The 64,632-nt window shown below is 43.9% G+C and overlaps 2 protein-coding genes across 3 annotated transcripts; both read right to left on the bottom strand.

The window, feature by feature from the left end:
• Nucleotides 1-24,361: 24,361 nt before the first annotated feature.
• On the bottom strand, nt 24,362-32,264 carry igfbp7 (insulin-like growth factor binding protein 7). The gene is made up of 5 exons (XM_030396679.1): nt 31,681-32,264; nt 30,798-30,907; nt 29,620-29,727; nt 26,602-26,728; nt 24,362-25,027 (listed from the first exon to the last, which is right to left on the bottom strand). Exons 1-5 carry the CDS (start codon nt 32,126-32,128, stop codon nt 25,005-25,007), a joined length of 816 nt encoding a protein of 271 aa, XP_030252539.1. The 5' UTR covers nt 32,129-32,264; the 3' UTR covers nt 24,362-25,004.
• Nucleotides 32,265-32,618: 354 nt separating this feature from the next.
• Nucleotides 32,619-43,134, bottom strand: cox18 (cytochrome c oxidase assembly factor COX18). Of its 2 annotated transcripts, none has more exons than XM_030396677.1 (7): nt 42,927-43,134; nt 39,435-39,968; nt 37,581-37,681; nt 34,045-34,199; nt 33,853-33,968; nt 33,669-33,776; nt 32,619-32,960 (listed from the first exon to the last, which is right to left on the bottom strand). In XM_030396677.1, the coding sequence occupies exons 2-7, from the start codon at nt 39,957-39,959 to the stop codon at nt 32,799-32,801; spliced, it is 1,167 nt and encodes a 388-aa protein (XP_030252537.1). In that variant the 5' UTR covers nt 39,960-39,968; nt 42,927-43,134; the 3' UTR covers nt 32,619-32,798. The 2 variants fall into 2 exon arrangements, with proteins under 2 accessions (XP_030252537.1, XP_030252538.1); XM_030396678.1 differs by lacking the exon at nt 42,927-43,134 and adding an exon at nt 42,478-42,907.
• Nucleotides 43,135-64,632: the final 21,498 nt, after the last annotated feature.

The following is a 64,632-nucleotide window of genomic DNA, read 5'->3' as shown; positions in this document are numbered from 1 at the left end:
AGAAATAACTTTACTTAACATGAGACCCTTGCTGATCCTGTTGCTGTATGTCTGGACACATGAATAATCAATAGAGTTATGCTGCTGTTCATTGTGCCAAAATGCGTGAAGCATGTCTGTTGATATTCCACAATAATGATCTTTCATACGAACATAAATCCACAAAGAGGCATTAGTATGCCAAATCAGGGGGTCGCCCAGCGCTCCACCCACTGCAGAGCACTCATCCTGGGCTGTCCTCTCACATCCACCAACAGGTGACACCATGACTAGATGCGACAACCTTGAATGGGTCACCTGATGCAGGTGATCACATTGGGGCACAAAGTAAAAATTGGTCGATATTTGATTCATATTTGCATCAAAATATGAATCAAGTCATGCTGCTGTCCCTTGTGTAAATGCATACAGCTTGTTCTGTTGATAAACCACAATCATGATCTTTCATATTCACATATATCCACAAAGAGAATATTGAAAAAAGCATGCACTAGTATTCCAAACCAGAGATCTTTGATATTAAACCACTTCCAATAAGAGCACATTCCAATCACATTCCCCACTGGAGCATCTGTGAACCAATCAGACAAAGCCATTACCGAATTTAAATACGCCTTCCCGGAGAGGCATCTTCAAATGAGAATGAGAACAAAGAGGTAGTTCTTGGTGACAGGGTAAGTACCCACTAAACATTAGACGTGTTATGGACGTGCAGAACATGTCTATATTGCGTCCGTCAGTCCAAGACCAATTCCGGACCACTTCACGATGTGCAAACTAGGTCCACAATTTGGACGTCTAATCATGACCCCACTTGGACGTCAATATGCAGTTGAACATTTGAACGTCGGGCTAGGTCACTTTTTTGGACGTCTAAGACAGGTGCAGGGAATTGACATGATGTAAGTAATTTATTTATTTATTAGGGCCCGAGCAGGTCATCGACCTGTGAGGTCCCTATTGTTATTGGAAGGACAGAAATTATTATTCTTCTGCGCTTTGACTGCAGTTTTGGACGCCTGAACATATTCAAAAACTCACCAAATTTGGAATATACATCACATCTGGCGAAAAATTTGATAATTTAATGTCGTTGGGCGAGGTCGTGACCTGCGGGCTCTGTAGCGCCCCCTAATGTTCATCCCCGCCTCCCACAAGTGCGTAGAAGAACGAAATTCAATACGCAGATTCCTCATGAGCAGACGCACAAAAAAGTCTGGTGGGACCATACTGTCACTCCAACAGGAAGTCTGCTATTTAGATGTGTGGCGGCGTTTTTGTCCAATTCATGCCTACTTTGAAAACTATCTTGTCCTAGAGCTTAAACACCACAGTCTTCACATTAAGTCAGTAATTTCCTTCATGCCCTGGAGAACAAAAGTTATTAAAATCTTTCAGCTGCGACATACTTTAGTGGGCGGGGCGGTGGAAACCATTTTTTTCCCTCGCGGTCAAGCATCGAGGCTTTATAACTTCAACATACAATTTCCTATCCACACCAAACTGCTCGTAAGTGTAGAGGGTGTCTCCCCGAACACATCTCAGCATCAATACTTAGTCTGCCATTTTGATTTTGGCCGTCATGTTGAAATATTGGCAATCTTCGTACTTAAATTATCTCCTCCTACAGACGTAACGCCACCGACTTCAAAGTCACTCAGTAGCATCCTCTGACCTTGAAGATGAAAAGTTATTAAAATCTTTATCCTAAGTCATACCTGTTGGCCACAGTGGAGCGGGCAATTCGAATCCTTCGCCGTAATGCATCGTGTCCTCATAACTTCTTCATACAATTTCCTATCTCGGCCAAATCTCTCAGGAATGCAGAGGGAGTCGCCCTGATGAGATCTGTGTGGTCATGGGGCGTGGCGGTGACGCATGGGCTCTGTAGCGCCCCCTATTGTTATGCCCCGCCTCCTACTTGTACATAGAAGGACGAAAATTGGTACGCACCTTCATCATGACCAGACGCACAAAAAACCCATTTGGATGCTTACTCTCACTACAACAGGAAGTCAGTTATTTAGATGTGTGGCGGAATTTTTGACAAATTCATGCCTACTTAGAAAATTATCTTGTCCTAGAGCTTAAACACCACAGTCTTCACATTAACTCAGTAATTTTCTTCATGCCTTGGAGAACAAAAGTTATTAAAATCTTTCAGCTGCGACATGCTTTAGAGGGCGGGGCGGTGGAAACCATTTTTTCCCCTCGCGGTCAAACATCAAGGCTTTATAACTTCAACATACAATTACCTATCCACACCAAACTTCTATTTAGTGTAGAGGCTGTCTCCCCAAATAAATCTCAGCATCAATACTAAGTCGGCCATTTTGATTTTGGACGCCATTTTGAAATATTGCCAATCTTCGTACTTAAATTATCTCCTCCTACAGATGTAACACCACCGACTTCAAAGTCACTCAGTAGCATCCTCTGACCTTGAAGATGAAAAGTTATTGAAATCTTTATCCTACGTCATTCCTGCTGGCAGTTGCAGAGCCCGCCATAACAATCCTTCGCCATGAAGCATCAAGTCTCGATATCTCCTTCCTAGCTCGGCCAAATCTAGAGGGAATCTAGAGGGAGTCGCCCTGAATAGATCTGTGCATCAATACTGTGTCATATCCATAGCGCCACCCACTGGAAACACACTGGAAACATGAAGTAAGTTTTATCGCAGTCAATTTTGGCGCCCTACATGCATGTACATGAATGAAATTTGGCATGCATGTGTGTTATGACAAGACGCACAAATGACTCATTTACACCCACACTCTCAGTCCAACAGGAAGTGGTCTATTTAGCTTAGAAGCACATGAATGTATGGTGTACGTGATACAAGTCGCCACTAGATGGCACTGTTGTCTTTCAAGGCACATGTATCCTATCTAGATAACCTCTGAATGATTCCATTCAATTCCAGTAAGTCAGCCGCATATTCATCAGATTTTATTGAAACTTCAAAAGGTGGCAGCATGCACTTCTTGGAATAAAAACTGGTTAACAAAGCAGAACTTAGATCAAAAGCTTGACACTGATAGACAGCCATAAATAGATTTTTGAAAGAAGGCAAGTAAAGCATTATTCTACACATATTTATGTGCAGTGATGACAAACATAGTCAGATGTACATGGCATTTGCATCCTATCTAGATAACCTCTGAATGATTCCATTCAATTCCAGTAAGTCAGCCGCATATTCATCAGATTTTATTGAAACTTCAAAAGGTGGCAGCATGCAGTTCTTGGAATAAAAACTGGTAAACAAAGCAGAACTTAGATCAAAAGCTTGACACTGATAGACAGCCATAAATACATTTTTGAAAGAGGGCAAGTGAAGCATTATTCTGCACATATTTATGTGCAGTGATGACAAACATAGTCAGATGTACATGGCATTTGCAGGTAGTTTTGTCTGAATTGCACGTTACAACAGGGCATATTTGAATGGTGATGGGTTGAGCCACATAATGGATAAGTGAGTGGTAGTGAGCCACAGCACACAATTTTCAAATAAGCCAATTTGCTAAGAATGCCATTTGCGTGTTGTGTCTGCCCTGTCAATGTGGCACACAACAAGATGTGTGTAGTTGTGATTCTGCCCAACTCTTCCGCGATGAACGAAGTGAATTCCACTTCGATATGAAACAACTGAGTGAGTTCTTTGGTTAAACACCGCTACTGCAGGACGCTCGTCAAACCTGGTCACTTGACCGCTGTCCCTTTCCAAAAGGAAGAATCACATCTGGCTGCACTCCACTACCTATCTAAATCTGTGGCATTCCACTTCCATCCTCCCCTATGATGCGCTGCCTTCCTGCCTTCACGGTGACAACAGAAGGCAGTGTCTTATCTGCGCCGGTGGTCGAGTGGTTGGAGTGCATGCCACATACGCAGTTGACCCAGGTTTGAATTCAGGGCGGAGGAAGTTTACTGCAAGCCACAACCCCCCCTTCTCTGTCCAACTTCCAATCTAGAGAAGGCCGTAACACTTCACACAACGTAACGGTGCAGAATCGATTGTCAAAACGTACCCGATTATTAAATGTTTTAGAAATCATTCACCTGCAGCCCATTAGGATTTCTGTGGATTGCACGAAGTTGTTCTGACTTCACCTGAAAGCGCTTGATACTGGCAGGGGCAACCCACCGCGTTACAAGCACACGTTGGGAGAAGAGGTTGATATTCACCCCCGGCGTGCACCGTCCCAAACGCAGGCGGTTGCCGCCTCCATGAACAACGATCGAGGAACGGGGCTTAAGCCGCGGCGCGTTTGGACGGCGGCACGCCCCGACGCGCGCGCGGACTGCGAGGGCCCGTTCATCACTGCTTGCAGTTTTAATTATTATTATTATTATTATTATTATTATTATTATTATTATTATCATAGGAGTAGTACTAGTAGTATAGACATGATTATTTTGTGATTAAACATTATTTTTGAATAAAAGTAATGTTTTTGTTTTTTTACATTTTCCTGTTTTTCTTTTCTAAAACAGTGTAATTCTGTTTAATACAAAAATATATATATATACATACAGTCAACGCCATTTTGATCGGCTGAGGCATTGCGACATTACAACGTACATCCTAATAGCCATTCCCATTGGCCCGGGTGTTTGTCTTTGTTTGAAGCAATTGGCTGCTCGGCTCTGTGCACCGTTGACCTATACAACAGCTTACAGCAGTCCGAAAATCAGCGTCCACTAAATTGCAAGTTCGGTCAGCTCATAGACCCATAAGTAAATTTTATGTTCATTTATGCATTTATAGCCTTTGCTGTTTTAGCTTTGTTGTGTTAATCTACTTTAAATCTGTTGTCGCTATAATTAGCATTAAATCTGCTAACGTTAGCTTTTGAACACAACCAACTTTGTTTACAACGAAGCCGGCGAAAAATCAATACATAGAGTGACACGCTTGAGCCGTGGGCTGTTACCCAACCATCGTCGGCAACAGGAGCCTCCAGTGTTAACGAGCAGGAGGGCCATTGTGGTGAGCTGGGAAGCGGGTGTTAGCAGCAGATATTAACCGCTACCGCTCGTCGAAGTTAGCATAAAGCTACCTCATCACAACGGCCATCATACTTGTTAAGTTACTGGTCAAGGCTCTTCTGTCGGTGACGGCTGTGTATGGTCCGTGGCTCCAGTGCTTCACTCAGACTGTAGTTATTTTTCTTTGCGGTGCTGCTGCTGACAGAGACGTGCCTGCACTTGCTAACATTCAGGAAAGCTAATGGGGCTAGCAGCACAACAAAACAAAACAAAGCAAAATACTAATATACAGGCGGGAGGAGGGGGAGCTTCAGACACAGCCACGTGGGGGTTCGCAGCATAACAATTTAGTGCAATGGAGTTCTGAGTTCAGTATTGTAAAGCTTTAGTTGGGTGTTTCTAAATCAGTCTTATCCTTTTGTCAGGTGGTGTTTGGTCCTCTTTTGAAAGTGGAGTGGGGTTTCCAGCCCTTTGGAAGCCACCTAAACACGGTACAGATTGTGACCTCATGCTGCTTTGCACACACCCAGTCAAATAAATTGTAAGACTAAACTGACTTATACTGTTAGGCTTTTTTACCAGATTGTGACCTCATGCTCCTTTGCACACACCCAGTCAAATAAATTGTAAGACTAAACTGACTTATACTGTTTATGGCTGTTAGTTTGTAGCTGTTTGTTTCAAATAGTACATAGAAATGACTGCTTATTTCAACTTTAGCATCTGCATCAATTGCACATGTTGTAGTGTTGCTGCAGGTGAACTGTTAACTTGGGGTTAGCTTCTAGCTTTAGCATTGTAAATAGTGAATCCAATTTTCTAATTATTGAAAGTTTAGCATTCAAGCTAATGATAGCATTCCAAGTAGTAAATATGATCCTCTAATTATTCTAAGTTCAGCATCAAATGACTGTTTGTTTGAAATAGCCCATAGAAATTGCTAATAATTTTGAGTTTGTCATCCACCCTAACTGCCCACATTATAGAGTTGTGCAGCCAAGGAGGCTGTGCTTGGTCAAGACTGGCCTTGTTCCTTCCTGCCCTTGGGGTTACTAGGAAGGCAGCGCTTGCTGTGGCTGGCCATGTTCATTCCTGAGGGGGACACCCTTATTGGTGTAGTTTAGGGTCCCAAAGTAAGCACCTGCTGAGGATCCCAGAACTTTAGCCCTGACTGACTTGGCCAGAGCTACTTTGCGGCGACAACAACTGGTCTGTGTTGGTCAGGGGGTCAAGTGTGCGGCCCAAACTACATCCCGTCTTAAGGGCAGTACTGTGAGTGTAGTCGTCCAGGGTGTCAGGACCTTAAACGGCCCAGTCTTCTATGAAGGATAGCTTCAAATTGCCACAGCCCATCTTGCACAATACACGGCTAGTCTGCGTCCCCCCTACATGATTGAAATGACCTAACATATGTGTCTGTTTTGTTCTTTTGAGTAGCAGAAGACAATTGAAGAGGAGCAAGACTAACCAGTATGTACTCACACTCTCGGAGGGGCACTCTCACAGTTGCCATCTGCTTATTACGTGCAATAATCCTTTTCCAACCTTGTGCTTCTCCATGCAACAATGCCCAGAAAGACGGCCATCTGCCCCCTTTGCATGGTGCAATATGTGTCAGTGCATCAAGCACTGCATAAAGTTCCATGGAATGATGAACAGAAAGGAGCTACGGCTGGTCATGAGTTATGTCTCTGGCATGTAAGTCCTCTACATTGTACATGACAAGACATAGTCTATGTTCCCTGTTCAATAGTACACGTGTTTTAAATATTTGAGGTTTCTTTTGTTTTTCAGTCACTCTGGCCGTCTTGACTGTCCGATCTGCAAGTGTCCTGCCTTAGTTCACCTGGACAAACACTAGGAAATTACACATCAGGAAATCAGAGTTAGTGCCTTTTTAAATAAAAAAAAAGAGCAAGTACATAATGCAAATATGTGTTAAGCACTGTTGACATTGTTATCCTGATATGTTCATGCTATTTCAGAGGGAGCATCACCTGAGCACAGTTAAGGCTGCCAAGCAACAGGCAAATTTGTTGGCCCTTGAGGAGCTAAGAAGGTCCGAGCCGGACCCGCCCATGGTCAGCAGACTTGACCTGGACAACCTGAGCTGCAGCAGTGAGGACAAGGAACAGCAAGAGGGAGAGGGGACTTCCAGCAACATTGAAGAGTCCAGTGCTTCTGTCTCATTCCCTGCTAAGCAGTGTGGGCAGTGTGGTCACCTCAAGCAAAAGGTCAGCCACCTGGAATTACTTCTTCAGTCTCCTGCCATTCCGCAGACGCCTCATACAACTGGTCTGACACGTACTCAGGACACTCCAGCGTCCTCTCGTAAGAAGTATGAGAGGGTCAGTTATACATTCAAAGGACCAACCCCCCACCTAGGTATTTATAATGTGACTCGGTTTAGCATCCAGAATTATAAATCCCTTTTCCACTATTTTGTTTTGAAATCACTTGTCATTCCAATTTATTTTAAGTAACGGATATTGGAAATATTCACCAAGGCTTCCAGGTGTACCATCCAAAGTCATAATCCAAAATCAAATACTGAACATAAATCACTAATTCTTCCAAATCTCTACAAATACACCTTTTGATCAATTAATGTTCTTCCCTGGTATTAAATTCAGGAGTTACCTCTGGGCACTGCCAGTTTGTGTGCCTGTTAAAGTGTAGCAACATTGTCACCAGTATGTATGTAAATACAATGGCATCTAGTTGTGTTGTGCTTCTCTTCATGTTTCACCCATGTGATGAATTCTTCATGGCCGATGGTGGAATTCCCACCATGACCATGCCTTTCCTGCGAGACAAAGAAAGCTTGATTAAGTAAATATTTATTTCAACACTGTACAATATTATGACATTTATGAAATCCAAATTACTAATCCTTCCTAAAGTTGCATTATAGTAAGGAATTGTCTGAATCTAGAACTGCACATTGAGATGTGTATTGTGTTTATTTGATCTGTCAATTAGGTGGGTTGACAGCCTCAAGGAGAAGCATGTCATGATCACTCAGCTGGTAATTATTGGCAACATCCGCTGCTTCATTAAATTCCAAATTGCTGCCGAGCTGCCACAGGTCAAAGTTCCCAAGAAACACCTCCACGGAACTTTGTTCTCCCTTTAGACCTTGATCAAGACAACGTGGAAGGACCTTCAGACGCACAGCGCACAACTTCAGCCAAGCTGTACGCTAGAAAAAATCCAGTTGGTTCCACAACTTTGTGTCATGACCTTTCCCACCCTAGCGCTTCATCATGTGTTGCTGTTGAAATCCATAACTGAGGTATGTGAAACAATTCTGTATAATTGTTTTTCAGGTAACCTTGTCAACCCTGCTAATATCACTGCCTTCATCACCAAGGCCAACAAGGAGATACCGCTAGGTCTACGTAAGTATGTAGGGTAGAGTATGGCCTGGGCCTGCTTTATATGGAAAATGACCCAAGATGAATGAAGAACTTATGTTCTTGTTCGGCATTACAAACATCAAATAGACTTGACAATGTTCTTTGACTTCACAGGCACCCTTGAGAGAGAGAAGAGCAGGGCGGCGCTCGAGCGTCTGTATGGTTTACTGAGTGGGTATATTGTATGCATCACTGGCCACAGGAAGGGGGTCATCACCAACGTTACAGTGGAGGAGTTTGCCCAGGCAGAGGAGGATGAGTTGGGACGGAGGATTATTAGGGTGAGAGGATGCACCAAAGTACACAGCACATACTGTTGAGTACTTCCCTTTCCGCATATTGAATGTAAACTGTCAATGAATCCCAATATACATAGGTGTGATCGGCAAATGACTAAAAAGCAGGAAAATATACAGCTCCACTATGTCTCTCTCTTTACATTTATTTTGTCCCGTTGTCGTCTTCAGCTAAGAAAGAAATAGTTCGCCCTACACGCCCAAAACTCTAAGAATAGTCAGGGTTTCCCCTAGATTTTTTTTGTAGCAGCGTTGCTCTGGGTCGGTAACCAGCAACACTAGGGGGTCCGGTGGCATGCCCCCCCGGAAGAACATTTTGAAAACTAACCCTTTAAATGATGACTACTGGTGAGATAAAAAAAATAAATAAAAAAATCATTTTCAGAATCAGAAACTAAGACATGAGACAAAATAGTGTAGAAGCTGACATTGCTGCTTGAAAATATGTTAACTTCTTGAGCATTAGAGAACATTTTTACCATTATTTTCTTCATTATTATAGATTTTTTATGGAAGCAGAATCTGTTTCAGAAGTCAGTGGGTCACATGACATGAAAGTTATTGAGCAAAAAATATAATTTCGGCATATTAATATTAATTTAAATAGAGGAAGCACTAAAATACAATAACGAATAGCTGTGTCTCATTCGTCCACTTTACTTATACAATGTGCTGCTGGATTGGAGTCAGTGGGTCCCATAACATGGAAGATATCGAAAAAATGCAACTGATTTGTATTAATATATTCATGCAAAGTAATTTAATGATGGTCCCTAAATTAGTCTCCAGTCATTCAGCGCGAGGCTCTGGGACGTGAGCTGACCGTCCATCCTACTTAAATTCGCCATTTGCCCGTGATATTAAACCTACAGAAATCATGTCTTTTATTTTTTTTGCAGCAGTGGCGCTGAAAATCCAGCAGCAGAGTGCATATAGGAGAAACACTGACACATCAGATAACCTTCCGCAACGTTTGCAGGCTCTTTGGTGGAGCTCTGCTTTGAATGAAGTTCCGTTGTGACAAATGAATGGGCTTGCAGAGTGACATGAAGACATGAATCAGAGGCACAAAATACGTTGACAACGGTGGCCGGTCATTATGTTTACCAATGCCTGATCCGTGCCTTGTGCAACCCCCCCCCCCCCAAAAAAAAGAAAATGGATTTGCATGATTTTCACGAGCAAGGACCACACCTTCAACAAGATACTTTTAAACGATTCATTATGAAAGAAAGAGAAAACAAATGTTGAAGATCTTGGTTCTTCGTAGTGTAGTTGTAGTGTACGTGAGGGTTGGGTTTAGGCATTAGGAAAGGAGGAGGTTGGGATAGGGGGCAAGGGTTAGGTGAAGGGGAAGGGTTAGGTGAAATAATAAATTACTCAGAGCCTCTCCCTATGTTGACCAACGACAACATAGTTTGGGGTAGAGAGACAGAGGCATGGCGCTGGCCGGCGCAAGTTAGTCCCCATCCCACTTGCCAGCATGAACCATATGAGAGGAGAAAAGGACAAAGCGTAGGAGGAGAGGGGGGAAAGGGGGAGGGGGGGTATGGGAAAGGGAATTCTCCAACATGTCCAAGCAGAATGGCAGACCAAACTCCAAAACACACAAAAGGGCTTCGGGAATTAAGATTTTAGGGTTAGGGTTGGGTAATATAAATGTATATCTATATCTATATATCTATATATCTATATATATATGTATATATATATATCCCGGAAACTGTCACCTTTTTCTACTAAGAGGCGTTTGCATGCCTGATTGTTGCTGTTGGACAGAACAGATTGTGTATCTCAGGTTAAGTGTGTCTGAGTGGTTATGTGTCTAATTGGGGTCAAATATATAAACCTTGTGCGCACTAAAAGTTTACTGCATTACAATCCACAGGTTTCTGAATTGATTTAAACTTGGGCATAGAGGATGTATGCAGTCTTTGTAGTCCACTTGTGTAGTGTTGTGTTGCACATTAATTTACATAAAATATGCTAATCCTGTAATTCAAGGTTGCTGTCACAGTTACATTAACCTGGGTTTCCTTTTGGATTGGACCAGCCCCCATGGAGAACCAAACACCAGTTGCCACAACCTCCATGGAGGTTGTGGCAAATAGCGTTTGGCCCTCCATGGAGGACCAAATACCAATTGCGACAACCTCCATGGAAGACCATGCAGCAGCCGTGGTACTAGCAGAGATGCCACAAACCTTCTACATAATTCCACAATTTGTAAGCTCACTTTTTAAGATTGGTTTTTAATTTTTTCTTTTAATCAACACTTAAGTATAATAACAATATCCGACATGCTATCTCTTGCCATTTCCTCAGGATATCCCCCAGATTCTCAGTGGCTGTCTTGAAGGCAAGAAGATCCTGAAGAGCGCTAATGAGGAGAATGTACTCATCATTAAGGACAGATGTTGCCTTGTCCGTATTTTGGTATCTCACCTCATGGAAAGGTTTGGAGACAGGTACTTCAAAACAGTGTTTTTGTTGATGTTATCTTTGCTTACCTGAATATTATGTGCAGTTAAATCTTCTCTCAGTGGTAAGGTTAGACAGGACACAACACATGTACAGTAGTGTGTTGGAGCAGTGCTAACCGCCCCTAAATCTGACTTTGTGTCACTATTTTCGTAGTACAAGGTCGTAGAACGTACATAGAGACCGACATCCAAAGAGCTGATGTCTCAGACATGTGAAGGGAAACATGTTTTAGCAGTACTTAAAATCTATTTTGACTCTGCTGGTAATTTCATGTTTGTATGTACAGTCCTACTACTGAAACCAAAAAAGCCCTGGCGAAGGCTTTGATCGAGGCATTTCCATTCTTAAAAGATGACTCAAGTAGCGGCCATGTGAGTAATAACATTTTTCAGAGGAATTGATGCTACATAGTCAGTCGGACAGTGTACAAGGTATAATTCATCTCCCAGCACTAGACTGCTGTGCTGTTTGATGCCTGGTGTTGTCAGACAGATGCATGAACATCACCTGTTCAGCCACATCAGGTGGCCATGCTGTCAAAATCAAAATGTGACTAATCTCTTTTTAACAAAGATTTTTTCGTTTCTTGACAGTCAACTTGGTAAACCCCTGGACGGAGCAAATACCCAGCCACTGGATTTCTTGAAGAGAGACTTCGGAACATCAGAAAAAGGCTGAGATCAAAGAGCAGAGGGCCACGGAGCACAGAGCGGAGAGCAGCACAAAATGATGAAGGTGGTGTTCGAAGTACACGCATACCAGGTAATCGTTTCTACTGAACAATTTGTTGAAGCAATAAAGCCATATAATTTACCGATTGGTAATATACTTATGTGTACTTTTTATAGACTGCACCATAACAGAAGAAAGAGCCATACAGCTCAAAGAATGGCTAAGAAACAATGCGCAGCCTCTCAGCCAGGTGGAGCAACACATGCTCGACACAGCAGTGTACAGGTCAGTAGGAATACACTGAGGACACTAGCTGCATCAATTATCCAATGTAATTTGCCTATGCATGTGTCTCATTACTTTTATCAGCAAAGTCAGTAAAATCTGAACTACAGACCTCTCAAAACAACTGACTTAACCCTTGTTCATTATGCTATTGTTATTGCACCCCTTTTTTTCCAACTGTTGCATGGTGTGTGTGCATGTGTAATGATCTATGTAAAGTACCTTGGATAAAGGTGATATATATAAATGCCCCTTTATATTTTTTTAATCAAACAGAGCCAAGTTGATAAGAGAGAACAGGTGGGACATTGAGGAGATCTGGCTGAGTTCCCCCATCTCACCACTCCAGGCATGGTATGTTGGGAAGGAGTATACGTTAACAAATGAGAATGCAGAGTTAATAACAACAATCTTTATTAGTATGTCAGCTGCTGCCACATTGAATTTGTTTTTTCCTCAATTTTTTTAGATTGCACAAGACTTCATGGTCTTACATGGGGAGGCTGCACCAAAGCTTTTCGAGACCTGGCTGCCCATTTTTGCAGAAAAGATACTGTACCTGGCGGGACGGGAGGGGAAACTGATCTCTCCGGTGGATGGCTTATCACCCGGTAATACATTATAGTTGTTGTACAGCAGACTCTGTAAATGGTGTTTTATTTTGCTACTAACTGACCAAGTCACATGGGACTCTCTTTTTTGCAGGTGTTTTGCTCAGGTGGCCAGGGTTATATAACTAAACCTAACTCTTACCCTAACCTTAACCTTGGTAAAACTATGCCTATTTCTAGCTCTAACAGAAATTTCCAACTTCTGAGCTGAATGACGCAGTGAAGGTCGCCAGAGCTGCCTACTTTGCTAATCTTCTCTCTCACAGTAAGAACAATCCCAAGATGTTGTTCAAGATCATCAACACTATTGTCTCCCCTCCTTCTCCTCCTGTTTCTGTGTTTTCTAAAGAAGACTGTGGCGGCTTTCTAACGTTGCCAAGGAGGCAGTTTTCAGCAAGTGGTTCATCCCCTAACCAATCACAATAGTAGCATTCCACATATTAATATCCAATTGTCTTCCTACAGATTCTTTGGGGGAACTGGCCCTGAGCCAGCTACCATCACTGCTTCCGCCAACAGTGTATAAAGTTGGGCGAAAAGTCTGCCGCGACACGATCGAGGAGTCCAGCCAGGCCTTCATTGACCACAAGCCTGTAAGTCTGCCTTCATATCTAAAGTGAAATATTGATTGTAGCCACATGAACCCAGCATCCATAATCATGGGTTGGTGTAGGAAATTATTTTTCCTTTGCATGTTCAAATTACGCCAGGAGTCGTTCTACAAAGTTTGGAGTCTCATTTTCACCATTTATTGAGCAGAAACACATGACGCTGGGAACATCAGATCTTTGTCACTCTTTGCTTGATTAATTTATCTCGTCTTTTTTCCCGTTTCTCAGGTTGGAACAAACTTGGTGGAGTACCTCCAGGAAGTGAGGGCATCAAGGCCATTCCCGCATGTCCTGGCGCTGGCAAATGACCCCTGGAACTCATCTCAATCGTTCGTCATTCTGTGCGGGCAGGCGTTGGAACAGAACACTCTGCTTCAGGCAGTCGATGTCTGTTTTAAGACTTTCTATATCTTCGATATCGAATACCCAAAGCAGTGTGCTTCAGTGTCGCAGTTCTTACAGAATGCAGTGTACATGATGGGCGGAGATGAGTCGTAGCCTGTCAAGTTTCTGCGTGCAGCAATACTTGCATGCAAGTAAGTTGGCACTTGTAGACTTTATTACTTAAATTCTTGTGCTGCTCTTTCATTTTTTTCCCTTTTATATATACATATATTTAACATTTACAGTGTATATATGTTCCCATTTTTATAGTTATGTATAGTTGTTTATGTATAGTTGTTATGCTGCTATAATTCTTAAGATTGTTGGACCAGTTTTTGATAACATTTTCACTGTAAGTTATTGTTGAAGGTTTTGCACAATTTTAGAAATTCAAAATAAATACTTTAAACATTGTTTACAAGTGTATTATTGCATATTATATTATTTGCATGACCAAGTATAGGTTGAATTTTAGAAGGGTTTATAATTTTGCTGTTTACAAGATATGCCTATTGTATTAATTTAATTAATTTTTTGATTGATTTTTTTTTGAAGATTAAACAAATGTGTGTAGTTGAATTAACACAGAATTGTAGTTAATTTGACCCAGAATTTTGGCACATTTAACCAGTTCATATTGTAGAATTGACCCAGGGCTGAAATTAATCTGACCCAACATTTGGGTTAAATATGAGCACAATATTCAACCCAATCATATGGTAGAATCGAACCCAGGGCTGAAATTGATTGGACCCAACAATTGGATTAAATTTGTGAACCCATCCATTGGGTTAAAAGTGACCAACCCATTTTGTTGGGTAAAAATAACTAATGTTGGGCTGGTCCAATATTGATTAAGGTGTTGGGTTAAAAAATAAACCAAATTGGGTTATTTTTAACCCATCATTTTTTAGGGTGTATGAAAATATGGAATCTGCAGGTATAAATATGGGATTTTTATCGTTGAATTTATCCACAATGGTGCAGTAAAAATGCTTGACATTAAGTATGCTTGTAGTCTTAGATATGTTGAAGTCAAATATACCATCAGTAGCCAGGAAATATTGAGCAAAGTGTTTTTTTTATAGTAGCTCAAATGTATGAAAATATGCCACATGGAGAATCAAATATGGAACTTTTATTGTTTAATTTCTCCACATTGGTGCAGTAAAAATGCTTGATATCAAGCACAGTCAGAGTCTTAGATGTGTAGAAGTCAAATATACCATCAATAGCCAGGAAATATTGAGCAATGTGTTTTTACAGCACCTCAAATATGGTAAAATATGCAATCTTGAGGCATACATATGGGAATTTTATTTTGGCATTTCTCCACACTGGTGCAGTAAAGATACTTGATAGTAAGTGTTTTTTATTCTTCATGGGCGCATGAAACACTTTAATGTAACATTGTATTTTAAATGTAGGTTCGGATAATAGCTTACTGTTCATAATACCTTTATTTTGAAAACCGAAAGTAAATAGGCTGTTTCTCCGCATTTACCATACTGCTGAGAATACTTGTACACTCGAAATTTAACTGCGGCTGATTTGACCACGGAGCGTGACGGCCGGCTTGACCGCAGTTCCATGTCCACTGCGTCACGGTAGATTACCCCGCTGTAGCCTACTAGCCTACTAGTTCTTCTACACAGCACTGTCCTGTAAATGACAACATCTGGTCTCAGAATATGAAAACACAGGCCTTTTTTCCATTTCTGTTTTCTAGTGATTATATTTTTTGTTATATGAAATTGCAAATCAAATCATTTTTAAAATTTCGCTCATTCCCTTTTGACCATGAAAAAGAAAAACGCCTTGTATTTAAATTTTAATATTTGTATTTTAAAATGAAAATCTAATAACCACTAGTTTTTTTGTTTTTTAATACCCATTTCTGAAAGGAAAATCGAATGACCAAAAGATACACGGACCTGACTGAGAATGTGTTCATTCATGCATGTGTGACTAATCTGACCTTTCTGGCTTACTGGATAACTTGTTTTTACCAGATGGAGCTTAAAGCTAGGGTCTGTAACGTTGTTTAGAAACACATTTTGTTATACTGGGTGAAATGATCCTGCTATCCTGAGAGTAGTCAATACATTATGTATTCAGAAAAAGGAACGAAAATAATCGGACCTCTGTGGCAGCTGTAGGACTGAGAAAAATCTGACCAATCCGTGCTGTCCGGGCGCACGGACTGGTCAGATGCCTTCATGTCTCGTTCTGTCCCTCCCTCCTTCGCGCGTGCACGCCTTACGTTTCACTGATGCCAGAAATATTCAGCACACTCCTCTGCAGAAATATGGAGCTGAAGGAGAAGACGTTCATTTGGTTACAATGGCAGAGAAAACGCAGCCAGCGTTACTTGTAACAGCTCACCCCGCTAAACAGGCAAGGAAAAGAATAAATAAAGGTAATTATTTGTTTTGTTTCAGGGGGATTTGTTATTTTCATGAACTATGTGAGGTTTGCCAGCTTGGCTACGTTTGTAGCTCGTGTTAGCCCAATGCTAACGTTAGCTTCTTTGTGTGTTGTTTTTAGCCATTAGAATGGCTAATGAGTCGGCCCAGTTTCCACTGAATACAGGTCCGCTGCGTTGCGGCTCCGATCCGGTTTTGCTCCGCCTTCCGGCAATCCCCACCGGTTGCTGTTTGAGTCCACCACCACGTAGTACGGTGGACAGCTGGCCTCACGATGTGTGTTGGTGTCAACACGGAGTGTTTTATTTTGAAAAGTAACCGGATGTAGTTTGTTATTTTGGCGCTTGACTTCCTGTCTGCTCCGTGCTAAATTCAGCTGAATTGCTGCGTCTTGCTCCGGCATCTCCTTCTCCCTGCTGACCCCCGATTTCCACTGGATACGTCTCCGCTGTGTTGCGTCTCCGCCACGCCAGCGGAGCAAATACGTTTCACTTTAGTCAATGTGTCAATCCCCACCAGGTCCGCTGCGCTGCGTATCCGCTCCGTCCCAGCTCCGGCAGTCCAGAGCCCTCCGGAACAGATACGCAGGACTTCTATATCTGGCGGATGCCGGAGTACGACGCAGCAATTCAGCTGAATTTAGCACCGAGCAGACAGGAAGTCAAGCGCTAAAATAACAAACAGCATCCAGTTACCTTTCAAAATAAAAACACTCGGTGTTGACACCAGCACACAAATCTCAAAAAAGAGACAAACACAAGCTCTTCTGCTAATCCCTCGGTCGGGAACACTTCGTGTTATTGTTTTTAATAACACAGACCTATAACTGCGGTCGTGAGTGATCATGTGATTATCGCGGGAGCTCCTCTGCCTCGTGAGCCAGCTGTCTACCGTACTGCGCCGCAGCGGACTCAAACCGCAACCGGTGGGGATTGCCGGAGGGCGGAGCAAAACCGGATCGGAGCTGCAACGCAGCAGCCACGTATCCAGTGGAAATTAGGGGTGAGTCCCACTAACAGATGCGCGTTCAAGTTTGTGGGGGCGTGGCTTTGGACGGAGCACTGAAGGATGGGGATGGGGGGGGTGGACTTAGAGGAGGTGCTACTTTCAAATCTTGCTAGCTCTCCAGGATTGTAGACCCTAGCTTTAAGTCTGTTAGCTGGACTCTAGTAATCTTGTAGCAGACTATGATAATGCTGCTGAGACAGTTCTTCTCCTTTACAGATAGACCATAAAACCAACAGATAAAAGAAAATGTCAACAGACTTTCAATAAAAGACTGATAAAAGTTACATAAAATGCTCTTAGAAACATGAACAAGAATTCAGCTTCTGTATTAGATGGATACGTTGTTGGCCCCTTTTAACAATAGACTCTGTGTTTTTGTCAAACTTGAGTCTGGAGTCAAACATTGTCCCTAAATACTTGTATGTCTCCACGATTTCTACATTTCCTCCATGAATTTCAGTTTACAGTTTCAGTTTCAGTTTCTTTATTCATACATAGCCAAGAAGATAAACATATACAATTTAGACCAATTTGACATCTGTAATGGTCCTTTGGCATGTATGAATGGGTCCCCCAAAGTAAGCTATTGAAAGCTTTTAGGAGGGGGCCCAAAGTTGATGAAAGAAAAATTAAATCTGTGATGCACAATGTGGTACCGTGAGTGTGTAATATAGTGCATGCAGCAGGATCAGGATGGTTCCCCCTAAAATCAGTGATTAACTCCCAGGTTTTTGTCCCGTTTAAGTCCAGGTAGTTATCATTGCACCATTCCACAAGTGAAGGCACTGCACAACCATGACCTGCTTGAGCCCCCTGGAGGGGTGACAGTAGGGCCATGTCATCAGAAAATTTAACAAGATGGCTGACCACTTGGGAAGACCTGCAGCTGTCAGTATACATAATAAATAACAAAGGAGAAAGGACACAGCCCTGTGGAGAGCCTGTGATGGAGGTGGACATATGACCATTCACAAAAACTCGCTGTCTGTTAAAACATTTAAGAGCAACAACAAAATCTGATCAGGTAGATAAAAGAAGAAGAAGATGTTCAATTAAAATATAAGGCTGCATCTTATTAAAATCTTATTAAAAAATCAGCAAATAAAAGCCTTGCATGTGCATTCGGTTTTTAAGGTGCATAACCTGTCTAGGATAAAAATCTTAGCATCGTCCACACCTTTCCCAGGCTGATACGCGAAGTTTAGTGGATCAAGTTTGCCTTTTATAAGGGAGACACCTTCATCCTTTAATATTTTCTCAAGAACCTTCATCACAAGAGACGTGAGAGCGACTGGCCTGAATTCATTTAGTTCTCTTGGATTACTAGCTTTAGGAACAGGAATTAGGGTGGATGTCTTCCACATAGTCGGTATCTGGCCACTCTCAACACACATCTGGAACAATAGTGTGAACACTTCACTAAGCTGGTCAGCACAGTGTCACAGAGTGTGGCCACAGATGGAGTCAGGGCCAGCAGCCTTACATATATTTATCCTCTTAAGGAGATTTGTGGCATTTTCCTGCGATACCACAATATCATTCTGTGGGGACAGAGATCCCCGCAACATGGAAATATTATTCATAAAATCAGACCTTTCAAACCGAGAGAAATATGAATTAAAACAGTTTGTTGTTATCATCCTCACCATTTACTCGGATGAGCTGCCTGGTCTCACAAGATGAGTGATTTTTGATACCATAGATTATATTTTTCTCCAGGCAGCTCTAAGATCTCCACTACAACACTGACTTTCAGTTTTATTCCTGTACTTTATTTTGGACTTCTTAATTTCCTCCTTAACTTCTTTAGAGACTGCTTTTTTTCTCCAGGAGGTCACCTGAATAGAAAATTATTTTCTTCTTGTTCATCACAGCTTTAAGTTCTTTAGTCACCCAGGGCTTATTACTGGGGTAAGTGATCACTTTTTTAGTGGGAATTATCGAGTCTACACAGAAAGTGATGTATGATGAGATAGTGTCTGAGAGTTCATTTACATCATCACACACATCATAAAAGCAGTTCCAGACTGTACACTCAAAGCATGCCTGGAGGGAGGAGATGTTGTCCTCTGACCTTCTTTCACTGTTCTCTCCTCCTGCTCCAGACATCTGAAGGCTGGCTTGTATACAGGCATGAGATACTACCTGCTGTGGTAAGAAGCACCAAAGGGAGGTAAAGGCTTGGATTTGTAAGCCCCACTAACTGATCCATAGCAAAGATCCAGTATGGTGTTCCTCTGTGTGGTGGGACAAGTAACATACTGATCATATGTCCTCAAAGTTTTTTTTTAAATTACAATGAGTAAATTCTCCTAAGACAAACTTTGGTGCGTCAGGGCAAATAGAGTCCAGTTTGTGTGTGTCAGAAGCAGACTCCTCCACCTCGACTTCTGCCGGTGAACTCCGGTGACTGGTCCATGCGAACTGGGCTACCAAATCCAGTTAAAATCAGGTCTGAGTCTTGATCCGTATCACCTTCGGAGCTCCGGCGGTATGTTCGCTGTAAGGTCAGGAGAAGCTCTCGGCTGAGAGCAGCTCTCCTGCTGTCATGTCCTTCGGTGTGGCTGGCGCAATTCAGCAGCAGCTACAAGCAAAAAAAAGTACAAAAAGCTTCACCGAAGTCCCCATGATCCACAACACTGGAGTACTGACAAATCTTCCACACACACATATTAAAACAATAACTAAAAACACACGCTTAAAAACAGCAAAGACAATTAAACAACAAAGCGACTGAGAGGTTGCCGGGTAGCACACTGCGGAGCGCCCCAGACGCTGTCTCAAACTGCCTCAGATTGTCTCAAACTGTCAGAGTCTCCATCATATCTCCTGATGTCTCCATTGTGCTGTCACAGTTTGGAGTTATGTTGGCGACTGTACTGTGTAACAAGCTGGTTTTGGAATAACGTCCTTGTTTTATTATTATTCTTTTTATTCAATCCTCCTCACAGAGTCTGCTGCAAAAGCTAATTTGGATGCTCGTCCCTGGGTTGGAATTTCAAATCCATAAAACTCAACAAATACATAAAATGAGGGAGCAGCTCCTCTAACATAGTCCACCATGTTTCTACAGGAGTCCAGAATGGACAAACCAAACTGACTCCACTGGCAGACTGTAGTGTTTTTAGTGACCATGCTAGAGGAGGGTGAGGCGAAGGGTGTGTGATGGAAAAAAGGAAGTTTCAAACAGTCGGTTCAAGGCGTTAATGTTGTTATTCTGCTCCCACTCTCTGTGAATGGAGGTCAATGTTGTTCCCCCTGTAACCAAGCAGCAGAGAAAGTAAGAGAGTTCAGTCCACCTGTTAAAGTGTGAACCGGCAGGACGTCACACACTCAGTTACCATCACTGTTGTTTTAAACATCACACTTGGGGACATGCTCTAAAATCACACACCTGAGCACCATCCTCTCAACTCAACTCAACTCAACTTTATTTATAAAGCACTTTAAACAGCCACAGCTGGGACAAAGTGCTGTACATAAGTAAGAAATAGAACATAAAACATACACTACTCACAATAAGTTATAGGGTTAGGGGATATTGTGAGAGACTCAGTGGATTTCATACATACGGTCTTTGTTTCACTTCAGAATTCTGTATTACATACCACCTACAGTCACTTAGAAAAGCCGTGCGCATACACCAGGATCCTGTTTGTGGATTTCTCCTCAGCCTTTAACTGCATGCAGCCCCACATCCTCTGTGCCAAACTGCAAGAGCTCCAGGTGGATCCCTACATGATCCTCTGGATATTGGACTTCCTCCTCAAAAGGGAGCAGTTTGTCAGGGTGGATAACTCTACCTCTCCTGTCATGCTCACATCTACTGGCGCCCCCCAGGGGACAGTGATTTCCCCAATCCTGTTCTCCCTATACACCAACGACCTGTGGGGCTCGGACAGTGTGAGCATGGCCGTGAAGTTTGCAGACGACACTGCATTTGTCGACACTTCCAACAGCCACACCCATTTTGAGGAAGAAGTGATGAATCTGCAACAGTGGTGCGATGAGCACTTTCTCCAGATAAATGTGAGGAAGACAAAGGAGCTCCTCATAGATTTCCGGAGCAAGGTTGACCCTGTTCCACAGCTGACACTCAACGGAGAGGCTGTGGAGAGGGTTAGCAGCTACAAGTACCTTGGGACCATCATCGACAGCAGGCTGACCTTCAATGACAACACACAAACCATCTTCAAAAAGTGCCAGCAGCGGATCTACCTCCTGAGGAGGCTGAGGCATCTGGACGTAGCCCCTCCCATCCTCCGCAGCTTCCACATCTGCCACATAGAGAGCCTCATCACATTTTCCCTTTTGGCCTGGTATGAGGGGCTCTCAGAGACCAACAAGGCCAAACTACGGAGGGTGGTCACCCTGGGGTCCAAACTTTGTGGGGAGCAGTGCTCAAACCTCCAGTGGCTCTATGACCAGAGGACGGTGAAGAAAGCAAGTAATATCGCGAGGGACTCAACTCATAACCTCAGCACCTGCTTTCAGATCTTGCCCTCTGGTAGGAGATATGCTGCCCCTGTATTTAAAACAAACAGGGGCAGGACCAGCTTTATCCCCTCTGCTATCAGGCTTCTTAACAAACAGAACCCCCCATAATCCCCCGCCCCCCACTCCACTTGGAAGAACTGGCCCTGTTGTGTGTGTGTTGTGTTGACACCCCCTCACATGCACGTTCCCAGAGACTAGAGTTCTTTCTTTTTTTTTACTGTGATTGTATTTGTATATTGTTGTCTTGTACTGTCTTGTTTTTGCATATTACTGTCTTGACTGACCTGAGCAAAATGAATTTCCCTAGTGGACAATAAACTACATCTAATCTAATCTAATCAGAGAGTTTTGGGATAGGGAGGCAATTGTATTCGGGTGATAGACACACCTCATTTGGTGTTTTCCACGTAATGGTCTCACTGTGTACAGTGTGCCTTACATATTGGGGCCAATACCAAAAAACTAAAAGACAACCCTTTTCAATGTGGCATCAATTTCAACATTCTGTGGGTATAAAAAGCTGGTATTGTCAGTAAGTCATGAACACACAACGTCACTTAACGGACAAGCAGCGCCACCTGGCCATAGCGCGCCTTTGGGTCGGTGGCAGGCAGTCAGATGTTGCTCGTGAACTTGGTGTGTCTCAAAGTGTCATGAGCAGACTTGCATCAAGACACAGAACTACTGGCAGAGTTCGTGACAGACCCAGGAGTGGAGCCCCACGAGTGACAGACCGCAAGGATGACCAGTACCTAAGGACCTATGCACTCAGACATCGTTATGCAACTGCCACACAGCTGCAGGCCCAGTTACGAGATGTGAGGGGTACTGGGGTTTCCAGACAAACTATTCGAAACAGACTCCACCGCTTTGGCTTTGAATGCCAGACGACCGTTGCAGGTGACTCCACTGACACCAAGACACCGCCGTGAACGTTTGCAGTGGGCACAAGACCATGTGACCTGGACAACGCAGCAGTGGTCTACCGTCCTGTTCACTGATGAGTGTCGGGTCACCTTGCACAGAAATGATGGTCGTCAGCGTTGCTGGAGAAGGCGAGGTGAGCGATACGCCGAGGTCAACATGGTCCCCAGGGTTCCCTTTGGTGGAGGAGGTGCAACAGTCTGGGCAGGCATCACCAGTCAGCGCAAAACAGATTTGGTTATTGTAGATGGCTCAGTCACTGCACGTTCTTACCTCAGAGACATCATAGAACCCATCATCATCCCTCAATTCCGCCAGCACACCCCCAACTTTCTGTTCATGGATGATAATGTTCCACCACATCGTGCCAGAATTGTCACAGCTCGACTTCAGGAAGTCGGAGTGCCTCATATGGTATGGCCAGCAATGTCCCCTGACCTGAACCCCATAGAGCACGTCTGGGACCAGCTGAAGCAGAGACTGGATGATTGTACCCCACCCCCACGTGACCTGGCAGAACTGCGTGTAGCACTTGTGGAGGAGTGGAACGCATTGCCTCAGAACAACATCATGAGGCTAGTGAGGAGCATGAGACGTCGCTGTCAAGCTGTCATTGCAGCAAATGGTGGAAACACCTGCTACTGACATCGTCAATTATTGTTATTTGGGGCTATCCTTGTTATTGTCTAAATTTTTGGGGTAATAAATATTAAACTAATGAAAATGGTGTTTCTTCTCATTCATTATTAGTAATATCAAAGGGAACTTTTAGTTATTTCATTAAAATTCAGACCAAATAGGAAAAGCACTCATGTAAATAACAATATCCCTAACTTATTGTGAGTAGTGTATACAGTAAAAACAATAAAACAATAACAATGTTAAAACAATAAAAACAATAAAACACTAAAAAAAGAGCAGAGTCTCATGCTGGGCTGAATGCCAAAGAATAAAATTGGGTTGTAAGATGTGTTTTAAAAATGGACAGTAAGGGGGCTTGTCTGATGTGCAGTGGGAGTTCGTTCCATAGTTTGGGACCGGCAGTAGAAAAAGCTCTTTCCCCTCTGAGCTTCCGCTTTGACCTCGGTACCTCCAGGAGCAGCTGATCAGCTGACCTGATCAGCTGATCAGCTGCTCCTGGAGGTCACAGGTAGGGGGTTCACAAGAGCCACTCGGACCAAACACCATCACTTCTGTTTTATTTTCATTAAATTCTAAAAAGTTCAGTGACATCCAGGTCTTCAAGACACAACAGAAGTGGTTTCAGACAGAAGGCATCTTTCTTCTTCAGCGGCACATAAATTTGACTGTCGTCAGCGTAACAATGAAAAGCGATACCATGCCTTCTCTGGATGGAACCCATGGTAAGCAGATAAAGTGAGAAAAGCAGGGGCTCTACAACTGAACCTCGTGGAACCCCATATGACAGCAGAGCAGAGCTGGACTCAGAACCACCAAGGCGTACACACAGAGTTCTTCCTGCAAGATACGATCTAAACCAATCCAGGGCGCTACCACAAATGCCCACTAGGTGCTGCAACTGAGACACTAAGATATTGTGGTCCACAGTATCAAATCTCTGATCAGTTTGGTCCAGCAGGACATGGTAGCAATGTTTGGTTCAGTGTAAAAAACAGTGAGTGTGACGATGAGTCTTCATTACTTTACATCCTCATAAACCAGTTCAATCTATAAAAAAAGCTTCTGAGGTCGTGACTGTGACGACTGACAAAAAACAACAACAAATAAACAATAAAACAGTTTAATGAAGAGTTTAGAGCAGAAACGAAAGAACTTATCAGAATGTCATAGTGTTTTGTCCTCACAGCTTCATGTTCCAGATAACAAAAGACAGAAGCTGTGAACGCAGCGACTTCGTTTCCCCACAAATACAAACTGATGTATTGCATCTATCTATCTATATACATATACATATATATATATATATATATATATATATATATATATATATATATATAGATAGATATACATAAAATCCTATTATAATCCCTAATCCTAACTTGTTTTTGCTTACATAAAAACAATAAACCATGAAATAAATTCTTACTGATTGAAGAATGAATATTTCTGTGTATTGAAAGTTGTGTTGATATGGTTACGTCTTTCTAAACAAAACATTATAAATGATAAAAATATAAACTGTTAAAACAGGTTTAACTAACATTTCAGTCCTGAAAGTACAGAAACATCAAGAATCATGAAACTAAAACAATAAACAATCGATCAGTGATCAATCAATACAATTTTGATTTCAATTCAAACTGTAAGTGTTTGTTTATTCAGAACTACATGAAAGGAAAAATCTGAATAAAAAGATGCTGTTCAGTTGTTTGCTGACGATCGTCTTGTCTGATCTCTGATCAGCTGATCACAGCTCGTCTTCCTTCGTCACTGAAAGGAAATGACATCATCAGTCAAAGGAGGGGTTCAATAGTTGCTTCCTGTCAATGTGTCATCATTTTTATTCCAAACACAGAACTTCATTCAAATTTAAATGTTTTAATTTAAATCTCTGAGACTGAGGAAGAATACCCTGTTGATGCTGGGTCAAAACATTTGTGATGAATTTTTATAAGAAAAATTTAATTTTGACATGAAATCAAACATTTTATAAGAAGCATTAAATATGTTGAAACTACAACTTGACACTCTTCATCATCTCTAACCCATGACTCATCATCATCTCTAACCCCATGACTCATCATCATCATCTCTAACCCCATGACTTATCATCATCATCATCATCATCATCATCTCTAACCCCATGACTTATCATCATCATCATCATCATCATCTCTAACCCCATGACTTATCATCATCATCATCATCATCATCTCTAACCCCATGACTTATCATCATCATCATCATCATCATCTCCAACCCCATGACTAATTATCATCATCATCTCTAACCCCATGACTTATCATCATCATCTCTAACCCCATGACTCATCATCATCATCTCTAACCCCATGACTAATTATCAACATCTCTAACCATGACTCATCATCATCATCATTTCTAACCCCATGACTCTACATCATCATCTCTAACCCCATGACTCATCATCATCATCTCTAACCCCATGACTTATCATCATCATCATCATCATCATCATCATCTCTAACCCCATGACTTATCATCATCATCATCATCATCATCTCTAACCCCATGACTTATCATCATCATCATCATCATCATCTCCAACCCCATGACTAATTATCATCATCATCTCTAACCCCATGACTTATCATCATCATCTCTAACCCCATGACTCATCATCATCATCTCTAACCCCATGACTAATTATCAACATCTCTAACCATGACTCATCATCATCATCATTTCTAACCCCATGACTCTACATCATCATCTCTAACCCCATGACTCTTCATCATCATCATCATCATCTCTAACCCCATGACTCATCATCATCTCTTACACCATGACTCCTCATTATCATCATCATCTCTAACCCCATGACTCTACATCATCATCTCTACCCCATGACTCATCATCATCATCATCATCATCATCATCTCTAACCCCATGACTTATCATCATCATCATCTCTACCCCCATGATTCATCATCATCATCATCATCATCTCTAATCCCATGACTCATCATCATAACTCAGTCCGTTGGGAGTTGGCTTTGGGACTTGAAGGTTGCCAGTTCAAGTCCCACTTGGACCAAATAAAGAGTAAGTACCGAATACACTCGTTGGGCACCGTAGCATGTGTGGCAGACCCTTCACTCATCTCCTCTATACACTGTGTGTGTGTGTGTGTGTGATGTGAGGAAAAAAGAATTTCCCCTTGTGGGATTATTAACAGCATTAAATAAATAAATAAATCTCTAACCCTATGACTCTTCATCATCATCATCTCTAACCCCCACACTGACTGATATTATTAATCATTTGTTTGTTGTTGTTTGTTGATGATGTCAGGGTCGAAGTCACCTTTCTTGATGATGATGTCATCGATGGACTCGACCAGGTGAATGGCTCCAGCAGCTGAAGCTTCTCCCTTGGAGTTGGTGGCGTGACACTCGTACGATCCTTCCTCCTCTTTGGTCAGAGGGGAGATCTGAAATACAAACAATACTGGTGATATTAATTGGTTCAATCCACAACTGTAGTTATGACATCACTCTCTGTCACAGAAGATTGACTACATGTTTGTTCCAGATGTTTTATGTCCTTCAGTTCAGTATCTCTGTGATCAGCACATTTCTTCCATCAGCTTCTTTTTTTTTAGCCTACTGTAACTGCTCCACTCAACACCTGGTCATGATGCCACAGGTAAGTGGCTCCTGACTCCACCCCTCTAGGAGCATCTCCATCTGGTAGTGTGACTTCATCTAACTGATGACAATACTGACATCTGGAAAATGTTTCACTCTCACAGGAGAGAGTTTGTTCACTCTGCATCAAGACAGCATCGTCTGCTAACCCAACCCCTGTCTGCTGTGTCGTACCGACTACCGCCCTGATAGAACATATAAGCCTCTTTCACACTGCCGTTTGTATGTGGGGATCCTGCGCCAATTCTCCGCACCCGCCTCTGTGTGAAAGTTTTGGATGCGGAGAGGGGGGAAATTTCGCTCCGGCGCTGATCCGCCTCTGGAGGTAGTATCAGGGCCGCATTATTGGTGAGCCGTCCCAGTGTGAACGGATAATCCGGAGGCGCGGAGCGAGGGCGCGTCGGTCTGACAGTCTGATAACTGCACAAGTCCTTCACTCAACTAAATACAGAATGTCCCACAAAGCAACGTTACAGGACCGAACAAAAGTAACGTAGTAACTGTAACTGTCTTTAGCAACTTATATGAGGAAAACAAATACCACAGCTGTACGTGGAGAAGCGTCCGTCCTCCTGTCTGTCCTACCGACTCTTCGCCACATTCCTGCCCGAAAAACAGCGGCTGTCACCGGCAAAAAACTTTAACTCACCGAGTGTTTGTGATGAAAATAACTCACCGCGACCGTCAGCCCTCCTGACTGAGACTTCACCGAACTTTCCCCCAGAAAACAGCCACCATCCTCGCCTAACCCTAACCCTTGTATAATTATGTAATTTAGCGCGAAAAACTTAACTCCGTCCCTTTCCAGGTGGGTCAGGATCTCAATCACTACACATTATAACTGCATCTATATGATTATAAACTGTCCGCGGGTTTAGATTAACAGGGGAACACCTGGGGAAACACCGACGTCATCAACATGACGTGTACCGTCACGCCTCTTTAGGAGCCGCAGCGCCGGCTTTCTGTGTGAATTACACACCTGAAGGCGGAGATGTTTCGCTCTGTGTGACTCACCATCGGTGGAGAATTGCCGAACCACCGCTCCGGAGATAATGCGGAGAGGCTGTTTAAAAACGGCTATAGATTTAATGTACACTACTCACAATAAGTTAGGGATATTGTGAGAGACTCAGTGGATTTCATACATACGGTGTTTGTTTCATTTCAAAGAGTTTGGGATAGGGAGGCAATTGTATTCGGGTGATAGACACACCTCATTTTGTGTTTTCCACGTAATGGTCTCACTGTGTACACAGAATACACAAAATGAGTGTGTACAGTGTGCCTTACATATTGGGGCCAATACCAAAAAACTAAACCCTTTTCAATGTGGCATCAATTTCAACATTCTGTGGGTATAAAAAGCTGGTATTGTCAGTAAGTCATTCCAAGTTCATCACTCAAACAGCCATGAACACACGACGTCACTTAACGGACGAGCAGCGCCACCTGGCCATAGCGCGCCTTCGGGTCAGTGGCAGGCAGTCAGATGTTACTCGTGAACTTGGTGTGTCTCAAAGTATCATCAGCAGACTTGCATCAAGACACAGAACTACTGGCAGAGTTTGTGACAGACCCAGGAGTGGAGCCCCACGAGTGACAGACCGCAACGATGACCAGCACCTAAGGACCTATGCACTCAAACATCGTTATGCAACTGCCACACAGCTGCAGGCCCAGTTACGAGATGTGAGGGGTACTAGGGTTTCCAGACAAACCATTCGAAACCGACTCCACCGCTTTGGCTTGAATGCCAGACGACCTTTGCAGGTGACTCCACTGACACCAAGACACTGTGGAACGTTTGCAGTGGGCACAAGACCATGTGACCTGGACAATGCAGCAGTGGTCCATCGTCCTGTTCACTGATGAGTGTCGGGTCACCTTGCACAGAAATGATGGTCATCAGCGTTGCTGGAGAAGGCGAGGTGAGCGATACGCCGAGGTCAACATGGTCCCCAGGGTTCCCTTTGGTGGGGGAGGTGCAACAGTCTGGGCAGGCATCACCAGTCAGCGCAAAACAGATTTGGTTATTGTAGATGGCTCAGTCACTGCACGTTCTTACCTCAGAGACATCATAGAACCCATCGTCATCCCCCAATTCCGCCAGCACACCCCCAACTTTCTGTTCATGGATGATAATGCTAACAACAACGTGCCAGGATTGTCACAGCTCAGGAAGTCGGAGTGCCTCATATGGTATGGCCAGCAGTGTCCCCTGACCTGAACCCCATAGAGCACGTCTGGGACCAGCTGAAGCAGAGACTGGATGATCGTACCCCACCCCCACGTGACCTGGCAGAACTGCGTGTAGCACTTGTGGAGGAGTGGAACGCATTGCCTCAGAACAACACCCTAACCCCGAGCATGAGACGTCGCTGTCAAGCTTTCATTGCGGCAAATGGTGGAAACACCCGCTACTGACATCGTCAATTTTTGTTATTTGGGGCTATCCTTGTTATTGTCCAAATTTTTGGGGTAATAAATATTAAACTAATGAAAATGGTGTTTCTTCTCATTCATTATTAGAACTTTTACTTATTTCATTAAAATTCAGACAAAATAGGAAAAGCACTCATGTAAATAACAATATCCCTAACTTATTGTGAGTAGTGTATATAGTATGGGACATTTTACAGACAGACAGACAGACAGATATCACAGGACTAACCAGGACCCAGCCGGTCACTTCATGTTTCTCTGGTCCTCCTCTTGTTTGAATCGCCAGGTTGTCCCTGTCTCCAGGAAGAAGCTCCATCCTCTTTCTTCCACCAAGGACCTGAAGGAAGACACCATCATCATCCCCATCACTATCACCATCATGATCATCACCTTCATCATCATCATCATCATCATCATCCTCATTATCACCTTCATCATCATCATCCTATACCTGTAACACCTCTGCAATAGCTTGTCTTTATATTATTTATATATTTAATATATCTGAGGCTGCAGGTAACACCTGAGGCTGCAAGTAACACCTGAGCTCATCGGGAAGACAGTTTAAACTTCTGAGTTCTTCAAATCATCACACATCATTTTTTTAAAAAAGGTTTTAATATAGATACTTAAACTCCTCCACCTATGGCCATGAACTTTGGGTCATGACCGAAAGAATAAGATCCCGGATACAAGCGGCCGAAATGAGTTTCCTCCGCAGGGTGGCAGGGCGCTCCCTTAGAGATAGGGTGAAGAGCTCTGTCACCCGGGAGGAGCTCAGAGTAGAGCCGCTGCTCCTCCACATCGAGAGGAGCCAGCTGAGGTGGCTCGGGCATCTGTTTCGGATGCCCCCGGGACGCCTCCCTCGGGAGGTGTTCCTGGCATGTCCCTCCGGGAGGAGACCCCGAGGAAGACCCAGGACACGCTGGTGTGACTATGTCGCCCAGCTGGCCTGGGAACGCCTTGGGGTCCTCCCGGAAGAGCTGGAGGCAGTATCCGGGGAGAGGGAGGTCTGGGTGTCCCTGCTCAGGCAGCTGCCCCCGCGACCCGGCCCCGGATAAGCGGATGAAAATGGATGGATGGATGGGTTTTAATATACTTTAATACATTTCAGTATACTTACATGTATTCTTATATATTTTAATATACTCAAATATATTTGAATATACTTTAATATACTCTTATATTTTAATAAACTCATATATATTTTAATATTCTTTAATGTATCTTAATATACCCTTATATATATATATAAATATACTTATTATATTCTATATACTTAATATATTCATTTTATAATTCAATATATTTGAATATACTTCAATGTATTTGAATATACTTTAACATATTTTATATTCTTTAATATTTTTGAATATAGTGTAATATAGTTAGTATATAAAAACTCACCTTCTTCCAGGTGAGGACAGGTGTTGGCACGCCCACCGCTTCACAACTCAGGTACACCTGAGAGCCACTCACATTGTAGACCTCACCTGGAGGAGTGACGATGATCGGAGCTGCAAACAGACAGCCGAACAGGTGACAGGTCACTGCCAGTAAAGTTAAGCTTTGAGCTGAGGTTTGGTTGGAGAGCAGTTTCCCCTTCAAGCTCAAACAGGATGAAACTCGGGTTGGACTCTAACAGGATGAAACAGGTCGCAGGAATCCGTCAGAGACAGAAAATCCTTGGTGACCTCAGAGGAATTCAGATTGCTCTAAGCGTGCTCAGTGAGGGTTTTCATGTAGAAAGGTATTCAGTGTTTTCAGAGGGATGAAGGTGGATTATCATCACTCACTGTCTGTTACTGTCAGAGGTTCAGGCAGCGACACGTTCAGCTTCATCTCAACCAGACAAAAACATTTATGTGACATTCTGCTCCTGATGCACTGGTCGGCACTTTGCAAGGCAGCCACCATCAGTGTATGAATGTATGTATGAATGAGTGAATTAGAGGTCGCTTTGGACAACAGCGTCCGCTAAATGACCTAAACATAAATGTTAGCCTAGCACAGAGACTGTAAAAATAGGGGGAAACGTTAGCCCAGCTAAGATTGGAAACAAAAACTGGAAACAGAAGGGAAATGTTAGCCTAGCTTAGCACAAAGACTGGAAATGGGGGGAAATGTTAGCCTAGCTCAGCACAAAGACTGGAAACAGGGAAAATGTTTGTGTATCTTTAAAGACAGATTCAGTTCTCAGTTGTTTAAGAGACGCGATGGTTCAGACTGAAGACAACAGAATGGTAATAACCATAATATGAACGATATATGTTGAGTATCTCAGACTCACCTGTGGCGCAGCGGCCCTTGTTCTGAATGCTGATGGGGTCACTGCCCTCAGACTCTGCTGTCAGGCTGGCGCTCTTCAGTGCACAGCCGCTCCGGTACGTCAGCCCATTGGTTCCGCAGACTTCATAGTTGCTCTTACAGGCACAGACTCCCAGCTTGTTCTTCTTGTCCTCGTCCCTTTTGATGCACTCCAGCCCGGAGCCACAGCGACGAGCTGCGGCGCGGCGCCCACCACACAGCTCTCCCTCCGCAGCAGCGCACACCGAGCAGCAACCACAGGAATCCAGCAGAGAGCCAGCAGGGCAGCCCTCCCCCGGGAGAGGAGCACACTGAGCTGGGTCACAGGGTCCACAGCCCAGACCTGCTTGGACTCGGGCTGATAGCACTGGGAGGATCGAGAGGACCGACAGAACCGGAACCAGAACCAGAAAGACGGTAGAGGACTTCATGATGGCCCGATGGAGATCGGCTAGTCTGAAATGTGTCCCAGTCTAAACAAACTGAGATCTGATCTGCAGACTGAGAGTGTTTAAAGCTACTGACTCCGCCTCCGAGACCGAGACCTGATCCCAGAGCTGCTGTCAGTGTAGGCAGTTCAATACTAGAATATGTTAGACCTCAGGATGAGCATTCTTTTTATCACTACTGTATTATCATGCTTCATATTGTGTTATCACATTATAATGTAGTACTTTTCAGAGTGATCCATTTTGACTCTTGAAATGAACCTTCAAACATTTCAGAAACATTGTGGGAACATTTTGAAGTTTGTGAGCGTCAGCTGGGCGGTGGGAAACTAATAAACAGGAAATACTTCAGAGTCAGAGGTCACATCTATTCTTCCCGTTATTGTGCACAGTTCAGTTCACACAATGAAAGAGAAGAATTCCTTAATGGATCAGGTTCAATGTATAAAACTGAATGTACGGACACAAATTGTACCACGTTCAGTGCAGACATGTTTTAATCATTATTGATGAACAGATCAATACAATATTTTACCTGTTTTAACATCATCATCAGGTGAACACAAGACATTTCCTGTCAGTCTGTAAGCTGTTCTATATGTGGAACATGTCCTGTACAGTTCTGTGTGTACTACTTGCAGTACTATGTGTATTACTTGCAGTATTTGGAGACAAACGCTGTCAGCAGGTCTCTGTACGGAGCCTCAGATCTCTGAGTTTTCAGTTTGAGAATTTTGTGGATCGCAGGAGAACGAAGGAGAAGGTTGTGACTGAATCCCACCAAACTGGAGGAAAACCAGTACAGAGCCATAGACTGGGGGGGAAGAGACAGACAGGGGTTAGAGATACAGAGCTGCTTCATGTTCTGGTTCAGAGTTGTGTTGTTGTTCTGGTGATTTGACTGTTTAAAGACCAGCAGCATGAACACATGAAGTCATAAAAACAAATTGTATCAATACAGTTAAAAAAGAGAGCAATTGTCAGTCCTGGAGGAACCTGAGGATCAATCGATTAATCAACAGATCAATTAGTTCCCAGAACGAAAATGATCAGGTGACGAAACTGATAATTGTTTTCTATTTTTAGCTTGTCAGATGTGATGATTGTTGTTTTCTTTGTCTTCAGTAAACTGAAAAATAACAAACTGAGACAGAAAGCTATCCACAATTACACCTGATCAGATTGGACCAAACTTGGACCACCGCGATCTGGTTCAGGTGTCAGTCACTATGAAGACTTGAGTGGTGCAGCAGAAAACTGCTGTGAGACTTTAAGCTGCAGCTCTGATCTCGGGCCGATGGGACTTGTCTGAATGTGTTTTTAATCTGATGAGCGACAGGAATGTGAAAACTTGAGTCAGCACGTTCAGAGAGAAACTCAAAGATTTATCAACTCAAAAGATCTGAACATGAAACCTGCACGAGTCTGAACCTGAACCTGAACCTGAGGTCACTCAGGAACCTCCAGACTGAACTAATGCGCTGCTTTGATGTGATCTGATCAATAATGGACTTTGACTCACAGATGGGACTGAAGCAGCGATGGGAACCATCAACACGGAGAATGCTCTGATGGAGTTTGTCACAAACCTCTGAACACGTGAGGGGTTGACTCTCTGCAGAGAAAACACCTGAAGAAGAAGAGAAGAGCGTCACCTGGATGACATCATCAAGTCGAGTAAGGACACACCTGCTGAACAGACTGACCTCTACCACAAGCAGGTTGGTGAGTCCCAGACAGACAGGTAGGATCCAGGTAGAGTCAGGTAAGGTGAGGTCAGAAAACCACAGAACGCCCCCTGCTTTCAGATTGGACTGTAGTGCTACAGAGAATGAAATTTACTGTTAGCCCTGGTCCAGGACTGGTCGCGGACTTACCCAGACTTAGTGTAAGCTTACCGGACTGGTCCAGACTCAGGTTTCTGAGGGCCAGAGAGAGGCTGATCCACAGTGGAAGTTGAACCCAAACTAGCAGAGAGGCTTTGAAGGGGTGACAGTTGTCTCTGACGTAGAGCTGAGAAACAATCCGACGCAGATTCTTCTGGAACTGAAACCTGAGAAGAAACAACAGAAGGAACATCATGTTTCTGTTGTTCCTGAACTGCAAGCTGGCTCTTAGAGCTGAACTCTTTAGAACCTGACCTAACTCTAACCCATTTTATTTGATAAAACTGAGCGGAACCGGAACCGGAACTGGCACCAGCACCAGCACCAGCATCAGCATCAGCATCAGCTGATCTAATTTACAACGTCTGTCAATGCACCATCCTCTGAACACCATAGTGTGGTGCTGTAACACACAGCCTGTAGGAAGAAGCCTTCACTCAAGGCTGAAGTACATGAAGAAGTGGGTCACATGAGTGTCTAGCCGTTTTTATACTGGGCAATAAGCCGCCAATTGGCCATCCTATTTGCGGCTAGGTCCGCGGATTTAGACAGAAGGCGGTAAATTGGGGGTCTGTTTTGGTCCGTCAATTTGACGCCTTGGAGGGTACACTTATTTCCGCCTTCATTGCTACCTAAATCTCAGACGTCGATGTGCCAACAATTGCGTGAGATGGGCGGAGGTGTCGATGACCTGTACTGTTGAGCGACCCACAGCCTGGGAGTTTTAAAACCAGGAAACAGCTAATTACAGCAGTCAGTTCATCACTTCATCCACGGACGTCAAGATGAGCAACTGGAGAGCCTCTGAGATGCTAGTGTCTCCTCAGTCTCTGTAGTTGTCTTCGTTGTCCGCTTGTTGTTGTAGCGGCAAGCTACTAATGGTCGCTACTTTCAAATTTAAAAGCCCCTACTAAGAACCCAGTTCTAAACTCCAATGAGGTGTAATGTTATGCTCTTAAATTTAAATTCAACCTGATTCACTGTTCTCGCCCAACTTCGTGCTTCACGTCACGTCACATGTTTACTAGAGCTGTAATCAACCAAAGAAATCCTTCGTCAGCCGAAGCCGTGACATTTAGACTAAAAATCGGCTAATTGGTTAATTGAAATGAATGAATGAATAAACAAACTTGAGTCTGTCTCTGACAGCGTTTTGCATCACGTGCATCTGCGCAATATAATAGCCCATGATTTCCGAAAATATACTATGTCAACTAGTGATATCAGCACAAGAACTGTTGAGGAATATTTAGACAATTGTTTTTGTCATGTTATAATAATTGACAGACAATATCATTTCGCTCTGTGCGTGTCCTCGCGCAGAGCGAGACTGAACACAGGAGCTCAGCTTCGTGGCTGAGACACGAACTATTAACCTAAAAAAACTTTTACCCTTAAACACAAAAGGCGAGTCCACTTTAAGAAAAAATAATTATTCATCTTGTTAAAACGGACGGAGCAACCTAACGCAGACAGTCAGCTTACCATTTGTAGATGATATGCCATATTTGTAGTCAAGCTGTGATATACAGACTGTTGTTTGCAAACTTTGCATTCGACTTTTTTTCAATTTTCAATTTTTATAACATGCTGCCACACTGCTGATGTCTTTGACATGGTAGAATAGGAAGGACTGTAAATGAAACGCTTAAAAATAAATAAATATTTAACAAACCACCGGACCTAGGCCTTCTAGTATGTTCTTCAATCTGTTTGTCTGTAGTGGGTTGGGCTAATCCAAAATAATGAAAACAAAGGGGGGTGTTCTGAAGACACACTGCTACCTGTGAAACAGGGGTGCTCTGAAAACACCCCCATTAGCACTTGGTACTTTCCTCCTCATAAAGTCAAATATGCCATATGCAGGACACAAAGCATTGGGAAGGAGAGGACCCGCTTCGTGTTTACGCACTGCCATAGCAGCATGTAATTAACATGCCAAAAATCGACCAATCAGAATTTTGGTCGAGCCAGAACGTATCAACCGTTGAATCGACCAGTCAACTAGGAGATTACAGCCCTAATGTTTACACATACCCACACACTAGAACACACACACTGACACATTTACACACACTAACGCATGCACACTAACACGCAGTTACAGAGCTGGCGGCCCAGAGCAAGGGAGTGTCAGTCTGACAGTCTGATAACTATGCTGGTCCCTCATTCAACTAAATAAATAGAAATGTCCCACAAAGCAATGTTACAGGACCAGACAAAAGTAACATAGTAACTGTAACTGTCTTTGGCAACTTATGAGGAAAAAAATACTGCAGTTATTCTTGGAGATGCTCTGTCCTACCGACTCATCGTCATATTTCTGCCTAAAAACAGCGTCTGTCACCGGCAAAAAACTTTTACTCAACTTTTACTTGTGTTAAAAATAAATCATAACGTAACTGTCACTTTTCAGGATGTTTGGTTGATCTTCACAACACATTATAACAGCATCCATGTTACGGCTCCTGCCGTCATCTGTATGTAGTATATGTGCGTCTGTCTGTCTTTTTTTCGTACAGAGGGAGCGCTCCTGTCAGCCAAAGATTGTGTTGCTCCCACACGTCATTGGCTCCGCATTCCTGGCGTGGCAGTGAGGGATTGGCCAGCACCAGGAGCGGGGAACTTAAAAGCTGATGCTGCTCAAGCGACGCGGTGGATCGCTATTGCGGAGGCATCTACCTGACAGACTGTACTAAGAAATTTCGTGTGACTTACTTAGAGTGTGTTTGTGCGCCTGAGTGCGGGAGTGTTTGTGAGTGTGCGTGTGCTCTGGGTAACCAGAGCAAGAGCGCCTGTGTTAGAGAAGCAGTAGGAGTGAGCTGCCTTTTCTTTTGATTCTGTTTTCTCCTGTTTTGTATTAGGTTAGGGAGTTAGGTTTAGCACTTGTCTTTTGTTTCGTTTTGTTTTCTGTAGGGTTTAGATAGTTTTCGGGCTCTAGAGGTTAGATTGATTTTGTTTGTTATTTTAGGCCTGGGCTCACCCTGAAGCCACGCTTCATCACTGTATATATATACCGCACCCATCACTGCACATATTGCACCGGTTGTCTTGTAAATAAATTGTTTGTTTTCCCTGAACTTACACCGTGTTTGGGTGTCAGTTATTTATGTTAGGCTCGGCTCCCTAGACCGAGCGTAACAATCCATATGTTTATAAACTATCTGTGGGTTTAGATGAACAGGACACGGGAAAACACCTTAAAAAAACACCCAGACGTCATCATCATGACGTATACCGTCACGCCTCCTTAGGAGCTGCAGTGCCAGCTTTGTGTGTGAATTACACAGCGGTTTGTATTTACGACGGTGCTGCTTCGCTCTGTGTGAACAAACAACAGCAGAGAATTGGTGAACTGTCGCTGCAGCGACAATGCGGCTTCTCTGTGTGAAAGGGGCTTCTGTTACACACTAACACGCACACAATAAAACTCATACACACACACACTGATACACACTAACACACACTAAAACACAAACTAACACACATTAATACACACACACACTAACACACACATCAACATAACAGACTCAGATGTCGTGTCCTACCGGCTCTGTTTCTCTGTCCAGCCTCTCTCAAGCGCACGGACAGACACTTCATATCGAAGCCTCTTGGCCAGCTCTGAGATCTCCACCTGCAGCACCTCCACCTGCACATCACCTTAAGGTTACTATGGTTACCATGATGGACAAAATGCTACTGTAAACTGTGTCTTTAAATATAGACAAACAGCTGGAGGAGGTAGAAGAAAAGGAGGGAGAAGAGAGGAGGATGAGGGGGATGAAGAAGAGAGGAGATGGTGGTAGAAGAGAGGAGGAGGAAGAAGAAGAGGAAGAAGAGAAGAGGAGGGAGGAGGAAGACGAGAGGAGGAAGGAGAAGGGAGGAGGATAAGGAAGAAGACAGGAGAAGATAGAAGAGAGGATGAGGACAAGGAGGTAAAAGAGAAGAGGAGAAAAAAGAGAGGGGGGGGAAGAGAAATAGTAGTAGATGTAAAATTTCAGGTGTCAGAGGACAAAGCGTTCAGTCCGATCTCGGTTCTGATCAACAACATACTGGTCCGTCTCTGAATACTGTCGGACTTACTGTCCTCTGCCCATTGGTTCCTACTAAAGATGTAAATCTGCCATTTGAGGTCTAAAAGGTTCAATAAATCTTTAAACAGCTGCTCACTGAAGTGTTTATCAAACAGGAGGGAAAAGTGACTTTGCTGGGGACTATTTTTTTTTATTGTGGTGAACCAGTGAGTATTTGTGGCAGCAGTTAAGAAAGTGTGTGTTCATGCTGATGAAGGAAAATGTGGCTCCTTGTGTTTTTATTGGAGCTCAGAGGATGAAGATATCTCAGAATCACGGACTCATTGATGAGACAAAACCACAGAGGATTACCAGAGATATGTTTTGATCAATAAATAATAATTTATATATATTTGATCCTCATGTTTGCGGTGTTACTGGTTTTCATGATTCTTTCACATACAAATGTTTAAAGAAATGATCTCTCCAACAGAATACGAACTCTTGTTTGTTTACATTCAAACTTCAATCCGTCAATTTAGGATGCTCCTGTTTCTTTCTGTCGATGTGAAATGGTTAAATAAATTATTTTTGAATTTTATATAAGAAAATTTGACTTTATCATTTCCAGTAGTATAAAATTAATCAGTAGTCCACTAAATTTCTAGTATTTATATTCATTTCTGGAGGTTAATTATGTGTTTGTAATTAGTTAGGTAGTAGTTAGTTAGTTATTTAATGTTGGGTTTTCTTCCTCCTCCTGCTCTGAATAGTATTAACTATCCTTCTTATTTGGGTATTTTTTAAATAAATAAAACAGACTTAATTAAAGAATTTAAAATGATGTTGGAATGTGTGTCATTCAGTGTATTGAAATTATGAATAAGACTAAAGAAGATTTCATCTTAAATTATGTTCACAGGGTTTTAGTCATCATCTTCATCAGGATTAATATAGTATAGTGTAGTAAGCCCCCTGCTGGTTAAATTCAAATGTTTTTAAATGTCTCATGTTGATATGAGACATCATATTTATTAGAATGATCTGAATTGAGTGAGTAACAGTGCTGTAACTTCATCACATCAACACATTTTGTTTTAATGATGGTGAAGCAGACAAACATCATTTCAATGACTCAAAGGAGACTTTGAGTCAGTGACTTCTTTTTCATATAGTGAAGCTGATCGTAGACTCATAAAAACAAACAACATCTTATTTTAAAATATTAAACTGGCAAAGATGTTTATCAACTGCGAATCAAATTGAGGGTGGCGAAAAGATGCAAGAGAAGAGCAGCATTCATCCCTGGACTAATCAATCAGTTAATTGATCATCAGACCAGTTAAGGTTTTGTGTCTGGCTAACCCTTTCCTCCTTCTCATATCTCACCTTAGCGATGATGACCATCTGGTAGGCGGCGAGCGGCAGAGTGATGAGTGTCCGGACACAGAGCGTTGACATGACGATGCTCAGCCACCACGGCAGCCCACTTACCTGTTGCACGCTCACCAGGAAGTGCTCACACAGGTGAACTGGAGCCGAGTCTGACAGGTTGTTGTACCATCCTGCCTCTCCTGCACCATCACCACCACCACCTGAGAGCCTCCTCACACCTGATGATGTCCACGGACCTGACAGTGTCCTCAGACCTGACAGTGTCCTGACACCTGATGGTGTCCTCAGACCTGATAGTGTCCACACATTTAATGGTGTCCTCAGACCTGACCTGGTCAAAACATCTGACAGCGTCCTGATAGGTAACATGTGATAGCAGACTGCAGACAGTCCACCAGACCGAGGTGCAGAGCAGGTGTGACCAGGTAAAGGTGACTTTCTATTGAACACAGCAGGACAGATTCTTTGTACAGGTAGCTGCAAGATGCCAAACCTCAGCAACGACCCCACAGTCAACATGGTGACCCTCTGAAACATGAGGAGACAAACGAGGTTAGAGACGAGGTCCTGATCCTGAAACTGATTAGAAAGTAAAGACAAGGCTGAACCAGCACAGACTAACAAAGACCAACCAAGACCAGCACAGACCAACAAAGACCAACAAAAGTTCAACATGTCATTTGGAGTGATCAGAGCAAACATGCCATATTGTGACATTCCAAACACACCTGTGCACCACATTATTTTTTTTTACATGACTCGCCTATCATTTTGTAAAAAGTGCTCACTGACAGATTTTACAGAATAAATCAGTTCTTTTAGTTAAACAAAAAAACAAAAGTGTTGTTTATGTTTGTTGACTGTACATCTTACACACGTGATGTGTGGATGTTTCTGCTCATTAAATATTTTTATGAAAAATACACAACAAAAAAGAAAACATGTCAAAGAATATCATTAACATCACACCAGATACGTGTCCTGAGGATTTCAGCTGAACTGTTGTACAGTGTCACTGCTGAATTTTACTTGTATTTGTTTCATTATTTTCCTGACTAGAAACAAAGATATATTTTACATATTGTGCTTCTCACAACTGTAAAAACCTGTCGTTCAGTTTGCAATGTTGGCTTCTTCTCAGCTCATGTGTTACAAATAAAACTGTATTTTAAGTTTCCAGTCCTTTGTTGTCATCAGCACAACAAAGACAGGACACACCTGTTCTCACTGGGTAGTGAGAACAGGTGTGTCCTCTGTGGCCTGAGTTCTGATACATTTTGGTATTGATTCTGAGTCACTGGGTCACATGACATGGATGCTACTGGAAAAAAAGGTAATTATCTTATTAAATTATCTTTGGACAATAAAAACCTAACATATGAGGTGAGGACAGCCAGTTCAGTGGTAGGGGTGAACCTGGACAGTTCACTATGCCGAGCTGAGGCAACTCAGGAGCAGGTTCAGCCACAGACTCATCCAACCACGTGCCTTAAAGCACTTGGGGGGTTCTTTCATACCATCTGTGATCAGACTACACAACACCACCCCCACCACAGCTCCAACACCTCCTTTCTCCACCGATTAAGGACTCAACCAAACACTTCATGTCACAATTCTGATGTTTTGTTTTGTTCTGTTGATGTTTATTATCTCAGAACTCTGCACATAGCACATTTGGCACATTTCTTATTTACTGCATGCATCATGCACGCAGCTGTAGCTCAGGAGGTAAAGCACCTGCTTTATGTTTTTTGACTGTACATCAACAAACTAGACTACCTAGTCTAGTAATTGGAAGGTCACTTCAAAATCCCCCCCCCCCCCCCAGCTGCATGTCGAAGTGTCCTTGAGCAAGATGCTGAATCCCAAAGTGCTCCTGTGCATGGCAGCCTCCTCCATCAGTGTATTGGGGCGTTCAGACCGAACGCGACAGACGCGAATACAATCGCTTTAGACACTTCATTCGTGCCGCTTTATCATTTTGTATGGTGGGTGGATAGTGTCAATGCAAGGATTACTAGGAGAAGGAGAAGATGCAACCTCCCCTTCGTCACCGCCTGACCGTGTGGATTTTTGAATGGGGGTGAATGGGACAGCAGATGAGACACCGGCGGCGACTTCACGGCGAGTGCATTGAAAGAACGTGTATCGACGGCGACGTGACACCGGCGTATGTTAGAATTACTAACAAAATAAACGCCTGAAACACACGTCGTCAACAAAGTACGTCGTCACACAGATGTTTTTTAAGATGAAAAGTGCAACATGTAAGAATTGGCAAACTATAAGTGCTCAAAACAAATAGAGGGCAGCACATCTCTAATATAACTATTAACAGCTACTGTGGGACAGTGGCTTAAAAGGACTCCCCCCCCCCTACATATTTGTTTAATTGTTACCTCAATAGCTCACCTGGTAGGAGTAGCGGCTCAGTTCCGAGTCCTGCTGTGTTTCCTTTTTTTTCAGTCCAGTATATTTTATTTATTTTTTATTTGTGTACCATTAATAAGTATAAAAGAATCGGGTGGAAACATGCAATTCACAAAATAAAGTAGACCTATTTAATTAAAAGAATCGGGTGGAAACATGCAATTCACAAAATAAAGTAGACCTATTTAATTGATGGTTTCAAATAGCTACTCTTGCCCTCTACGTGTGCTGTGATTAGCCTACTGTAAAGTTTACATAAGCCAAACAGAACCGATTTATGGAGACCAGAACCGATGTGATTTAGAAAGATGACATTGTGCGCGCGCGCGCGCGCGTGTGTGTGTGTGTGTGTGGGGGGGGGCATGACGGCGGAGGTGAGGCGACGTACCTATCAACGACGACTTGCACTGGCGACGTCACCCAGTTCAGACGTTGATGTCACACGAGAGTCTCCTGCGGTAGGGTTACCCTGGCACTGTCCACCCGCCATAATTTTGGACTATTCGCTTCATTCGCGCTTGCCCGCTCATTTTTGAACCGATATTTCTTAACCCGCTCTCTTTCTACATCTATCATGACTGATATCACCACCGTTGCTGCACTGTACCTGCTGTACAAGTCCCAGAAACGCCGAAAACCACCCGCCGTCATGTCTAGATTCATGAAGTCCTCTGGAGACGCACGGAGCTGGGGGAATTTCACTGTCTCCTCCAGGAGCTCCGTCTGGATGACGACCGGTTCCAGCAGTACCTCAGGCTGACCGGAGCCCAGTTCGAGAACCTGTTAGCTCGGGTCGGGAAGTGACGCCGTCGGCTTTAACTATCATAGTATTCTATCATATTTGTCACTAATATCATCCAGTCAGCCTGAAGAAACATAGTTTTAGTGTAAATCATTCGATAGGGTCATTTAATGACGCCTCCAGGCCAGCAGAGGTTCTGGGACGCAGCTGAACGTCCTCCTGCTGCAGACACTGGGTGATCTGAGGACGAAGCGCCGCCGGGTGTCTCCGGACTGACTCACGATTCCACTGTTGAGAACAAAGCCTGAACGTACCTGTGTGACGTCAGCCGTCAGGTGAAGTGAGCCGTCAGGTGAAGTGTATTCGGGTCTCTTCTGTATCAACAGTATTAGAACAAATGATCAGAACTCAGATCTTTATTCTTTCACCTTCATTCTTCCGTCCACGGCCAACACTGCGTCCCACGCATATGACGTTGCACTGTTTACCACAACGTGTCGAGCAAATGTGACGTAAGAGAGGCCAATAATAGAGAGGCACCCATAGACATATAAAGAGTAGACGCCTCATCGACCGCTACTGCCTATTGGCGCTGACGAGCCGTGGGGCCGCCATCTTGGACCGGTCACCCGCTCCACTCCGTGTATCTGTTTGGCAGTTCAATGCGCACTTAATCAATCATAACTCTGTATTCTAAACTGATTTTCACGCGGGGTTTTCTTTGCTGCAAACGTCATACATGTAGCTATGATACAGATAACACGGTTCGGCGAATTTTAATATTCATAGTGGAATTAACAGTAATAGAATATTCAGATATATGATATATGTGATGTATGATAGGTATTTTGCAAACACTATAAATATAAACAATAGAAATCATAGAGTAATCTATATCTCTCTCTCTCTCTCTCTCTCTCTCTCTCTCTATATATATATATATATATATATATATATATATATATATATATATATATATATATATATGATAAAATCAGAAAATAAAAAAATATATAAATCAGAGTACCAATATAATTCACATCAGGACAGAGAGAGAGATGCCCCAAATAATTTCTCTGGAAGGACTGTGTTGGCCCAGCTCTTGAGCTATAAACAAAACAAGAGAGACACAAGGTGTAAACTGCAAAAATGAAACAATTTATTAACCAAATAACCAAACAACAGAAATTTTAAATATTATTTAGAAAAGAAAACTAAAAGCCCCCACAATACTAGACAATCAGTGCAGACAGTTACCATGATACAAAAGACAGGAGGGAATATGGCACCATCACGCAAAATAGGACATAAGCAGAAGAGTAATACAAAACAATGACAATTGTTTACAGATTGTGCAGACTTTATTGTTGTATCAGTGGTAAGAGACCAAGTGGTTACGCAGTATGTTATATGTAAGAAAACCATAGCATGAAAATAAATTTTAGCAGCTTCAGGTGTGAGATATTTGCGAATAAATACAAAATACAAACTTGTTTAACTTTTTTTTTTTAAGCTGAGTTGAGTTCATGATGACAGCAAGATATTTAAAACTGGAGACCACTTGTAACTTCTCCCCTGATACAAAAATTGAATTTTAAACTAAACAAACACATGGTGCCCATAAACAGAATAGCTAAAAAAAGATGAAAAAAAAAACAGGGCATCTCAAAGGCAGCCAGGTCTTAAATAATCCGGGGAGGACTGATCAGGTGCTTCCAGGGGTATTGATTATAACTCCGCTTACCAGGAACCTGCATGATGACAGACAAACATAAAGAAAACACACACACGCCAACAGCAGGAGGGCCGTCACAACTGTCTGGAGCTTTGCTCGGCACGACCCTACCGGCAATGATGACGGCTACTGGTAGCGGCGGTGCCATCCCTACCAGCAACGGGACCGCCGGAACGGTACCGGAACCAGTAATGTTCATAGCCGGGTGAACACCGGCAACAAACATAAGTTAGCCTAGCTAACGTTAGCTGGCTACGATTTCGCTGGTGGACATAAATACAGTACAGTAATATTCGATTCACTAAATACAACCAATAGTAATGTTCAATCCTACTGTAAAGTAATCCCTCAAGCCCTGTTTTCGATCGTCCGCCGATTAAAACTGGAATATGCTGCACAGTGCTCTAGCATCTCGTTGCTTCTGCTGCTCAACTGTGAGTAGAATGACCGGTCCAAGATGGCGGCTGCATTTCTTGCGCCCCAGCAGCCCATGCGGCGTCTACTCTTTATGTCTATGGAGGCACCCATCTGCAGTCAAGATGGCCGACAAGGGCACCGCCATATATCCAATCCGTACCGGAAGCCTCGAGCGGAAGTTAGTTAATCACCAAAATAAAACCAAAATAAAAGCCCAAACACTATCTCTAAACATGCCTATTTTTTAAAAATTGCATTTCCTATAGAGCTTGGCAACCTGCCGCAGTGTCGGGCGCTATCCTCGTTGCAAGACGCCAGAGCAAGAGCGAGAGAGAGAGAGCTCTCCATAATCATATCTAACTATGTAACGGGGAAAGAATGAATGTATGTCTTCATTACACTGCAGGGATCGAAATTAGCACCCGCCATCCGCCAAATGCGGGGGAATTTGTGTGCTGGCGCCTGGTGGGGGAATTGAATCAGTTTACCAACAACTGTGATGGATTCATTCCAGTCAGATCTGATCCAATTAATCTTAATGATCTATATCTTGGTTAAGGCATAACAGTGCGCTTTACACGACCCAAAAGTTAGATCCGGTCAAATTATGTTTCTGATTCTACCAAAGTGTCAGCTGGACTTCAGAAGGCCGGAAATCCACAACTACTTGAACGGCCGTAAGCGGTCATTTGGACCGCTAGATTTTAAACTCTATAATCTCTCATGTAAATACCCGATTGAGTGATGAATGCATTCATTATGTCATGATATATTTTTCTTTAATGAAATTACACCAAAATGTACATTTTAACAAGTTTAATTTTACATTTATTAATAACATAGTAAAAAGTTATTTTTGCATATTTACACAATAATTTAATAGAGAAAAGTTAGAACAATTAAAAGTAACTGATTTGATTAAGAATGATTTTATAATAATATATAAGTTAAAAAAATATAATAATCAAAAAAGCTAGAAACAAGCTGATCTCAAACAAAAGAAGAGCTGTTGTGATCACTGGTCACAGTCTACTCAGATTACCTCCGCTCCCCTCACACAGTCACCACACACAGGCTTGTGGCATTTCAAGTGTCCAATGTTTGGTTCTGTTTGCAGCTCTTTTGGACTGGCACTGCCTCCAGTTCTGTGTCTGCTGCTGCTGCGGTGGTTGGTTCCGCTGCTGCCCACCTTGTGCTGGGACATCCACGCCGTACTTGGTGTTGTTGTAGTACATCACAGACTCTGGTGTTGCCTTCGCCCCACTGAAGGTGCCCACACCTGTGTGCAGGTGCCAAGGATGCAGACATTGGGCCTCATTCACCAATATCTTCTTAAAAATCTTCTTAGATTCTTTCTTAAGTTGTTCTTAAGAGGTTCCTTAAGAAAACCCTACGTCAGATTCACCAACTCGTTCGTAAGCCTCAGAATTGTTCGCAGCTGTGTTCTTACATTGATGAAAGCCGCAGGAGCAATATATATGCCATTGTTTTGCGTGCCTTGGATGGAGAAATACCACGTATAAATAGGGTGGGGGGTTTACTAATTGATGGCATGTTTCCAATTTACTTGATTTATCTTAAATCATTGGCACATGTAATTTACTTTAGAATTGAAATTCTTTGTAAATTACCAAAAATATGAAATGAATAAATATGACAGAATTATCACTGTAATATTGCATTTTATTGAACTAAACAAGAGAAGAAAACACAACCATGCCAACATTTCGGCACTGAAATGTGCGTAAGAGTAAGAGTAAGAGTGTTCATAGGATTTGTTGTTGCCTAAGAAAAAATCCTACATAAGAAAACATTCATGAATGCCACAATCTTCGTAAAATCTTCGTAAGTGGGACTTAAGAACAAATTTGTTCGTAAGAACGGTTCATGAATGAGGCCCATTCTTCCTTGGCTGGTACACAGTCAGAGTCGCATCATTTCAGCACCTTCGTGTTGTGAACAGTTCCGCTCGCTGTTTCATGGAGGGAGGAACTCCCATTTTTGTTTGCCCATGGTGCCAAACAAGCTATTTAATACAACTATATAATTATTAACTCACAAGTAAATTCACAAAGAGGCACAGCTGGAGACCACTAACACAGTTAGAGACAAGAGAGACAATGAAAGCAGCAAACCGCGCGAAAAATGGAACAATGAAACCCCGCGAAGTGATGTGCGGTCAGTTTGAACGCTTATGGCCGAAACAGGTTAACATATCATATTTTGTATAATTTATATAAAAACTATTCAAAGTTAAAATACAGACACTTTTAGGAAAAGTCATGTAACAGCAGTATTGCATTTTTTCATTCAATGTTGTAAGTGTTATATTTTGTCTATAAGTGTTGATGTTTTCCTCAATTACTAATATATACAATTAATGAAAATAAATTAAATGTTAAATAAACTTTATTTAAAATGGTAGATATCTTTGTATAGTTTTTCATATGCAGTTATGGTGCAACATTTTGAATTTGGACATTGAGATTAATGGGTAATGGTGGTAAGGACTTGGTGTTTAATAGCTGAACAGTGGTAGTTGGCCCATATCATTTTCTGTTATAGACTGACACCAGCCCCCCACCACAGAAAGGAAAGTTGATGTCGCCCCACTGAAAAAAGTTTTGGGACCCCTGCTGTAAATCATTGGTGGTGATACAGTGCAAGGACTGTATTGCCCATATATTATACAGGATCTTGTTTGCAGGAAGCTGGCATGCTCTCTCCGTCTTTCCTGTATATGGCCCAGTCTGCTCACCAGAGGATGCTTTCATTAAGCACAGTACAGACTACCCACACATCGTTTGCTCAAAAGCATAATAAAGAAACTAAGGTAAAAGACATCAGTCCAGCTTGTCGTTTCCTCACCCATCAGGGATCTTCAGGGATGAGGGGGGCATCATGAGCAACACAGTGGCCACAGACAAGTGTGATGCAACAGAACGGGGAGTTCCTGGGTCTGGAGATGTGGTTATTTTTATGTGTAACTATTAAATTACAGTGTTGGCCTTATTTTTCAGTTCTAGCGTGAATGATATATGTGAGCAGCCCCCCCACATACACACAAACATTGTATTTGTGTTTAATAACCGTAATATTAATATTTGCAATCAATATTAATTGTAAATCAATGAAACAGTAACATAAATTAACATTTACCATGTACTAATTTGATAGTAAGTATGACATTTGTTGTGACCATTTTATCAATTCTCTATTTAATTTCAGAATGTAGTTTATTTAATCTTAGTTATTCTTCAGCCCTATTGTTTGTGTGTGTGTGTGTGTGCCCCCTACCACCACCACACAAACATAATATTCACATTTTTATTCATAACGGTGATATTGAAGCTAAATCCATGAAATGTTAACATTATAACTTAGTGATTATTATAGGCTTCTAACTAACTGCTGAGTAAAGTCGTGGCGAGACAATTAACTTTATCAATTATACCATTACAATAAACATGTAAATGCACAAAATGCATAGAATAATGTTATGTGTTAACCATACAGTCTATGGTGTAAACGTACAAGTTTTTTAAGCTTTTATTTTGGTGATTAACTAACTTCCGCTTGAGACTTCCGGTATCGATTGGATAAATGGCGGCTTTTATTTTGGTTTAAAATTGCTTATTTACCAACTTCCGGTTGGGACTTCCGGTATGGATTGGATATATGGCGGCGCCCTTGTCGGCCATCTTGACTGCAGATGGGTACTCTTGTAGAGAAAGGAAAGCGTGTCACTTAAACAACAATAATAATTATAAAAACTAGCGAAATACCATACCTTCACAATAAAGTAACATTCACTAGTGATATTCAGTTTAAATAATACTCAACGAAAAAAAACCTTTTCATCAAATGTGTATATACCTGTTAGAATATTTAGATTATCTTTTTGTGTGTCATTTTCTTATTTAGCATGTTGGAGGCTAAAGATGAGAACTTCACTGCCAACAACTGTTTTAACCTGATTGTTGTGTACGTGGCTAATAAAGAATGTGAATTCCTGAATCAGAAGTTTTATTTGTTGTATGTTATGCATTTAAGTTGGAGTCGTTGGTGGTGAACATCTGGTATGATTTGGAGATGACACAAAAAAACAAAGAGTTTTCACCTCTTTGCTGGTCCGTGTACCATCTGATCATTCAATTATTCCATTTAATCTGGCAAACGAAAAATGGAAAAATGAGTCAATATTGTAAATGAATGTAATTACTAATTTGCTCATTGTATTTAATAATCATGTAACCTGTAATCATGTATTTATTGGTTTAAGGATATATGAACCCTGGTTACACTATTCTCACCTCTCGCAAAGCGTTCCCTATTTCTTCATCAGTTATTAAATCACCGGTTGATTTGAATGAAGGCTGACTAGGAAGATAATAACCAAGATCTTCTCACAGATCTTCATCTTTCCTGCCAGAAAGTATTCATCCTCCCTAACAGCTGTGAATAAATTCATATTGCAAAATTAAAACATACAATACCGTATACAGTTAAGGCAGGGGAACTGAGCCCGCGTCAAAAATGGCACGGGAAGTGCACGGTCCTTCCCCCAGGACACCTCTCTCACGCGGCCCCATCCGGGATCACGCTGCGATAAGGTCTGCGCCCGTAGCGCACTTCTTTCCAACCGCCTTCCATCAATATGTTTTTGCGGTGTATTTAAATAATTATAGGTAGGTATAGTTATACTTTGTTTTTGCTAGTGTAGATATGTATAATAATATAGCTGCTTATGCAACAATATATGTGTTTCTCAGTGAATGACTGACAGAACAAAATTGTGTGCTAAACTGCACTTTAATCAATCAGCTGACAAAACAAACTGTGTGCTAAAACGGCGACGTTTCGACTCTAATGAGTCTTCTTCAGGCCTTGGAGCACAGGAAACAATCCGACTGGTCTTCAGAGGTGCTCCTCTAATAGGAGTCACAACAAAAGTCTCTCACAAAGTAGAATCCGACTGGTCTTCAGAGGTGCTTCTCTCATGGGAGTCACAGCAGAAGTGAGCTGCCTGCCTGGCCTCCTCCTTTTATGCCCTCCCCCTGGAATGTGTCTGGGCATGTCCATACGTATTGACTCTCCCCACTCTGGCCATAGTAGGTGTTTTACTGTTGTTTTTAAAGGGAATTAAGTATGAACTTGATGTATTCTATGATTAAATTTGATTTTAAACTACGTAGAGTTGATTTTTATGAATTTTGTACTATGAATTATTTTTAATGTAGAGTGAATTGACTGTTTTTAAAGTACTATGAATTGGTTGTTTTAAGGTTTGGTTTTTAGTTTATCATGAATTGGTTATTAATTATAGTATGAATTGCTTTTTAATAGATTGTTTTTTAATTGCTATGAATTAATTATTTATTTAAGACCAGATTGAAATCATATATTTATTTCGAAAAAATGAATTGAAATCATGTATTTACTTTTTAAGACCGAATTGAAATCAGGCATTTATTTTTAAAGATCGAATTGGAATCATGTATTTAATTTTTAAAGACCAAATTGGAATCATGTATCTGTTTTTAAAGACCAAATTGGAATCATGTAAGTATTTTTAAAGACCAAATTGAAATCATGTATTGAATTAAAGCTGGTATAATTAGGGTTTGAAGTTTTTATTGGAGTGGTTAGAAGTTAGAAGATGAGATCAAAGCTGGGGTTAAAGGTCAGGTTGGGTTTAGGAATAGGGTTTCACTGATGTTAAGGTCTGGGGTTAGGGTTAGGTTAGGGTTAGGTTAGGTGAAGTGGTAAAGTACTCAGAGCCTCCCCCTATGTTGACCAACGACAACATAGTTTGGAATAGAGAGACAACGGCATGGCACAGGCCGACGCATGTTAGTCCCCATCCCATTTCCCACTTGCTTGCATGAACCATGTGACAGAGGAGAGGAGAACAGATAGAGGAAGAGTAGGTGGAGAGGGGAGACGCGTGGAGCGACCCGCCATTCACAGTGACCTGTCAAATTCAAAAGCACACTAGAAGGTTAGTGGCTGAAAGTTATTTTAATTATTCTTATACAAAATGCTGGCTCAGGCATGTTTGGTGTCAAGCTCAAGAAAGGAGGAGAAGGTTGGGATTAGGCATGCAGAAGGGGAGTGGTTAAGTTTAGGATAAGCAACTGGTGTGGCCATATATAAGGCCAAGAAGACTGGCAAAACACAGGAAAACAGCACAGTAACACCAAAAGCAAAAACCACATTGCAGACACTTGGAGTGTGTCAATTAAGACAGTAAGCAAGACAGTGCCAGAGGTGTCATCATGGCAGGATACAGCACAAGTGGAATACTCTGAACAATGCTGGAGACCACTGCCTGTCATCCCAGAGGGAGCAGGAATGCCCCCTCAGACATCGTGACAGACATTTCCACCTGTTGTCTGAATTTAAGAGAACGTGGGCCTGTATGTCGGCCCGCGATGCTCCAAAAGCGAAAAACCCACAGGGAATTTCGAGTGATGACATGCAAAGTCAGTGCTTACTGGTAAAGCATAGGAGATTTTATGATTCTGTAGAAATATATTAGTCCCTAATGACAAAATGTCGCTCGCTCAGTGAGTTAGGACAATGCTTGGAAGTGTCATCATGTCACGAACCGCCCTAATGGAGTACTCTGAACAGTGCAGGGAACTAGTGCAAGTCCTCCGCCCAAGCTAAAATGAGCCCTCCAGGCACTCCTGTTATACCTGAATCCCTCCCATCAGCTAAGACACCGGGAGCACACACAGCCGTAACGGGGGATGTGGCTGCATGCGTCTGATGTGCAAAGCCCCAGGAGAGAATGTGGTGGGTGCAAGGAAGAGCTCAATGATAACGGAAGGCAGGAGGAATAGCCCCACTACACAGTGGCAATCATGTACTCCATCTTGTCTGAATTTAAGGGAACGTGGGCCTGTGTGTCGGCCCGCGATGCCCCAACAGCGAAAAAACCCTTGGGGAATTTCGATTGATGATGTGCAAAGCCTGTAATCACTGGGACACATCTTCAGTTGTGCGCCTCGAGGTCTCAGGGTGTTTCGACGGCTTACCACAAGACACCCTCACCCAAGGAAGTCCCGCCGCAGTTACGCCAGCTGCGGGGTGTGTCCCTCCTGTGCTACACTACACTAGCCACTTGTCTTTTTAAAAGCTTGTGTTTTGAGAAGAGTTACATTTTTAGAAATAGTTTAGAGCGCCTATTTGTAGACATTTCACATATTTAAAGCATTGATTTGGGGGGGCTCCCAAAAGCAGCCAGCACAATTCCATTGTTAATCACCCAGAATGGCCTGTAGCACACCTTCAAATCACAAAGTCTCTTAGCTGCTGTTTAGCAGGCAGGACCAGAGAGCCGGCTTCCTCCCAGCCCCAAAGTCCATCCCAGCAATGACCAGGAGAAGCCCCGCCAGAGCGGAGCCCTCCCGGCCACCACCGAGCATGGAGGACCAAGGCCAGCAGAGACATGCTCTGCCTCCTTGATCCCCAATGGACTCAGGGCCAAGAAAAAAGCCAACTCTCCGGTTCCATACACCGCACAACACAGAGAGTGGCAAAAAGAAAAGGAAAATGTACAAATTTAAAACATTTAAGCAATAAAATATTACCAGGAATGAAGGTCCAAATCCAACAGCAGTCCAATGAAGAAGTGAAGAAGTACGTCCTCTCTGGGGTAAACTCCTCCTATCAGGTTGTTTTCTTTTTGTTTAACAATGGCCAAAGCAGGCCCTAGTCACTGTAAGTGCTCTGTATGTTAGTCAGGGTGCAGGGTACTGCAGTTGACAGCCACTCCCCCTGTGTAGGAAGGGGTGAAAGGCACTCTGGGTAAATAGCAAGAATGGGAGGGGGGAGGGTTAGGGGGGATAAGTCAGCCCCCACTGGTCTGAGTGAGGCAGTGCAGAGCCTTATGGGTAAACACGCCCCCTGACTGTGAATGTGGAAAAAAGGCTTATGAGTGCTGGTAAATTTACTGTTATATACATGAACTCTTTAAGGAGTAAATCATGTGTTGGTAACATGTATTCTGGTACATTTTGCTATATTCAAATACAAAAAAGTACTTCTTAATCCTTATCTGGTCTCTTGCACCATAAGGGAGGTGGCTGGCCAGCCCAGTAGTATGCGGGGGTAAAAAACAGAAAAAAGAGCATGCACCTAATACCATGCTGTGGCCAGCAGAGGGCGCCATCTGTGAAAACTAAATTGTCAAAACAAATGTAGCCATAAGTTAACTGCAGTACATCTGTACATCTATAGTGACAGTCACAGTCAGGACCAGTATCATGCTGTGGCCACAAGGGGGCGCCAGCGGTGACAATGGAGATGATGAAAATAAATTAGTGAAAAAAACAAAAATCTAATGCAACTGTGTGAGCCCTGTCCCTGCTTGGGGGTAGATGCAGAAAAAAGAGGGGACTGTTGGTTAGGGTTAGGCACAGGGAGGAAAGAGGTTAAGTTTAGGGTTAAGGAAACAGGGCAGGTTATAAATTAGAAATGTCAGGAAAGTAAACTGGTTGGGGTTAGGCATTAGAAAGGAGATGGTTAAGTTTAGGATACATAACAGGGGAGGTTTATGAAAGGAAGAAGCAAAAGAACAAGTAAGGTAGGTGAGTAAAGACTATAAAGAGGAAAAAAACAGAAAAAGAGAAAAATGTTGAAGAAACAGAAATATGTCCACTAGGGGCAGAAAGGCTAGTATGGGGATGGTCTGTCCCCTGCCAGGCATATGAGGAGAACACGCAGGTCCATCAAGGGGTCGTCCTTTGGGTCGTGTCACGAGGTGAGGAGGGGCAACACACGGTGGATGGGAAGCACACAGGTGTGCAGAAGGGGCCGCAGAAGGGAGGAGTGGAGATGGTTTTGGGCGTGTAAGGGGAGACATGGGCGATGCAGAGGGAGCACCTGCAGTTTTAGGGCTGCAGGGGGAGCAGCTGTGTACTAACAGTGGCTGCAGATAATGAAGGACAGTAGGGGAAACAGCTTAGCGCTCCTCCTCCATCAGTGAGCATACTTGTTAAGCTGCAGATACTGATAAGGGAAGCTGTCGCTGAAGTGTTCCTCCCGTGTGTCCTGTGAGGAGGTGATGAGGGGGGACGCCTAGTGGTCGGGTTTAGTCTTTCAGTTAAGGGAGGGGTGGAGATCTATTTGGGCGTGTAGATTTGGGGGTGCAGGGGGAGCAGCTGTGTGCTGACATTAGCTGCAGGTGATGAAGGACAGTAGGGGAACCAGCTTAGCGTTCCTCCTATATCAGTGAGCGTACTAGTTAAGCCGCAGATACTGGTAAAGGAAGTTGCTGCTGAAGTGTTCCTCCTGTGGGCCATGTGAGGGGGCGACGCAGGGGGACGTTTTAGTAGCCGGGATTTTGTCTTTCTCTTAAGGGAGGAGTGGAGTTCTATTTGGGTGTGTAAGAGGAGACGCGGACGATGCAGAGGGAGCGCATGTAGTGTTAGGGCTGCAGGGGGAGCAGCTGTGTACTAACAGTGGCTGCAGATAATGAAGGACAGTAGGGGAACCAGCTTAGCGCTCCTCCCACATCAGTGAGCATACTTGTTAAGCTGCAGATACTGATACAGGGAAGCTGCTGATGAAGTGTTCCTCCTGTTGGCCATGTGAGGGGGCGACAAAGGGGGCAGCCTAGTGGCCGGGATTGTGTCTGTTTTATTATTAAGGGAGGAGAGGAGATGCGAACGGTGCAGAGGCAGCGCATGCAGTGTTTAGGGGCTGCAGGGGGAACAGCTGTATGCTGTCATTGGGTGCAGGTGATGAAGGATAGTAGGGGAACCAGCTTAGCGCTCCTCCTATATCAGTGAGCGTACTTGTTAAGCCGCAGATACTGATACAGGAGGCTGCTGCTGAAGTGTTCCTCCTGTGGGCCATGTGAGGGTGCGACGAAGGGGGACGCCTGGTGGCCGGGAAGCACATTGCAGTGTATGGGGGGCCTCAAATGGGGAGAGTGTGGATCCTGTGGGCGTGTAAGAAGAGACGTCGGCGATGAAGGGGGAGCGCATGTCGAGCGAAGGCAGCAGGGGAAGCAGCTGTGTGCCGACAACAGGTGCAGGTGATGAAGGACAGGAGAAGAGCAAACGTAGCGCTCCTCCTATATCAGTGGGCTTCCTTGTGAAGCCCCCGGGTCTGATAAAGGGAGCTGTTGCTGACTTGGTGCTGTGGTGAGCCCTGGCAGGGGGCAGTGTAAGAGGAAGGAATGGAGGCGAGGGTTAGTGAGCTGACGTAAACGAGCCGAGCAAATAAGTGGCCGGGTGGAGGAGGGTGTAGGAAAAATTCTCACCAGGCTCAGCTCCGTGCAAAAAGATGCATATGTACCTTACAACTAGACAGATATTACTGTTATATTATTATTAAAAAAGTCTGTATCTGTAATAAAAATGGAGCGAGAGGTGATGTCAAAGATATGTTTAGTCTGGGAGTCTGATTACAGTAGCCACCAGACTGTGACCTCAAAGTATACGTTGTATACATGGAATTATCATGTTCTGGATAGAGTTACCACCAGCCCATGCAGAGGTCAGACTACTCCTGATCACACTACAGTTGCCATGCGATCAGGATATTAAGTTTACAAAGAGGATGAAATGGCCGTGCAGCAAGATAGTAGGGATAATGAGAGGAGCTGGTCCGAGGCACGGGCAAGGGTTAGGTGAAGTGGTAAAGTACTCAGAGCCTCCCCCTATGTTGACCAACGACAACATAGTTTGGAATAGAGAGACAACGGCATGGCACAGGCCGACGCATGTTAGTCCCCATCCCATTTCCCACTTGCTTGCATGAACCATGTGACAGAGGAGAGGAGAACAGATAGAGGAAGAGTAGGTGGAGAGGGGAGACGCGCGGAGCGACCCGCCATTCACAGTGACCTGTCAAATTCAAAAGCACACTAGAAGGTCAGTGGCTGAAAGTTATTTTAATTATTCTTATACAAAATGCTGGCTCAGGCATGTTTGGTGTCAAGCTCAAGAAAGGAGGAGAAGGTTGGGATTAGGCATGCAGAAGGGGAGTGGTTAAGTTTAGGATAAGCAACTGGTGTGGCCATATATAAGGCCAAGAAGACTGGCAAAACACAGGAAAACAGCACAGTAACATCATAAGCAAAAACCACATTGCAGACACTTGGAGTGTGTCAATTAAGACAGTAAGCAAGACAGTGCCAGAGGTGTCATCATGGCAGGATACAGCACAAGTGGAATACTCTGAACAATGCTGGAGACCACTGCCTGTCATCCCAGAGGGAGCAGGAATGCCCCCTCAGACATCGTGACAGACATTTCCACCTGTTGTCTGAATTTAAGAGAACGTGGGCCTGTATGTCGGCCCGCGATGCTCCAAAAGCGAAAAACCCACAGGGAATTTCGAGTGATGACATGCAAAGTCAGTGCTTACTGGTAAAGCATAGGAGATTTTATGATTATGTAGAAATATTTTAATCCCTAATGACAAAGTGTCGCTCGCTCAGTGAGTTAGGACAATGCTGGGAAGTGTCATCATGTCACGAACCGCCCTAATGGAGTACTCTGAACAGTGCAGGGAACTAGTGCAAGTCCTCCGCCCAAGCTAAAATGAGCCCTCCAGGCACTCCTGTTATACCTGAATCCCTCCCATCAGCTAAGACACCGGGAGCACACACAGCCGTAACGGGGGATGTGGCTGCATGCGTCTGATGTGCAAAGCCCCAGGAGAGAATGTGGTGGGTGCAAGGAAGAGCTCAATGATAACGGAAGGCAGGAGGAATAGCCCCACTACACAGTGGCAATCATGTACTCCATCTTGTCTGAATTTAAGGGAACGTGGGCCTGTGTGTCGGCCCGCGATGCCCCAACAGCGAAAAAACCCTTGGGGAATTTCGATTGATGATGTGCAAAGCCTGTAATCACTGGGACACATCTTCAGTTGTGCGCCTCGAGGTCTCAGGGTGTTTCGACGGCTTACCACAAGACACCCTCACCCAAGGAAGTCCCGCCGCAGTTACGCCAGCTGCGGGGTGTGTCCCTCCTGTGCTACACTACACTAGCCACTTGTCTTTTAAAAGCTTTTGTTTTTAGAGGAGTTACATTTTTAGAAATAGTTTAGAGCGCCTATTTTTAGACATTTCAGCTATTTAAAGCATTGATTTGGGGGGGCTCCCAAAAGCAACCAGCACAATTTCATTGTTAATCACCCAGAATGGCCTGTAGCACACCTTCAAATCACACCATCTCTTAGCTGTTGTTTAGCAGGCAGGACCAGAGAGCCGGCTTCCTCCCAGCCCCAAAGTCCACCCCAGCAATGACCAGGAGAAGCCCCGCCAGAGCGGAGCCCTCCCGGCCACCACCGAGCATGGAGGACCAAGGCCAGCAGAGACATGCTCTGCCTCCTTGATCCCCAATGGACCCAGGGCCAAGAAAAAAGCCAACTCTCCGGTTCCATACACCGCTCAACACAGAGAGTGGCAAAAAGAAAAAGAAAAATGTACAAATTTAAAACATGTAAGCAATGAAATATTACCAGGAATGAAGGTCCAAATCCAACAGCAGTCCAATGAAGAAGTGAAGAAGTACGTCCTCTCTGGGGTAAACTCCTCCTATCAGGTTGTTTTCTTTTTGTTTAACAATGGCCAAAGCAGGCCCTAGTCACTAAATTGGCTCTGTGTGTTAGTCAGGGTGCAGGGTACTGCAGTTGACAGCCACTCCCCCTGTGTAGGAAGGGGTGAAAGGCACTCTGGGTAAATAGCAAGAATGGGAGGGGGGAGGGAGAGGGGGGATAAGTCAGCCCCCACTGGTCTGAGTGAGGCAGTGCAGAGCCTTATGGGTAAACACGCCCCCTGACTGTGAATGTGGAAAAAAGGCTTATGAGTGCTGGTAAATTTACTGTTATATACATGAACTCTTTAAGGAGTAAATCATGTGTTGGTAACATGTATTCTGGTACATTTTGCTATATTCAAATACAAAAAAGTACTTCTTAATCCTTATCTGGTCTCTTGCACCATAAGGGAGGTGGCTGGCCAGCCCAGTAGTATGCCGGGGTAAAAAACATAGAAAAAAGAGCATGCACCTAATACCATGCTGTGGCCAGCAGAGGGCGCCATCTGTGAAAACTAAATTGTCAAAACAAATGTAGCCATAAGTTAACTGCAGTACATCTGTACATCTATAGTGACAGTCACAGTCAGGACCAGTATCATGCTGTGGCCACAAGGGGGCGCCAGCGGTGACAATTTGAAAAGGTGAAAATAAATTTGTGAAAAATACAAAGCCAATTATACTTTGCAAGTCCTGTCCCTGCTAGGGGTAGATGCAGAAAAAAGAGTAGACTATTGGTTAGGGTTAGGCACAGTGAGGGGAGAGGTTAAGGTTAGGGTTTAGGAACAGGGCTGGTTATAAACTAGAAAAAATCAGAAAAGTAAACTGGTTGGGTTCAGGCATTAGGGTTTGGGATGGTTAAGATTAGACGGAGGCACAAAGAGGGTGAAAAAAGGTCATGCAGCAACCTCTTGGGGCCAATGAGAGGAGCTGGTCCGAGGCACGGGCAATTTTTTTGGTTATCAGTAATCACTGTGAGCAGCGCAAGTTACTCAGAGCGTCCCCCAATGAAGCCCAAACGGCAACATAGTTTTTCTCGGGAGATACTGGAAAGTACTCAGAGCCTCTCCCTATGGTGACCAACGACAACATAGTTTGGAATAGAGAGACAACGGCATGGCACAGGCCGACGCATGTTAGTCCCCATCCCACCGCCCGCTTGCTTGCATGACCCATGACAGAGGAGAGGAGAACAGATAGAGGAAGAGAAGGTGGAGCCCTCCAGGCACTCCTGTTATACCTGAATCCCTCCCATCAGCTAAGACACCAGGGTCACAGTGCCCCCACGGGGGATTTGGCTGCATGCGTCTGATGTGCAGAGCCCCAGGAGAGAATGTGGTGGGTGCAAGGAAGAGATCAATGATAACGGGAGGGAGCAGGACTCGCCCCTCTACACCGTGACCGAGATTTCCACCTTTTTGGTCTGAATTTAAGGGAACGTGGGCCAGTGTGTCGGCCCGCGAATCCCCAAAAGCGAAAATCCGGGGAGGAATTTCGAGTGATGCCATCCGAGGTGTTCACGCCCTTTTGAAATATGAGGAATTAATTTTTGGAATATTGATTAAATGCAAATATCTCGCTCAGTGAGTTAGGACAATGCTTGGAAGTGTCATCATGTCACGAACCGCCCTAATGGAGTACTCTGAACAGTGCAGGGAACTAGTGCAAGTCCTCCGCCCAAGCTAAAATGAGCCCTCCAGGCACTCCTGTTATACCTGAATCCCTCCCATCAGCTAAGACACCGGGAGCACACACAGCCGTAACGGGGGATGTGGCTGCATGCGTCTGATGTGCAAAGCCCCAGGAGAGAATGTGGTGGGTGCAAGGAAGAGCTCAATGATAACGGAAGGCAGGAGGAATAGCCCCACTACACAGTGGCAATCATGTACTCCATCTTGTCTGAATTTAAGGGAACGTGGGCCTGTGTGTCGGCCCGCGATGCCCCAACAGCGAAAAAACCCGTGGGGAATTTCGATTGATGATGTGCAAAGCCTGTATTCACTGGGACACATCTTCAGTTGTGCGCCTCGAGGTCTCAGGGTGTTTCGACGGCTTACCACAAGACACCCTCACCCAAGGAAGTCCCGCCGCAGTTACGCCAGCTGCGGGGTGTGTCCCTCCTGTGCTACACTACACTAGCCACTTGTCTTTTAAAAGCTTTTGTTTTTAGAGGAGTTACATTTTTAGAAATAGTTTAGAGCGCCTATTTTTAGACATTTCAGCTATTTAAAGCATTGATTTGGGGGGGCTCCCAAAAGCAACCAGCACAATTTCATTGTTAATCACCCAGAATGGCCTGTAGCACACCTTCAAATCACACCATCTCTGAGCTGTTGTTTAGCAGGCAGGACCAGAGAGCCGGCTTCCTCCCAGCCCCAAAGTCCACCCCAGCAATGACCAGGAGAAGCCCCGCCAGAGCGGAGCCCTCCCGGCCACCACCGAGCATGGAGGACCAAGGCCAGCAGAGACATGCTCTGCCTCCTTGATCCCCAATGGACTCAGGGCCAAGAAAAAAGCCAACTCTCCGGTTCCATACACCGCTCAACACAGAGAGTGGCAAAAAGAAAAAGAAAAATGTACAAATTTAAAACATTTAAGCATTGAAATATTACCAGGAATGAAGGTCCAAATCCAACAGCAGTCCAATGAAGAAGTGAAGAAGTACGTCCTCTCTGGGGTAAACTCCTCCTATCAGGTTGTTTTCTTTTTGTTTAACAATGGCCAAAGCAGGCCCTAGTCACTAAAAGGGCTCTGTGTGTTAGTCAGGGTGCAGGGTACTGCAGTTGACAGCCACTCCCCCTGTGTAGGAAGGGGTGAAAGGCACTCTGGGTAAATAGCAAGAATGGGAGGGGGGAGGGAGAGGGGGGATAAGTCAGCCCCCACTGGTCTGAGTGAGGCAGTGCAGAGCCTTATGGGTAAACACGCCCCCTGACTGTGAATGTGGAAAAACGGCTTATGAGTGCTGGTAAATTTACTGTTATATACATGAACTCTTTAAGGAGTAAATCATGTGTTGGTAACATGTATTCTGGTACATTTTGCTATATTCAAATACAAAAAAGTACTTCTTAATCCTTATCTGGTCTCTTGCACCATAAGGGAGGTGGCTGGCCAGCCCAGTAGTATGCCGGGGTAAAAAACATAGAAAAAAGAGCATGCACCTAATACCATGCTGTGGCCAGCAGAGGGCGCCATCTGTGAAAACTAAATTGTCAAAACAAATGTAGCCATAAGTTAACTGCAGTACATCTGTACATCTATAGTGACAGTCACAGTCAGGACCAGTATCATGCTGCGGCCACAAGGGGGCGCCAGCGGTGACAATTTGAAAAGGTGAAAATAAATTTGTGAAAAATACAAAGCCAATTATACTTTGCAAGTCCTGTCCCTGCTAGGGGTAGATGCAGAAAAAAGAGTAGACTATTGGTTAGGGTTAGGCACAGTGAGGGGAGAGGTTAAGGTTAGGGTTTAGGAACAGGGCTGGTTATAAACTAGAAAAAATCAGAAAAGTAAACTGGTTGGGTTCAGGCATTAGGGTTAGGGTTAGGGTAGGGTTAGGGGGTTAGGGTTAGGGTTAGGGTTAGGGTTAGGGTTAGGGTTAGGGGTTAGGGTTAGGGTTAGGGGGTTAGGGTTAGGGGGTTAGGGTTAGGGTTAGGGTTAGGGTTAGGGTTAGGGTTAGGGTTAGGGTTAGGGTTAGGGTTAGGAAATAGGGATGAGTGCCACCCTGGAGGTGCCCGGTCATTAAGGTTCCCGGGGTCCTAGAGTGAAAAGAGTCATATATTCAGAAACCGCAGGCCCCCCCGAGGCCGCTGGTGGCTTCGGATTTGGAATCGGAGTTCGGGAAGTTGGCGAAAAAACAATGGCCTGCCGGTCATTAATGTTCCCGGCCGGTCCAGTGAACGAGACTTTGCCTACCCCCCCAAATGTGGCCCCTGGCTGTCCGAAACAGTTGGAATTAAGTCTCTATCTCATTCCGTTCCGGAGATATTGCGATTTTAAAATCCGGCCACAGGCGGTCTTTCGGACGTTCCCGTGCGGAGAAAAGGCGATTTCAAAGGTCTTCGGCCGGCCGACTTTGGGTGCCCGGTCATTAATGTTCCCGGCCGGTCCAGTGAACGAGACTTTGCCTACCCCCCCAAATGTGGCCAGGGGCTTTCCAACGCACTTGGAATGGAGTCTCTATCTCCTTCCGTTCCGGAGATATCGCGATTTTAAAATTCGCCCATAAGCGGCCATTGTAAAAATTGGGCGGGAGAGCTTTAAGGATGTCAGCTACGGGACTTTGGCTACCCCCCCAAATGTGGCCACGGGCTTTCCAACGCACTTGGAATGGAGTCTCTATCTCCTTCCGTTCCGGAGATATCGCGATTTTAAAGGTCGGCGGCCGGCCGACTTTGGGTGCCCGGTCATTAATGTTCCCGGCCGGTCCAGTGAACGAGACTTTGGCTACCCCCCCAAATGTTGCCACGGGCTTTCCAACGCACTTGGAATGGAGTCTCTATCTCCTTCCTGTCCGGAGATATGGCCGTTTTGAAATTGGGGAAAATCGTCAAATTTCACTAAGTGTCAGAGCCAAAATGAAAATTTCTGAAACTTGGTAGGAGCGCGTTTTGGGCCGCGTAGAGTCGGCCTATGTCAGTCCCGTCTTGATGGGAGCAACTTTGGGCCAAAGTGTTTGGAAACGCTATGCAATGTGTCTGAGTCTATAGTCTGGTCCGTGCTGAAGCCGTACATGTCCTTGGTTCCCTCCTAGCCCCTTCTTATCCGGAGTTATAACCGTTTGAAGAGAAGTGAAAGTAGCTTGAAATATGCCCAAGTGTTTGAGGCATGCGCCGGCTCCTTCAAACGGCCGTATCTCGGTCCAGGAACGTCTGACAGAGCTGAGACCTGTCGGCTTTTGTTCGTCTCGTCGAGACCTTTCCATAGACACCAGGACCGCCCCAGTTGGACCAGCGGTTCCGGAGATATGAACTTAAGAAGGTACTGATTTTGTCCGACTTATGTCTTCCGATAACTTTTGATAGGAACCTCGTAGAGACAGGGGACTTGTTGCGTTGGATTCAGCGTTGAATTCTCTTGCAGATAGACTACTCACTTGTCAAATTTGGACAACTAAAAATTTCGATCTTTTTCAGAAATTTCACTAAGTGTCAGACTCCAAGACATTCTTCCAGAAACTGTCTAGGACCACGTTTCAGGCCATTTGGAGCCTATAGAGACCTATAAAAAGACTGAAAAGTACCAACTTTTTACAGAAATCTGCCAAAGTGAGATACCTAGGGTTGGTCACATCCCCCGACTGGTTGGGGTAAGAGAACATGGCATGGCCAGTCATCACTCATGACACGTGTTGGGTCGGGGGTTAGGGTTAAGGTTAGGGCAGCGAAATTTATTGCTTCCGGGTTAGGGTTAGGGGTTAGGGTTAGGGTAGGGGGTTAGGGTTAGGGTTAGGGTTAGGGTTAGGGTTAGGGTTAGGGTTAGGGTTAGGGGTTAGGGTTAGGAAATAGGGATGAGTGCCACCCTGGAGGTGCCCGGTCATTAAGGTTCCCGGGGTCCTAGAGTGAAAAGAGTCATATATTCAGAAACCGCAGGCCCCCCCGAGGCCGCTGGTGGCTTCGGATTTGGAATCGGAGTTCGGGAAGTTGGCGAAAAAAACAATGGCCTGCCGGTCATTAATGTTCCCGGCCGGTCCAGTGAACGAGACTTTGCCTACCCCCCCAAATGTGGCCCCTGGCTGTCCGAAACAGTTGGAATTAAGTCTCTATCTCATTCCGTTCCGGAGATATTGCGATTTTAAAATCCGGCCACAGGCGGTCTTTCGGACGTTCCCGTGCGGAGAAAAGTCGATTTCAAAGGTCTTCGGCCGGCCGACTTTGGGTGCCCGGTCATTAATGTTCCCGGCCGGTCCAGTGAACGAGACTTTGCCTACCCCCCCAAATGTGGCCAGGGGCTTTCCAACGCACTTGGAATGGAGTCTCTATCTCCTTCCGTTCCGGAGATATCGCGATTTTAAAATTCGCCCATAAGCGGCCATTGTAAAAATTGGGCGGGAGAGCTTTAAGGATGTCAGCTACGGGACTTTGGCTACCCCCCCAAATGTGGCCACGGGCTTTCCAACGCACTTGGAATTGAGTCTCTATCTCCTTCCGTTCCGGAGATATCGCGATTTTAAAGGTCGGCGGCCGGCCGACTTTGGCTGCCCGGTCATTAATGTTCCCGGCCGGTCCAGTGAACGAGACTTTGGCTACCCCCCCAAATGTGGCCACGGGCTTTCCAACGCACTTGGAATGGAGTCTCTATCTCCTTCCTGTCCGGAGATATGGCCGTTTTGAAATTGGGGAAAATCGTCAAATTTCACTAAGTGTCAGAGCCAAAATGAAAATTTCTGAAACTTGGTAGGAGCGCGTTTTGGGCCGCGTAGAGTCGGCCTATGTCAGTCCCGTCTTGATGGGAGCAACTTTGGGCCAAAGTGTTTGGAAACGCTATGCAATGTGTCTGAGTCTATAGTCTGGTCCGTGCTGAAGCCGTACATGTCCTTGGTTCCCTCCTAGCCCCTTCTTATCCGGAGTTATAACCGTTTGAAGAGAAGTGAAAGTAGCTTGAAATATGCCCAAGTGTTTGAGGCATGCGCCGGCTCCTTCAAACGGCCGTATCTCGGTCCAGGAACGTCTGACAGAGCTGAGACCTGTCGGCTTTTGTTCGTCTCGTCGAGACCTTTCCATAGACACCAGGACCGCCCCAGTTGGACCAGCGGTTCCGGAGATATGAACTTAAGAAGGTACTGATTTTGTCCGACTTATGTCTTCCGATAACTTTTGATAGGAACCTCGTAGAGACAGGGGACTTGTTGCGTTGGATTCAGCGTTGAATTCTCTTGCAGATAGACTACTCACTTGTCAAATTTGGACAACTAAAAATTTCGATCTTTTTCAGAAATTTCACAAAGTGTCAGACTCCAAGACATTCTTCCAGAAACTGTCTAGGACCACGTTTCAGGCCATTTGGAGCCTATAGAGACCTATAAAAAGACTGAAAAGTACCAACTTTTTACAGAAATCTGCCAAAGTGAGATACCTAGGGTTGGTCACATCCCCCGACTGGTTGGGGTAAGAGAACATGGCATGGCCAGTCATCACTCATGACACGTGTTGGGTCGGGGGTTAGGGTTAAGGTTAGGGCAGCGAAATTTATTGCTTCGGGTTAGGGTTAGGGGTTAGGGTTAGGGTAGGGGGTTAGGTTAGGGTTAGGGTTGGGTTAGGGTTAGGGGTAGGGTTAGGGGGTTAGGTTTAGGTTGGTAGGGGTAGG

Source organism: Sparus aurata, chromosome 18 (genome assembly GCF_900880675.1).
Source record: "Sparus aurata chromosome 18, fSpaAur1.1, whole genome shotgun sequence".
NCBI classification, from domain to species: domain Eukaryota; kingdom Metazoa; phylum Chordata; class Actinopteri; order Spariformes; family Sparidae; genus Sparus; species Sparus aurata.
Note: the sequence above shows the minus strand (reverse complement) of the source record. Positions and strands in the feature narration are given on the sequence as shown.

What these genes read in the sequence shown, in the direction of transcription:
- cox18 (XM_030396677.1), bottom strand. Translation starts at nt 39,959, where the DNA reads ATGTTGACTGTGGGGTCGTTGCTGAGGTTTGGCATCTTGCAGCTACCT. An exon ending in AGATGGTCATCATCGCTAAG is followed by an intron (nt 37,682 to 39,434) that starts GTGAGATATGAG and finishes GGTGATGTGCAG; the next exon opens with GTGGAGGTGCTGCAGGTGGA. An exon ending in TCGCTGCTTCAGTCCCATCT is followed by an intron (nt 32,961 to 33,668) that starts GTGAGTCAAAGT and finishes CTTCCCCCCCAG; the next exon opens with TCTATGGCTCTGTACTGGTT.
- igfbp7 (XM_030396679.1), bottom strand. Translation starts at nt 32,128, where the DNA reads ATGAAGTCCTCTACCGTCTTTCTGGTTCTGGTTCCGGTTCTGTCGGTC. An exon ending in CAAGGGCCGCTGCGCCACAG is followed by an intron (nt 30,908 to 31,680) that starts GTGAGTCTGAGA and finishes GTCTGTTTGCAG; the next exon opens with CTCCGATCATCGTCACTCCT. An exon ending in AAGTGACCGGCTGGGTCCTG is followed by an intron (nt 26,729 to 29,619) that starts GTTAGTCCTGTG and finishes TTTGTATTTCAG; the next exon opens with ATCTCCCCTCTGACCAAAGA.